The 72,089-nt window shown below is 37.7% G+C and overlaps 1 non-coding gene across 1 annotated transcript; it reads right to left on the reverse strand.

Annotated features, from left to right (window-relative positions):
* Window positions 1-44,563: 44,563 nt before the first annotated feature.
* On the reverse strand, window positions 44,564-44,667 carry LOC118967322 (U6 spliceosomal RNA). The gene has a single exon (XR_005054242.1). It is a non-coding gene; the product is annotated as a U6 spliceosomal RNA (small nuclear RNA).
* Between the last annotated feature and the right edge of the window lie 27,422 nt (window positions 44,668-72,089).

Raw genomic sequence — 72,089 nt, forward strand, 5'->3', positions numbered from 1 at the left:
AAATTGTGCGTTTTTTCCTTTTTTTTTTTTTCCTCTTTCGTTGTTGCTGTTGTTGTTTTGGTTTGGAGAGTGCTTTTTGGAAGTCTTAAAGGGGCAGGACAGGACACTTAGCCCAGAGGCAGGGAATCTGGGGATCTCTGGGCACTCTAACCCCCTGGGCAACAGGGAGCACAGAGGCCCATTACAGAGATAAATAGCCACCCGGCCGCTCCCCCACCAACGGGGCTCCACCATTTAGGAGGAGCAGCCCCAGCCAGGCGACGCCCACAGCAACAGCGGAGATAAACTCCATAGCAACCAGGCAGGTAGCAGAAGCCCTGTCTGCACACAGCTGACAAGCATAAGCCACAAGAGGTCGCTATTCTCCCAGGAGAGGAAGGCCACAAACCAACAAGAAGGAAAGCTCTTCCAGCTGTCACTCGTACCAGCTCTGCAAACTATCTCTACCACAATGAAAAGGCAAAACTACAGGCAGACAAAGATCACAGAGACAAAACCTGAGAAGGAGACAGACCTAACCAGTCCTCCTGAAAAAGAATTCAAAATAAAAATCATGAACATGCTGACAGAGATGCAGAGAAAAATGCAAGAGCAATGGGATGAGATGCAGAGAAAAATGCAAGAGCAATGGGATGAAGACTGGAGGGAGATCACAGATATCAGGAAGGAGATCACAGAAGTGAAACAATCCCTGGAAGGATTTATAAGCAGAATGGATAAGATGCAAGAGGCCATTGAAGGAATAGAAACCAGAGAACAGGAACGTATAGAAGCTGACATAGAGAGAGATAAAACGATCTCCAGGAACGAAACAACACTAAGAGGACAATGTGACCAATCCAAAAGGAATAACATTCGTATTATAGGGGTACCAGAAGAAGAAGAAAGAGGAAAAGGGATAGAAAGTCTCTTTGAAGAAATAATTGCTGAAAACTTCCCCAAACTGGGGAAGGAAATAATCGAACAGACCACGGAAATACACAGAACCCCCAACAGAAAGGATCCAAGGAGGACAACACCAAGACACATAATAATTAAAATGGCAAGGATCAAGGACAAGGAAAGAGTTTTAAAGGCAGCTAGAGAGAAAAAGGTCACCTATAAAGGAAAACCAATCAGGCTAACATCAGACTTCTCGACAGAAACCCTACAGGCCAGAAGAGAAAGGCATGATATATTTAATGCAATAAAACAGAAGGGTCTTGAACCAAGGATAATATATCCAGCATGACTATCATTTAAAACTGATGGCAGGATTAAACAATTGCTAGACATGCAAAAGCTGAGGGAATTTGCTTCCCACAAACCACCTCTACAGGGCATCTTACAGGGACTGCTCTAGATGGGAGCACTCCTAAAAAGACCACAAAACAAAACATACAACATATGAAGAATGGAGGAGGAGGAATAAGAAGGGAGAGAAGAAAAGAATCTCAAGACAGTGTATATAACAGCTCAATAAGTGAGCTAAGTTAGGCAGTAAGATACTAAAGAAGCTAACTTTGAACCTTTGGTAACCACGAATCTAAAGCCTGCAATGGCAATAAGTACATATCTCTCAATAGTCACCCTAAATGTAAATGGACTTAATGCACCAATCAAAAGACATAGAGTAACAGAATGGATAAAAAAGCAAGACCCATCTATATGCTGCTGACAAGAAACTCACCTCAAACCCAAAGACAAGCACAGACTAAAAGTCAAAGGATGGAAAAACATATTTCAGGCAAACAACAGTGAGAAGAAAGCAGGGGTTGCAGTACTAATATCAGACAAACTAGACTTCAAAACAAAGAAAGTAACAAGAGATAAAGAAGGACACTACATAATGATAAAGGGTTCAGTCCAACAAGAGGATATAACCATTCTAAATATATATGCACCCAACACAGGAGTACCAGCATTTGTGAAACAAATACTAACAGAACTAAAGAGGGAAATAGACTGCAATGCATTCATCTTAGGAGACTTCAACACACCACTCACCCCAAAGGATAGATTCACTGGGCAGAAAATAAGTAAGGACACACAGGCACTGAACAACACACTACAACAGATGGACCTAATAGACATCTATAGAACTCTACATCCAAAAGCAACAGGATATACATTCTTCTCAAGTGCACATGGAACATTCTCCAGAATAGACCACGTAGTAGCTCACAAAAAGAGCCTCAGTAAATTCCAAAATATTTAAATTCTACCAACCAATTTTTCAGACCACAAAGGTATAAAACTAGAAATAAATTCTACAAAGAAAACAAAAAGGCTCACAAACACATGGAGGCTTAACAACATCCTTCTAAATAATCAATGGATCAATGAACAAATCAAAATAGAGATCAAGGAATATATAGAAACAAATGACAACAACAACACAAAGCCCCAACTTCTGTGGGATGCAGCAAAAGCAGTCTTAAGAGGAAAGTATATAGCGATCCAGGCACACCTGAAGAAGGAAGAACAATCCCAAATGAATAGTCTAACATCACAACTATCAAAACTGGTAAAAGAAGAACAAATGAGGCCTAAAGTCAGCAGAAGGAGGGACATAATAAAGATCAGAGAAGAAATAAACAAAATTGAGAAGAATAAAACAATAGCAAAAATCAACGAAACATACTGTATTTCTTTTTTGTTTTCAACACAAAGACAAATCCAACCTTATGTCTCAAAAGCATATTTTATTAGATAAAACCATAGTGAACAGTTAAATTTTGAGTTCTACTTGTACAATTCATCTAATATATCTTACAGTTGACATAAAAATTATGTAAAGTGAAATATATAAAATTTGAAAATTCAGCATGTTTGCTATCAGTATATCTTTCAACATAAAAATAATAATTTAAACACACTGAGAGCAACTACTGTCTTTGTACAAGAAAGGTAATTTTTGTTAACCAATGAAGAATCACAATGCAAATAAAAAGAGAACCAAATGAATTTAGTATATGGATTTTGTAAACATGCTTCTGATGGGCTTATCTCTAAGAAATTACCACTAGCAACTATTTTATCATATTACTGGTGAAAAACCAGTGAGATCTCCAAGGGAATTTTCTATGTTCAAGTACAGCATTATATTCCTCCCACTTCTTCAAAATAATTCAAGAATGTTGTGGTTACTGTAGGCCAAATCTCACTTAAAAATGAAGGAGAAAACAGAGAGCTGAGCAAACAGTTAAATATATTCTAAAAGGTATTCCATTTAATACTAAGGCCAAGGTGTGTGGAGAATGGGTGCTGTATTCAAATAATTATGGGAATAGCATTGTATACTATGTCTCTCTGAGTCCTGAGGTCAGATACTTTTTTGGTAAAGGACCACACACCAAACATTTTCAGCTTTGCTGGTCATATGGCCTCTGTCACAACTTTTCAGCTCTGTCTATAAGTGTAACATGAAGGCAGCCACAGACTATACGTAAATGATTAGGCACTGCTTTGCTTCAATAATCCTTTATTTATAAAAACAGGTAGTTGGCTCGTTTTTGCTCACCCTTGCCAAAATATGCAAATCCCTGATGTAACCTAATGAAAGAGTAGAAAGTTTAGAGGACAATCTTTAAATTTTCTTAAACACAATGTTCCTAAACATACGTGAACATAAATCACCTTTTATTTCACCTAGGCACACATACCACAAAACAAGATCTAAAGTATTTAACAAACACATCCCCGTATGTGTGTGGTAGGGATAGGGGATTATACTGAGATTGAGTAGAAAGGGTAACTCACAACGTGACTTTTCTCTGAAATTGCATTTAATAGGAAACTGTTTCTAATAATATCAACTTTATTGCCTGAACAAGCAGTATTTAATTCAGTTCTTAAGTATTATTGTAAAAAATAAATACTTGCCTCTGATTCTGCATTTTTTTATTTCCATGTGCTTACTCAGCAGTTCATAAACTTAAGTAAAAAAAAACTTGTTTTAAGTCATATATTTACATGTGACATAAAAGACATCTATTCCGTTTATTTTCTTGCTCTAAAATCAGGGTCTAATTTTTCAAAAGTGATGTGTGGGACAGATTGGGTAAGTATAGATACCTCCACTCCTATATCTACAGACTTACCCAGTGATTTCCTCAGGATCAAACAGTTGCATCTTAGAATATGATAGACAATGACCCCCTCTCTCCATATTTCAGGGCCTCTTCTACCTATCAACTCCCTAATTTGATCTCTTGATACTTATATCTCTTTTACCTTTGACCTAATTTCATTTAAATAAAGTGAATTGCCCTTGTAGCAACAATGTTTAAAGAAATGTTCATATTCCTCCTTGTTCTCTGAAATATTTTTTTAAAAATTTAGATGACATTTTTTACTTAGCTTTACATAAATTTTTCAAAATCACTTTATTACAAACTATAGACATATACTGGCCTGTGGCTCACACAAGTGTATTAGAGTATCTCCCCCAACACTGCTCCCTAAGAGGAAATATCTAACTGGTTGATCCCTGATAACTAAAGCATTTTATCCAGCTGCTACCCATTTCAACTAAAGCAACATCAAAACTTTAGTCCAGCAGCAGGTATAACCCAGATATCTGAAACCATAGGTCTAAATTCCTAAATGTCTAAATTCATGTTGAAATTAATCTCCAAAGTTAATATCCTCATTGTTTGATATCCTTCTCCCTAAATTCTGCATGCTTTTTCAGATGTGCTTGCTTCTTTCAAAACTGGATCTTTTAAGCATAAGCTTTCTTTTCCTTCAAGCAATATGGCTCCCAAGAATACAAATCAGGGATTCTAGGAAAAAGATGGTGGAGTAAGAAGGCAAGGCAGAGACCTCCTCCCAAAATCATATAGAACATGAAAATACAGCAATTACAGCTAAACCTGAAAAAGATCTGAAGACTGCAGACTGACTTCCTACATCTGGGGAAGAAGAGAAAACCTCACAGAAAAGGGTAAAATGGCAAAGCTGAGATCTGGCAGGATCCTAGCCCTCCCCCAACCCCAACCCACAAGTGAGAGGAAGAGGAATAGAGCAAGGAGGGAGTAGGAGCCTAGGACCACTGAACACCTGGCCCTGGAGATCTGCTCTGGAAGCACAAACCCACATTACATGGTGCTCTGCTGATTAATGGGGCTGGACAACAATGACAGGTGGAACACTTGGGGAGGCTGAGATTCCAGCTGCTTGTGGAGAACAGGTACACTCTACTGGACCCCCTGAGTCAAAAGCAAAGCGAGCAGTTTGAAAGACTTACTAGCAGAATGAGGGACGCCAGAGAGGCAAGTGCGACACAGAGCTCTCTGCTCAGGAGAAAGGACAGGTAGACAATACCTTCCCATCCTGCCCTCAGCCCAAGAGGTTAGGAACTCTCAGGAGCCCCAAATGCTCCATCCCCCTCACTGGCAACACAGCCCTGAAGCTCCTCCCTGCAGAATGTGGCCTGTGGCCAGCTGGCAGTGAACTGAGACTTTGCTGCTGGGTAGGCAGAGGGAGACCTTTGTAGCTAGTCCTGTTTCAAACCAGCCAGGTAACTGCCTGTGGGACTCAGCCCTGGGAGCTCCTTCCTCCCAGCAGGCACCTAAATCACTTGCCTGCAGCCGACAGCGGATGAAGAGTGGCTATGCCCATGGCAGCACCAGCAGCCCAGCATCAAGCTCCTCCCTGAGCATGGACTGCAGTTGACCCACTTGACCCAGCAGTGGAGGTAAACTTTGCAGCCAGGAAGACAGAGGGAGATGCCCCCAGCATTCTCAATGCTGTTTCTACCTTTCTGGGGGAGTACTGCAGAAAAAGCCCCAAGAGCTCCCTCCTCCCAGCAGGCACCAGTCCCACCTGCCTGCGGCCCCTGCCACTGCTTCAGGTGGGGCAGAGGGTGACTCTGCCCACAGCAACTCCAGCAGTGCAGTCCCAAATTTAATCCCTGCTAATATGATCAGCTGAAGGCCCACACAGGCTGCCTGAAATCAGATCACTACAGGCCAGACAGAAAGGCACTCCACCCACTGCATGCGAACAGCTGTGGCTAGCACACAGGAAAATGAAGTGCCTTGAACTTCTGGGCACTAGAGGGTGCCTCATTCATAAAGTGATTATTCCATGTGAAACACTAAAAAATAAAGAGGCAGAGGAATATAGTATAAACAAAACTATAAGACAAAACACAAGAGGACTGAGTGAAACAGAAACCACCAGTCTTCTTGGCAAAATTTACAAAGAAAAGTCATAAACATGTTCACAGATCTACAGAAAAATATTCAAGATCTCAGGGAGGACCTCAACAAAATGACAGATGACCTCCAAAAGAGTCACTCAGACCTAAAGAATACAGCATGGAAAATACAATGGAGGGATTTAATAGAAGGCTTTCACAGACTGAAGAAGTTGTAAATGATCAGGAAATTAGGGGGCAAGCAAACAATGAAGCTAAAAAACAGAGAAAAAAGGATCTCCAGGAACGAAAAAAAAATAAGAGAGCCGTGTGACCAATCCAAATGGAACAATATTCACGCACAAGAAGGAGAAGAGAGAGACAAAGGGACAGAAAGTCTCTTTGAGGATATAATTACTGAAAAGTTCCCCAAACTGGGGAAGGACATACATACTCAGGTCATAGAAGCCTAGAAAGCACCTAACAAAAGGAACCCTAGGAAGACAACACCAAGACATATAATAATTAAAATGGCAAAGATCAAGGACAAGGAGAGAGTATTGAAAGCAGCCAGAGAGAAAAAAGATGAATTTTAAAGGTAACTCCACCAGGCTATCATCAGACTTCTTAGCAGAAATCTTACAGGCCAGAATATATTAATATATATTTATATTAATGATATATTTAATGTAATGGAACAGAAGGACCTCAAAAAAAAAAACACCTCTACCTGGCAAGATTATCACTTAAATTTGAATCAGAAATAAAACAATTTTCAGATAAACAAACGTTAAAGAATTCACCACCACTAAGCCAGCCATACAGGATGTGTTAAAAGGACTGCTCTAGATGGAAATATTCCTAAGGCTAAATAGCTGTCACCAGAGAAAATAAACCCACAGTAAAGAAAGACCAAATAATTACCAAGCAAGTACAAAATTAAGTCAAGTATTCACAAATCACTCAAAGAATACACAAAGAGTGCAGAATACCTAATATATAAAGTGTGAAGAAGGAAGAAGAAGTTGGGGGGAGGGAGTACCATTAGATTGTGTTTGATATAGAGTAATCAGTGATTTAAGACAGACTCTTAGTAAGGAAGCTATCCTTGAACATTTGGTAACCACAAATCTAAAGCCTATAATGGCAATAAGTACATTTCTATCAATAACAACCTTAAATGTAAATGGACTGAATCCACAAATCAAAAGACAGAGAGTGGTAGAATGGATTTTTAAAAAGTCCCATCAATATGCTGCCTACAAGAGACTCATTTCAGACCAAAAGACATACACAGATTAAAAGTGAAGTGATGGAAAAAAATATTTCATGCAACTGATAGGGAGAAAACAGCAGGAGTAGCAGTACTTCTATCAGACAAAATAGATTTCAAAACAAAGAAAGTATCAAGAGACAAAGGCCATCACATAATGATAAAGGGGTCAGTCCAACAAGAGTATACAACCATTATAAATATCTATGCATCCAATATAGGGGCACGTACATATGTGAAACAAACACGAACAGAATTAAAGGGCGAAATAGACTGCAACACATTCATTTTAGGAGAGTTTATCAAACCACTCACATCAATATATCAACCAGACAGAAAATAAGTAAGGAAACAAAGACAATGAACAATGCATTAGAACAGATGTATCTAACAGATATCTAAGGAACATTCTTCCCAAAAGCAATAGTATACATATTCTTCTCAAGTGTATATGGAATATTTTCCAGACTAGATCACATACTAAGCCACAAAAAGAGCCTAATAAATTTAAAAAGATGGAAGTTGTATCAAGTAGCTTCTCAGACCACAATGGCATAAAACTAGAATTAGAGTAAAAAAACAAAAAGCCTACAAACACATGGAGGCTTAACAACATGCTCCTACGTAATCAACAATGACCAAATTAAAACCGAGATTTCTAAGAGGAAAGTACACAGCAATACAGGCTTACCTCAAGAAACAAGAACAATACCAAATAAAGAGTCTAAACTCAATTAAAGTAACTAGAAAAAGAACAAATGATGGTCCAAACTCAGTGGAAGGAGGGACACAATAAAGATCAGAGCAGAAATACATAAAATTGAGAACATAAAATAGAAAGAATCAATGAAACCAGGAGCTGGTTCTTTGAGAAAATAAAATAGATAAACTCCTAGCCAGACTTCTCAAGAAAAAAAGAGAAAAGAGAGTGCATGCACATAGACAGAAACAGAAACAAAAAAGAAATAATCACAACAGACACCACGGATATTCAAAGAATCATTAGAGAATACTATGAGAAATTACATGCCAATAAATTGGACAACCTAGAAGAAATGGACAACTTTCTAGAAAAATACAACCTTCCAAGACATGACCCAGGAAGAAACAAAAAATCTGAACAGACCAATTACCAGCAATGAAATCTAATTGGTAATCAAAAAACTACATAAGAACAAAACCCTGATCTGGATGGCTTCATGGCTGAATTTTATCAAACATTTAAATAAGAGCTAATATCCATTCTTCTTAAAGTAGTCCAAAAAGTAGAAGAGGAGGGACTACTTCCAAACTCATTTTATGAGGCCAGTACCACTGTAATACCAAAACCAAAGACACCACAAAAAAGAAAATTATAGACCAACATCTCTGATGAACATAGATGCAAAAATCCTCAATAAAATATTAGCAAACCAAATTCAAAAATACATAAAAAAGATCACCCGTCATGATCAACTGGGATTTATTCCAGCGATACAAGGATGGTACAATATTTGTAAATCAATCAATGTTATACATCACATCAACAAAAAAGACAAAAATCATTATCTCAAAAGATGCTGAAAAAGCATTTGACAAAATTCAACACCCATTCAAGGTAAAAATTCTTAACAAAATGGGTATAGAAGGTATGTACCTTAAAGTAATAAAGGACATATACAATGAGCCCACAACCAACTTCATACGTAATAGCAAAAAGTTAAAAGCTTTTGCTCTAAGATCAAGAACAGGACAAGGATGCCCATTCTCACCACTTTTATTCAACATAGTACTAGAGGTCATAGCCATGGCAATCAGACAACACAAAGAGATAAAAGGCATACAAACTTGGAAGGAAGAAGTTAAATTCTCACTATTTGCAAATGACATATTATATGTAGAACACCATAAAGACTCCACCAAAAAACTAATAGAACTAAAAACTGAATTTTGCAGTTTCAGGATATAAAATTAATTCACAGAAATTCACAGTTACATTCCTGTATACTAACAATGAATTAGGAGAAAGGGAAATTAGGAAAACAAGTCCATTTACAATTGCATCAAAAAGAATAAAATACCTAAGAATAAATGTAATCAAAACCAAGGAGGTAAAAGATCTTTACTCTGAAAACTGAAAGACACTCATGAGAGAAATTAAGGAAGACAACAACAACAAAATCTATCCTGTGCTCATGGATAGGAAGACTTAATATTGTCAAAATGGCCATACTGCCTAAAGCAATTTACAGATTCAATGCAATCCCTATCAAAATACCAACAGCATTCTTCAACAAGCTAGAATAAATAGTTCTAAAATTCATATGGAACCACAAAAGACCCCGAATAGCCAAAGCAATCCTGAGAAAGAAGAATAAACTAGGGGGGATATCACTCCACAACTTCAAGCTCTACTACAAAGCCATAATAATCAGAGCAATTTGGTACTGACACAAGAACAGACCCATAGGTCAATGGAACAGAATAGAGAGCCCAGATATAAACCCACACATATATGGCCAATTAATATATGATAAAGGAGCCATGAATAATAGCGGTGGAAAGGCAGCATCTTCAACAACTGGTGTTGGGAAAACTGGACAACTACATGTAAGAGAATTAAACTGGATTATTGCCTAACTCCATACACAAAAGTAAACTCAAAATGGATTAAAGACCTGAATGTAAGTCATGAAACTATAAAACTCTTAAAAGAAAACATAGGCAAAAAACTCTTGAATATAAACATGAGCAACTTTTTTCTGAACACACCATCTCAGGCAAGGAAAAGAAAATCGAAATGAACAAATGGGACTACATCAAACTAAAAATTTTCTGTACAGCAAAGGACACCATCAGTAGAACAAAAAGGCATCCTACAGTATGGGAGAATATATTTGCAAATATTTTACCTGATAAGGGGTTAACATCCAAATATATAAAGAACCTATATACCTCAATATACAAAAACCAAATTACTCTATTATAAAATGGGGAGAGGACCTGAACACTTCTCCAAAGAGGAAATACAGATGGCCAACAAACACATGAAAAGATGCTCCCCATGGCTAGTCATCAGAGAAATGCAAATTAAAACCTCAATGAGATATCACCTCACATCAGTTAGGATGGCCACTATCCAAAAAAACAAGAAACAAGAAATTCTGGAGAGGATGCAGAGAAAGGGGAACCCTACTACACTGCTGCTGGGAATGTAAATTGTTGCAACTGTTGTGGAAAGCAATACAGATGTTCCTCAAAAGCTATAAATAGAAATACCATTTGACCTAGGAATTCCACTCCTAGGAATTTACCTGAAGAAAACAAGATCCTTGGTTCAAAAAGACATATGCACCCCTATGCTTATTATTACATTATTTACAATAGCCAAGAAATGGAAGCAACCTAAGGCAACCTAAGTGTCCATCAATAGATGAATGGATAAAGAAGTGGTACATATACGTAACAGAATATTATTCAGTCATGAAAGAAAAGATATCCTGCCATTTGCAACAACATAGATGGATCTAGAGAGTATTATGCTCAGTGAAATAAGCCAGGTAGAGAAAGACAAGTACCAAATGATTTCACTCATTTGTGGAGTATAACAACAAAGCAAAACTGAAGGAACAAAATAGCAGTAGACTCACAGACACCAAGGAGGGACTAGTGGTTACCAAAGGGGAGGGGTTGGAGAGGGTGTGTGGGGAGGGAGAAGGGGATTAAGGGTCACAATAATTCTCAATCACAGTATATAAGTAGGTCACAGGGATGGTGGTACAGCATGGAGAATACAATTAATGACTCTATAACATCTTAGTATGTTGGTTGACAGTGACCACAATGGAGGGGGTAATAATATGGGTCTTTGTGGTGTATTTGAAACCATCATAAGATTGTATATCAATGATACTTTGATTTACAAAGTCATCATCATAAAGAGAATACAAAAACAAGCAAAATGAATCTTTGCTTTGGAATTTAGGATAATAGTTACCTTTGAGGGGAGGCAGTGATTGGAAGATAGCTCAAGTTCTAGGGTGCTGGAAATGATTTATATTTTAATCTTGGTAGTGGTTACACACACATATATGCATAAAAACATTCATATGCATACATACACATTTATATACATATATACTACATAGTATTTCCGGGTGCTTTTGCGGTGCTGGTCATGTTCTGTTCCTTGGTTAAACAAGTGTGCTCAAATTGTGAAAATTAATTAAGCCGTACATATATGATATATAACATAGAAATGCTTTCCTTTTCTGTAAAAATAATAATAAAAATAATGCCTACTTCTAAAAAAAAGAATCAAAACAGAAAAACATCTTTCTGGTGCATCAAATTAACTAATTAGGACTTTTAAATAAAGAACTGTTACATATAAAGCGTTACTAGGGCTTGAAAGGGGGAAGGCAGAAACAAGAGAATATTCCTATGATGTTTGTCTATACATAGGAGAATTTTAGCTCACCCCAACTGAGAAGAACATGGGGATAACAGAATATGAGTAATAAGTTCTATCTTAGTTTGAAAAAGCCTAAAACAAGAATATGACAGTATGTAGCTTATTTAGAAAGTGCAGGGAACACCAGCTGGGCAATGGATACAGAAAAGGAAACTAAGGAAGGATCTGATAATAAACAAGGACTCACAGTAGCTGAATTAATCCTGTGTGAAACACTGGAAAAGGTATAAAACTTACCTCTCTTATTTGCAACTGGAATTGTTAGGGAACTCCAGAGGACCATTGGTTGAAATGATCAGAGTGCTAATTTCCAAGCTCTTTTGGCTTGCTACATTTGGGGACAATCATCTATGGACCCAAGGGGAAGGAATGTGGTAGAGATGGAGACACTGGCATGAGGGTACTGACTGACTTAAGAATGTGACAGGGAGGGGCAGCTTCCTAGAGGAATAAAACTTGAGAGTCAAATCTTGAAAGATGAGTAGAATGTTACTATGTGGACAAGAGGGGTAATCACTATATGGAAAAAAGGAATAGAAACGTGTCAAAGGCAGGGGTTCATTATTTGCCTTGGTGTTTGGTACTGTGATTCCCCAGAAACTCTTCAGTTTGATAGATCTATATATGTGATAAGTCATACTGAACACTTGAGACATACAAACTCTAAATATTTCTACATTATTCATCTCTGCAGTGTAGAGAAGTGAGTGTGGCCTATTATTTTTAAAATAGGCCGTATCATATTCAAGGATTGTTAGACAATATTGTAAAGATGGCCATTCTCCCCAAACTGATTGAAAGATTCAATGCATTTCTGATCAACGTCCTAGCAGGCAATTTTTTGTAAAAATTGATGAGTTCACTCTAAAATTTGTACAGAAAGGCAAGGGACCTACACTAGCTCAAGCAATTTTCAGGAAGAGTAATAAATTTGGGGGACATATGCTACCCAGTTTTAAGATTACAATGTGACTGTAACCAAGGCAGTATGGCACTGGCATAAAGATACAGGTCAATAGAACAGAGTAGTGAGTCAAGAAACAGATCCACACATAGCCACTTGGTTTTCAAAAGACTTGTCAAGACAATTCAATGCCGAAAGAAAAGTCCTTTTGATAAACTATACTGGAATAACTGGATATCCACGTAGAAGAAAATTAACTCTTGCCTTCAACCAATAACAAAATGCAAAAGTATCACAGGCCATGAAATTTCTAGAAGGGAACATAAGAAAAAATTGTATGACTATGGGCTAGGCAGAGATTCCTCAGATATGAAACCATAAAAAAAAACAGGGAATTTTTTAAAATGACACATTTGTAATGCTATCCCAGATCATTCAGCCCCAACTGAGACAAGCCAGATATAACTGCACAACCAAGTAACATTAAAAAAAAAGCAGTAAATGCTTTGCCATTTTAAGCTACTGTCAGGGTGGTTCTTTACACAGCAAACAGTAGCAGATAGCTTTTTTAGTAAGAATTAAGGTTTTTAGCGATTATCTGATAACTGGTAACTCAGGCATGTGGAAAAGATAGTATGTATTCTACATGAAACGCATCTTAATTAACCAACACTTCTGCCACATTGGCCCAACTCTTGGTTAGGGCATTGGACGTGTCAAGCATCCTGTACAGCTAATTTGAAAAGGGAAAAGTTCATAAAATGTTATTGGAATGTCATGTATCTAATAACATTATTATTCTCCTCATAGCGTCTCCTATTTGTCCCGATGGAAAGGGACTTTGGACAAGTTACTTCCATTTGTTCTGAACATCATCCTTATTGGGAGTATTCTTCACAGTTCATGCTTTTTAGGTGTACACAGTTCTGAGATTCAACAAAATGCATTTGGGCCTATAACTTTCATGAAATTCAAAATGTAGGATATTTCCATCACCTCAAAATGTTTTCTACCCCTCTGTGCTACTTTTTAAGCCTACTTCCAGCTCTTAGCAACCATTGTACTGGTTTCTGTTCAAGTTTGTCTTTTCTAGAATGTTATATAAATTGATTCATATAGTACATAGCCTTTGAATCTGGATCCTTTCACTTGCCATAATGCTTTTTGGATTCATCTACATTACTGTTAAGTATCATTACGTTGTTCCTTTTTATTGCAGTAGACAAAGAAAATTACCCAAATATGTACAACTCTGTGATTTAACACAGAGGTGACATATCTATGTAAACATCACTTTGGGACAAGAGAAATAGCACAGCAGAAGTTTCAGGGGTAGAGGGCACCTCAAACTCAACCACCTTCTTCTAAAAAGGTAACCAGGATGCTGGTATTTAAAACTGTGTTTGCCTTAGAGAATGAGATGAGCAGAAAAGTGCACTAGGAGGCTCCAAGCTCTCATTCCTCCACAGAAACGTTAGAGGGTTTACACTATCAGATCTCAAAAATTTTAATTTATACACACAGAATGAAATATTCTTCAGCCATAAAAAGAATGAAGTTCTGATAAATGCTAAGCGAAATAAACCAGACGCAACAGGTCAAATAGTATATGATTCCACTCATATGAGTTCCCTAGAATAGGTGAATTCATATAGAAATAAAGCAGAATAGAAGTGACTAGAGGGTGAGTAGAGGGGTTATAGGAATTTATTGTTTAATGTATGCAGAACTTCTGTTTGGATGATGAAAAGTTGTAGAAATGGATAGTGGTGACTGTTGCATGACATTATGAATGCACTTAATGCCACTGAAGTGTATACTTAAAAATGGTTAAATTAGCAAATTTTATGTCACACATATTGTACCACAATAAAGTATCACAGTTGCATTGTATAAAGTGTATGTAAATTGAACCACACAGGTTATACTTTGTTGTGGCAGGGTTATTTTGTCAGTGTTTGTATAGTTCATCCATGTCAGTACATGAAATTGTAATCCAGTCACTTTCTTCACTATATAGTATTCCACTCTGTGGATATAGCACTATTTACATATTTATTCTATTGCTAATACACTTGACTATTTCTTGTTCAGGGCTACATAATGATGCTATGAAACTGTTTTAGCTTCCTAATAGGAGAAAATTTTTAACTTCCTTTTGTCTCTACAAATTATAGATCAATAGGACAAAATGTCATAATAATTCTTGGGGAGTATCAAGACCATGTGAGAAACTTCAAAAGTGCCAAATGTATAGTCTATATATAGTACTACTTTAAATATTCCCAACTTACCTTCAGCATACATCTGCCTTTCATTAATTTTCAGCCTTGTTCATATCTGATTGGTGTAAGCATGTGAAAAAATGCAGATACCTTTATTAGATACTTGTTTTTGCCCCAAATACCACATACAGTGTTCTGAAAATTAGGTTCAAAGTTCAAGAGGAGGGAGGATATTTCACTCAGTTGAATCAAATTTTTCCTGTTTCAAAGTTAGGACAAGCACTGTATACTTCTAGAAGATATTTAAGTGTTATAATATAGATTTACATACATATATATGTATATACACACCCACAGTTTTATGTTGTGGTTCAGTGTTAAATATATCTGCCTTGAAGTAAAAACTTTAAATCAGCATGTAATTTTTAGAATTCTTCTAAATTTTGATTTCAAATTACATTCTAACAAGACAGGTTGCCAATGCAATCCTGTAAGACACATGTACAATGATAAATCAAATTTCCTTTCTTCCAGGTTGCTATGAAATTACCTCTCCAGAAGTAAGAAAGTACCAACTTCTTAGAAAACATTTTATTCAATTAAATTAGCTTTTGAACCTTATTGCCTCCACATTAGGCTAAATCTGCTAAGTTAACATTGGTATGTCTTTGCAAATACTTCAGTGATGATGGTTCGGATGAGATGTGTTGACTTTCAATACTAAAGTTACTCAACCTGGAATCCCAGATCTGCCTAGGATCCGTGGATACAACAGGCAGGCCACAGCACCTTCCATCATCTGAGTAAGTTCACATGAATGGAGATGACTATATTAATTACCTGATAGAAAAGTTTAACCCAAGTAAACAAAAAGAAAGTTAACTCTACATATTTGAAAATCAAGCTGGTTACTCAAGTAATGTTAGAAGTTTATACAGTATATCATATAGTACTAAATATATGAATATCCAGTTTAGGGGATGATTACCTTTTTTCACTGCTAGTACAAAGAGGTAAAAAATGACTAAAATTAAATAGCTAGAACATAAGCTCTAATGACTCAAATGATAGAAATATACTACCGGTTTTTTAACCTTTTCTATTGGAATCAAACCTAATTTCAAAACATTAATTACCTAGCACTTTAGAGTAAATCAAAGAGTTTCTAACATGGGAGAAATTTAAATTATCACTATATGATATTGCTGAATTCCCATGGTCATAAGATTAATTAATTTTAATATATAAAGTAGTCTTGCTATTCCAACCTTTGCAAACTTAAAAAGATATAAATGCAATAGATTATTGGGCCTGAGCATTTGCTCAAGCTAAATTATAAGTAGCTATAGAAATGGCAATAAAGAACCTTTTCAGTCTTAGAATAATGTGATTATTACCTTCTGCAACAATCTGATTTCAAACATTCAACCTACTGCTAAATGTATTATTGTTGAAAACTGATTTATTGGCAAATATGAGTTGCTAAATAACTTACATAAAATCATTCTAGCACACTTGGAGACTCTATCAATTAATTACATCAGCTATTTATACAAACTAAGATTTTGTGGCCTCTGAAAAGTGTATAAAATTGCCTGACAAATATACCTACAGGGCTCATGGTGTGGACAAGAGATATTTAGTAATGGAAATAGCACATATCTTAGCAAATATTCCACACTCTCCACTTCAGCCATGGTTGTGTGTAAAACACATCTGCTTTCTTCTTGTCATGACTTATTACTAACTATATCCACTGGTTTGTCATTAATGAAGAAAAAATTGTACATAAAACTTACATTATGATAAACCTTGAGGCTTTTTTAATTTTCTTAATTTTTCTCAGCACCACAGCATTATTTCCAGCCTTCATAGTGCCTGATGTGGAGGGACCCAACAATGAAGCTTTCAAGGGCAATGGGATTATTGATTACTCTGCTAAATGACCCAGGAATAACCTTTATTTCTTAAATTGTGTTGACAAATTGTTACCTGTTATTTCCATTAATGTTAGTTTTCTGATGTCAAACTAATTTGAAAAATGTAGCTAACTCTAACACTTGGACATTAACAGAGCCTATGAAATTCTCTTACAGTCTATAATAACATATAATTTTATTTAACATATGTATTCACAGACACATTTGATCTTAGGTTCCCCTTTTGTCAAATAGCTATTATCAGTTTTACAAAAAACACTGGGGAATGCTAGTCTAGAGGATTTTTTTTTAGGAATTCCAGAGGGATTTTGTTTTTAGGTTATTGTCAAGTGTTGAAGACTATTAAGCACTGCAAAAATATTTAAAAAATAAAAGTATACCCCAATACTTAGTGGCATAAAATAATCTTCATATAAAGGTTAGCTAGGCTTGAGCTACTCTTGGCCAGAATCAGGTAAGTCAGCTATGCTCCAAATATCTCTTATCCTCATTCAACTAATGGGTTAGCAGGGGTCAGTTCATTTCATGTTGATGGAAGAGGCATTAGGAAAAAACAAATATCAAAGCATATCAAAGCCTGGGCTTGGAACTGGTGCACTTTTGCAACTGATTCACTGTATTTCCAATGGAAGTCACACGGCTAAATGCAAAGCCAGGGGAGCAGGGAAATATGCTCTGCCTTTAGGGAGGACCTGTAAAGTCACATAAAAACGGTATGGGATTAAGGAAGGGTGTAACATTAGGACTACTAATGTAATCTGCCACAAGTCTTTTCCCTCATTTCAGGCTCTCAGCTGTCAATTCATATTGGTGTCATTGTTATTGCTTCTGGTATCCTTTTAATAAAATTTAGGCTGGAAAAATAAATCACAAATATGTATATAAAGTAAGAATAGACAGACTCTCAGCAGAGACTCCATGGTTATTTTCTTATTAATAAAATCCATCACATGTAGTGGATTAACTTGGTGGCACCTATTTTGGGCTGCCCAGGGTATCTATTTACTTCTGGTTCCTGACACCTAGAAAGGAGATGGTACATGAGGCTTCAGTTGAGATAAGTGGAATGTTTTTACTATCAACTTTTTTTTTTCCTTATTGGTCAGTTTTCTTTGCTTAATTTATTATTATTATTATTCCTTCTCTTCCTCCTCTTCTTCCTTAAAAGAGGCTAGCTCAAGAGAGAAATCAATTCACGGCAAATTTTAAGAACCATCAATGTAATTAGATACAAAGCAACTAACTCTGGAAACTACAAGAATATGGTATAATTTTTTTTAATTATTCACTTTCTTCTCCATGTAGATGGAATTAAAATTCTCCACTCTACAGATTTTGGCCTGTTTTTGACCAGTAAGATTTCTTTCAGCCAATGGATGGTGAACAAACAATGTCTGAAACAACCTAACAGAAATGTTTATAGGCATTACAAGTTTCTACCTGTCTTCCTCTCGATTCTCCACATGAAATGAGAAAATTCCAAATTAGTATGCCTTTAGTGTGGAGCTTGAGGTTAAAAGATATGCAGATAACTTGTCCCCAACCTCTGGTCTGAAATGAGTTGAGAAATAGGCATGCAATGAGAAAAATAAGTATCTGTTGTTACAGGTGACTAAGATTTTGAAGTTGTTTATTACATATCATAAGCTGCAAAACAAACTAATACTACAAGATTAACATATGAGTGTATGGGAATCTTAGACTGCAGCTGAGTGCTAAGTGAGTACAGAACAACAACAAAACAGAGAAACCTTAGGAAACCAAAAGGAGCATATATCCCCCGAATCACTTTACCCTCAGTTTGGTGCCCTGCTTAGGTTTTTTGATCATCAATCATTCGTTCAAAACTGAAATATGAACTAAGTGGATTATATAACAGGATTTCTGGGAAGTATCTTTTTAAAAATGCTTTTGTACCATTATACCAACAGAATCTACATATATCTTAAAAAATTCCAGTGCTCTGGGTTTACACTCCTATTTTACCCTTCTTTCTCACAATTAGCAGCAGTCTAAAATAATTGCCAGGCTGGTTTGTGATACAGTGCTTACACAGTCTGGGATCTTCACGAACTGTATCTTAACAAATGATCGCCCATTCCACACTTGTAATCTTTTACATCTGAATTAAGTGAACTCTCTGGCCTCGATGCCCCCTCATTTTAAGAAACAAACAAAACATAAAACAGTAAACAAGCTTCCGTTTGCCATGTACATTACTATACTACCTGAAGGAAAACCTCCAGGGTACTTAGTTTTCAATATTGGGCTCACTGAGGCCTAACCTATTTTTCTACCACATGAACTTTGATAAGCAGTACTAAGAAAAGGTTAAAGCACATCAATTGTTAATTTATGCATATTTAAGCATTTAAATAACTACTGTATACATAGCTTAATATATTTTGCATTGCATACTATCATTATTGGTGAGTAGATTAAGCTTGAAGGATCCTAATAGGTCAGCAGTTCTTAACCTGTAGGGATCAACCACCCTTTTAAAAGTACAACAATATATCTTCTATTCCCCAGTCATGGCAAAAGTGATGGAGGAAAGAAGAGAATGTAGGAAAATGCCACATAGTCTTCTTAAATTAGAGCTCAGGGGACACTTTGCTGACTATGTCCTGAGTAGGGTGAATATTACCCACCCCTTATTACAAAAGCCCAGCTCCTTAAATTACAATATGCCCCTGTGAAAAGGGACATTATTTTACCTGCTGGAATTCTCTTGTAAAATGTAGCAGAGAACATTTTAATTGAAAAACACACAGATTCATTACCTGTTTATCTAAAACCCACCCTTACAGTGCACAGAAAATTACTAGGCTACCAATCATTTCAGCTTTAATGCTAGGCACCAAATCCCATGTCCTAATTCATTGTATCTCTATATGAATATATGTTATTAGCTGCATAAATTATTTTGTACTGAATTATAGGAGATTATATTGCATTACTGCTCACATAGCCTGAAAGTATTGTTTGAATCATTATAATCCACTATATATAAGAAAATAATTTTATATCTTTTACCAGCAAAAGGCATTATTTAAAAAATTAAACTATGAGTGTAAACATATGTTAATATTCTTTAAGCAAAGGCCTTTCAAATAAATTACATACTAATTTATTCTTCCGAAACTAAAGTCAGACTCAGAATCAAGAATATGTTGCTTGCGAACTGAAAGAATGTATCTTTAAGCACCACTTTGCAGATAGACAACAATGCATTTTAATTTTATAAAGTCAAAGTAACTTATGTTAATAAGTAAATCATTTGTGCTCAAAGTTACTTCGTGCAATCCTGAGTGGAAAATTATCAATACAGCACATGTACTCATATCTACCTGAATGTGAATGGAGGCTTGCAAGAGAACAGCATAAGCTCATTGCAGCTTCACACAATAAGAGACGTGGTCTCATATAAGATACGTCACCAGGATATGGGGATAAAGGCATAAAATGTCCCTTGAAACTAAAGGGAGATTTCTCAACATAAAACGCATAAGCTTCGTCATCTATGGGCGATGTAGATTTATACATAAACGGCTTCTGGAAAGATTTTTGATGTTTAATAATATCACATGCATAATGTGTCAAAAAGTAGAATGGCTATAGTGTTAAACATAAAAAATGTAAGTTATAGTCTTATTTTTGAGACTGCCTAGCTATAAGACATTATTCAGTATCTGAGAGCCTGCTTCTTTAAGAAGGGAAATGACTTGAGAACTCTTGTGAATATTAACATGTGTTTAATCACAACATGGTGGACACCAAAATCATGTCACAGACATGATGGGCTAGAAAATCAGATGTGATTTTCTAATGAACAGCAAAGATGTAGGAAAATTAAAGGTTCCTGCTCTTTTAATTTTAGCTCTTGTAACAGAGTACCTGGCTCACTCCTCCTGGGGTCTTCTAACCCCTGCCCAATACCCTGGTCCATTCAAACCTGTGCCCCCTCCCCCAGCCCCAGGAACTTCTGAAATGAGAATTTGAATCCTAGGACTGAGTTTGTAGTCCTGACATCAGTTACTACTAGCAGATCCCTAAATTCCCCATCAACATGCTTTATCTAACTAGAAGCATGATCCCCTTTATTCTTTTCTACAGAATTATCTGGATTCCCTTCATGTCTCCCACTATTCTCCATTCAGGAAAATGTGTTCTGTCCATCTAGACCCCTGGTAATTATTTATTGTAGGATGTGCCTCAGCACCTTTACCTAAAAAAAAAAAAGGGAATTTCTAATCTCAGAGTCACACCTGAGTGTACATACATTCAAAGATACCATGGGACTCTCTTGTTCCCTCCTGGCGTGAGCCGGGAGCTCTGTGCTTTCACTGTATCTCTAAATAAAAGCCTGTACCTTGCTCTCCTAAAAAAAAAAAAAAAGATACCATGATTCATGCTTCATACTCAGCTATGATTTTGAAAACTGAGTTACACTTCAAGCTATTTACCCATGTCATTATCTAAGAATGCAAGCTGTAAATATTCAAAGTTAAAGGATGAACCTTTTTAAGAAATAATCATTTTATCCTCCTTCTCTATGAGAGAAATATATTCCCTTGCCTCTTTGATATCAGGCTTTGCCATGTGACTTGCTTTGGCTGCTGAAATATGAACACAAACTCTAAATGTCTTCTACAGTTTGGCTGTGTACCGTGTAATTGCTTCACTTGCTTTGGGTCGGGCATTACCAAAATATCTCCTATTTTCAGAAAGGGGAGTCCTGCGGAATGAAGATGAACACACACAACATGGAGTCAAGCCCCGCTAAGTTCAGCTGAGACCTAGCCTACACCCAAACCAATGAATGTTGTTGTAAACCATTGAGATTCCTGGTTAGTGTTATGCAGCATTATTACAGCAATGGCTGACTAAAACCTGAAGAAAACTAAAGATTCCAGAGGATCATTTAAGACTAACAATGACCAACCTGGAATATATAGTCAAGGACCTCTTCTACAACCCTGTTATTAATCTCTAACCTATATAACCTTTTATGCATGGAAACATCCTTAGCATAGAATAGACTCTGAATACCTATTTAAAAAGAAAAAAGAAAAGAAAAGAAAAGCATGCAGGAGTAAAATTACCACCATCAGCAAAGCAAGTAACATTTACTTTGCGATTAACACTGTCAACTCTCAATGATGAGTTCTAAGACCTAACAAGTCAAAAACAGAATACCAACACTTAACTTCTCCATTAAATTATCTGTACAGATTTTGTGTGTGTGTACACAAGATATTTCCCATAATATTTGTCTCACTAAGCTTCATGTTAAAAGAGCCTGTATTCTGCAAGCATAGATAAATAAGCATTAAATAGACTATTACAATCCTATGATCAGAGGGATGTAAGTCATTTATGAATCATCTACTTCCTGCAATACACACATTGATCATAGTGTTGACTCTGCCAATTGGATTTCTTGAATTTCTCACACATTACTTCAGATACCACATGCAGGCATATTTGCTACTTTTATTTCTTGTCTCTTACCAAGTTAATTTTAAAAAAGAAAAATATTTCAGTTACATCTTTTCTTCCCAGTAACTTTTTTTCTGAATATAAAGGGGTAGATAGGTATGTTTCTAAAGATATAGGGTAATTAAAGATTTAGGAGCTTTTTTAGCATGGTGAATTCATTTAATGTTATGTTTTAATGTTTTGTTGAGATTTTAATTTTGAGAAGCCCCAACTATTACAGACATAAAATACAATGGATTATTAGTACAAGTATTTACCTATCAACACACCCAGAAGGTAAAGCATAAGATGATAACTAAAAGACCAAGGAAACCACAGGAAAATGGGGAATTATTCCTTAGCTTCCTGAGAATCTCCTAAAGTTTGCAGGAATACAATGGCTAAAGGTTCCTAAAGTACAAAGGGAGATTATACATTTGATGAGTAAACTTGAAAGAGCCCATGTGTGTTTTCATACAAGTATTCACCAGAGTGGAAATGATTCTGTTTTTGGGTCGGTGTATAAGCAAACGTTAAGAAAATAAAGTTATTTCATGTAGTTCTAGAGAAAAATTTATGTTCATGGGCTGAAGAATATTTGCTTACTTAACCCAGTGGCAGATATACATATCTGGCAACCACAGCATTTATTACCATTGACACAGATACACACACACATGTATGTACATGTACATGTACATGCATGTGTATACATACATATACACATATGTATATATATACATACACATACACACATTTACTCTCTTTTAGAATATAAGCTATATGAGAGTAAGAACTTCTGTTTGGTTCAATGTTGTACACATTGTGCCCCCCAAAATGAAAGTATAACATCATTAAAATATAAAATACACAATGATCAAAATGTAGCACTGGAGAGAAGGAAACTGAGGCACAGAGAGATAAAGATATTGGTGCACAAGCAGAATTAGGGTTATATTTAGGACACAAATCTAGGTTTCTTCAGTCTCAATAAATTCTAGTTTTCCTTGTATTATACCAAAAATAAATGAAATGATAAAACTAGTATATACTAAAAGTTTTAAAAAATGATGTCAAGGGATTTATTGGACCACACATAAAAAATAAATAAATATATTCATTATATTGACTATAAGGCAAAAGAGATTGTTTTGAATGGGTGAGGCAAATGTGAATATCTAAGATACATATGTCAGAAAATACTTGACTTAAAATGTTAATTCAAGGGAAACATATAAAATGAGAAAGTGCTATATTCTGAATGCCAATACTCAAAGTACTACCTAAATGAGCATGGTAAAATAAGAAGCTTCAGAAGTTATCGATATTCTGTATCAACACATGATAAATAATCAGCAGTATTATGAATAGCTACTAGTATGGAACTTTAAGGCATAGAACTATAAAAAATACACCAAAAATGGAAGCTTTTAAGAAATAAGTATTTTTCTATGTTGTGACAGCCTGTAGAAATCACTGAATTACTTTATTCATTAATAATTAGTGAGACAATGTGCTAGGTGCTAGCCCTCCTTATTCCAAAGAAGTATCATCTTGTGAGGAGGAATGAATAAATAAACAGATGATCAGAGGCAAGAGCAATGAGGTCAGGGCTATTCCCAGGGTGGTAAGAAGACCATGGAAAAGTCATTTAACCCAAACAAAGAGGCAATGGGTATTTAGCAAAGATTCTTGGGAGGCTGGAGAACTGAACTGAGCCTTGAGGTATAAGTACGGATTAGCTGAGGGAAAATACAAACAAGTGAAAGGCAATCCAGAGAGATTTGGTGGTCCTGGATACTCATGGAGGCATGAAAGAAGATGGTCATATTCAAGGGACTTCAAGCAGCATGGTATAGAGATCTGAAGTGGATAATGCTGAAACATGAGACTGAAGCAGTAGGCTAGGGTCAGTCCAAATTATCCACTATTCTAAGGAGTTCAAACATTATCCACAAGTCAATGGTGAGCTGAAAAAAACTTTAAGCAGAAAAGTGGCATGGCCATATATGTGCCTTAGGAAAACAGTGGAAATAGGATAGAGAGGAAGAGTGGAAAACAGGGCTCAGTGAAGACCTGAATAAGGTAGGGTTAAAGAAAAAAAAGGTAGTGGGACAGACAAAACTAATAACAGAAAAGAAAAAAAACAGCTAAAAGTCTTCAGTAAAGTACTCAGAGTTGAAAGAGAGTAAGACATAAAGAGATGACTGCTTGGTGTCTTGAATGGACATCAAGGTAAGTAACATTACTGTTTGATGAACTATGGAATATATGAGAAGGCAGGTTTGCAGAAAGGGCTCAGTTTATGAGAACTATTTATACAATATAAGGCTTTTAATGTCTGAGGTCATTCAATTAAAACATTCACTGGGATATCACAGTCCTGGATCTTAGATGAGATGAATCAGAATGGATTTATAGAATTGACTGTCAACAGAACTGGCATCTGAAAAGGAAGTGAATGATAAAAACTATGTAGAGTGAGAAAGGGAGTTACATGAGAACCTTGAAAAATACCAGTATTTAAAAGAGATAAAAGACAAAAGGAGAAGCAACAAGAAGATAGAAGAAAACCAAGGGAGAATGGTTTTTCAAAGGAGTCAAGAGATAAATATTTTCAAGGACAGTTGTGTAGGAAACATAGGGTGCCTTGCTAGAGTACATGTATTCATCTCTTCTCTTCTGGAAAACACATGATTTTCTTTGGAAAACTACTCCCTCTTAATCTCAGGCCAGATGTTGAGATAGTGTTGCCATTTAGCAACATACCTCTTGCTTCTGGGTGCATGCCTGATATACTTATGGCTATCTGAGAAAACTAGTCCTCCTGTCAGAATTATTGATTCAGGAATGGTGTGACTCAGCTACAGCCAATGGCAATGAGTTTTTATCTAAGAACTCTCTGATACAAGGTACTGCGGTGATTTTTTAACCGTTATTAGACCAGGCCATTTCTGGGAGCCACAAGATGGAGCCAAAGAGGATGGAAACAGGGCAAAGAGACCCTATGCCTTGCCCTGATGCTTCTGTTTTTATTATAGGGATCAATGAATTCTACTTTTGTGTAACTCATTCTGAGCTGTTTCTCTTTCGTTACATAAAAAAGAAACATACTACAGTATACAAGGGGCTGTTCAAGAGTGTCAAATACAAACAAAAATAAAAATTAATGCAGACAGACAGATTTAGCAACAAAGACATTACTTGTAAACTTGGCCAGAGATTTTTTTCATTGACTCTTGTGAATTAAAGAGATATGAATTACATCAAAACAACATACATTGTGCTACCAAAAAAGCCAGGAAATGGGACAATGGAAGTTTTATACAAGAATAGGATTCAAAGTTTATGTCTAGAAATTTAGACTCTCAATCTCATAACTACAGCCTTCTTGAAAGAAAGGTTTCATCAGGTGTTAAATTTACATGCAGTATTCAACTATAAAACATGAACGGGAAGTATTAGTATAAACGTGATCATTCCTATCTTGTGTTCACATAGTCTTCTACCACCAGAAATATTATTTTTCACTGTTTGAAAATTTAGGTACATGCAAAAAAATGCACAAATCTTAGTATGTAGCTCAATTAATTTTGACATGTGTATACACTCGTGTAACCATCACCTAGATCAAGATGTAAAACATTCTATTTTTTTATCCCTTCACCTGTTTCACCTATCTTCCCGACCACCCATCCCACGGCAACCACCCATCTGTTCTGTGTGCTTATGAGTCTGTTTTGTTTGCTCCTTTGTTTAGCTTCTGCATATAAGTGAAATCATACAGCATTTGTCTTTCTTTGACTTTTTTCTCTTAGCATAATACCCTCTAATTACATCCATGTTATTATAAATTGCAATGTTTTGTTATTTTTTATGGCCGCGTAGCATTCTGTTGTGTGTGTATATACACATCTTCCTTATTCACTCATCTATCAATGGGCACAGGTTCCTTCCGTACCTTGGTTATTGTAAATAATACTCAATTAATATAACAGTGCATATAGTTTTCCAAATTAGTGACTTTATTTTCTTTGGGCAAATTCCCAGAGTAGAACTGCTGGGTTATATGGTATTTCTATTTTTAGTTTTAAGAAACCTCCATACTGCTTTCCATAGTGGCTGTACCAATTTATACCTAGTTATTTTGTTCTTTTTGATGGGATTGTCTTAATTTCTCTTTCTGCTTTGTTATTTGCATACAAGAACACAACAGACTTCTGTACATTGATTTTGTATCCTGCAACTTTATTAAAATCATTTATTAGTTCTAATTAGTTTTTTGGTGGAACCCTTAGGTTTCTATATATAGTACCATGTCATCAGCAAATAGTAACAGTTTTACTTCTTCATTACCAATCTGGATGCCTCTTATTTCTTTTCTTACCTGATTGCTGTGGCTAGACCTTCCAGTTTACTATGTTGAATAAAAGTAGTGAGAGTGGGCATCCTTGTCTTGTTTCTTATCTTAGAGGAAAAGCTTTCATCTTTTTGCCATTGAGTATGATGTTAGCTGTGGGTTTGTTGTATATGACCTTTATTACATTGAGGTACGTTCCCTCTATACCTACTTTATCATGAATGAATGCTGTTTTTAGGAATTTGTCCATGACCTCTCCTCCATAGGGCTATGCCTGCAGTGATTTGGGTTGGAAAGGGATGTCTGAGGACCTAGCTAGCATGCTTTCTCCCATTATCACTCCCACTACAACCAGATTCAAGAGCTACATTGAATGCATGAGCAGTACTAGACAAATTCTGTTTTTTCTCTGTCAAGTAGACTTTTAGAAGAAAAGGGAAAACTTATAGTTAACTATATAAAGCATTCCATTTAAATCCAACATGTGTTTAGAATATAAATTTTATAAAAGAAGTGAGTAAATTGTAAGTTTTTTAACAGCTAATTCTGAAATTCACTCTAATTTACTACCCATATGCTAAAGAAAAAAAAGTCAGATAAAATATTTACCTTTACATAAATACATGAACAGCCTAAAATTAAAGATACAGCCCAAAACTCAACCCTACACCCTACAACTATCACAGCTGGGAAAGTCATTAAGTGGCAGCTGGTGGCTGAAACTCTGCCAACCTGAATCTATCATTTTCAGTTTTTGTGCTATTAGTGGGAAAATTCTGTTCCCAATACATACATTCTCTAAATCACACTCAATTATTCCAATTTCTTGACCTTTAACAAAATTGGAAACTACTGTCTTTCTTAAGTCACCTGATGATTTTGATAATCTATAGCAAGAGAGTATTAAGACCTCAGAGTTGTGACTTCAAAACCCCCAGTCAATGCAACTTAGTAAGTTAGATTGCTAATTAAGTGAGAAAAGTTACTTAGAAATTGTTAGAATAGTATGTACTTTTTTCCTTTTCCAGACTTACTCTTACTATTATATAATTAATATACGCCATAAGCAAACAGAACTGTTGAAGAGCTCAGTCTTTACAGGAAGTTATTAAGATTAATTATATCCAAAGCAATACTAAATACTAGCTTTAACTCTAAAGCTAGTAATTCAATTATATAAAGTCAGAGAAATGCCACAACTTAAGCATTTGTATTCACCAAAAAATATATTCAAAAACATAATGAAACACGTGTTCTTATTCTGAGACATTGCTACAATAAAATGTTGACTTAAATTGCCAAATAAAATCAATATGAATAAATCTACAGTTTTAATTAATGAATTACCATCATAGAAATACTTAGTATTGTATCTCTAAAAAATGAACATGTATTACATATAAAGGATAATGGGAAAAAGGAAAAATTCACAAGCATATTCCCCCAATGACTTTTCTTCCATACACATCATTTTTTAGGGTAAAATGTACATCATTAATTCATAAACAAAACATGCAAATAATTTCAGAATTTGTTTTTTTTTGGGTTTTTAAAAATAGCTTTATTGAAGTGTAACTGACGTTCAAAAACCTTGGACATGATTAATATATACAATCTGATGAGTTTGGAGATATGCATACATAGTTGAAACTAATACCACAATCAAGGTAATAAACATATCCATCACCTCTAAAAGTTTCCTCCTGCCCTTTTTTTTATTTGCTTTTGTGGTAAGATTTAACACGAATTCTACTTTCAAAGAATTTTTAAATGTACAATATTGAATTTTTAGCTATAGGTACTATGTTGTACACTATATCTATAGAATTCATTCATCTTGCATACCTGAAACTTTATACTTGTTGAACAGCAACATTCCACTTCCCCCTACACTCAACCCCTGGCAAACACCATTTTACATTTCCCATTTCTAAAAATTTCACTATTTTAGATTTTTCATATAAGTAGAATAATTTAGCATATATCCTTCTGTGATCGGTTTATTTCACTTAGCATAATGTCCACCAGGTTTATCCATGTTGTCACAAATGGCAGGAGTTTCCTTTTCATGGCCAAATAATATTCCATTGCATGTATGAATGCCCATTTTCTTTACTCACCCATTAATGCATACTTAGGTTGTTTCCATATCTTGGCTATTGGAAATAATGCTGCAATGAACATGGGAGTGCTGATGTTACTTTGAGATCCTGATTTTGATTCTTTTTGGATATATACCCAGAAGTGGGATTGCTGGATCATACAGTTTTTACATTTTTTGAGGCACTTCCCTACTGTTTTCCCTAACAGTTGTACCAGTTTACACTCCCATCAACAATGTATGATGGTTCCAACTTCACATCCTCATCAACACTTACCTTTTGTTTCTCAGATAAAAGCTACCCTAACACATATGAGGTGATAACTCATTGTGGCTTTCCCTGATGATTAGTAATGTTGAGCATCTTTTCATATACATCTTAGCCTCCTGTATGTCTTATTTGGATTCAGTACTAACTCCATGAAAATCCTAAGGGCATTTTTTTTTAAACAGAAATAGAAAAAAAACAATCCTAAAATTCATATAGAATCACAAAATAACATAAATAGCCAAATCAATCTTAAGAAAAAAAACCCATCTTACTTCCTGATTTCAAAATATAGTACAAAGCTATAATAATCAAAACAGTATGGTACTGGCATAATGATAACACATGGACTAATAGAACAAAATAGCCCAGAAATGAACCCATGCACATATGATTAGCTGATATTTGAATTACACACAGTGGGTAAAGATTATGTTCAGCTGAAGTTTCTGGGAAAACTGGATATCCACATGCAAAAGAATGAATTTGAATCCATATCTTACAGAAAAATCAACTCAAAATGGATGAGAGAGTTAAATGAAAGTTCTGAAACTGTAAAACTCTAGAAGCAAATGAAGGGGAAAAGCTTCTTGACATTTGTCTTGGTATGATTTCCTGGATGTAACAATACAAGCAACAAGAACAAAAAGACAAGTAGGACTATATCAAGCAAAAGGCTTTGGCACAGCAAAGGAAACAATCACCAGAATGAAAAGGCAATCTACAGAATGAGAGAAAATGTTTGTAAATCATACATCTAATAAAGAATTAATACCCAAAATATATAAGGAACTCCTACAATGCAATTGCAGAAAAACTAAACAAATAACCCAATTTTAAAAAATGGGCAAAGGACTTAAATATTTTTGCAAAGCATTTGTTTTTAAAAATTGGTACTATCATAGTGGTTACAAAAAGCTGTATTAACTTCTCACAGAAAGATATATTTGTTCCTCCTTGAACAGGAAAAAAAACCCTGGAAACTGTAAAAATAGATTATGTGTAAAACACTCTCCATTTACCAAGCTATTTACTCTTTACAAAATAGTCACTATAGCATAACACAAGACACTAGGTTCATTTTCATCACCTTTTCTCTTAAGTTTTTAGTTTTGTTAAAACAAGTCCTATCTATGACATTGTTATAATTAGATCTTAATAATTGCTATACAATTAACTCTGTCATCTTAATGGGCTGCTCTTTTATTAGTAAATCCCCTTGAAAATTATTTTTAATTCATCAATTTATAGATCAAAGACTTGACACAAAACATAATTTGTCTCAAATCTATGGCCTCTTATTTTTTGGTGCAGCATCAGTCAGATTTTAAGGATTTATTTAGAAACATAAGCCTGTTTTTCTTAAAGTATCTATTAACACTTTCACTTACAGTATTTTGTACAAATAAAATAAGTATTAGGACACTAAGTTATGACAAACTGGTGCATAGGTTTGGTACAGTTTGCCTACCCTGTTCTCCTAATCTTATCCACTATTTACCCCCACGATGAATTGTCATCTAGATAGAATAGGTAATTCCACCAAGCCTTTCCAGTGGAATTCTGCTAGTTTTGAAAATTCTTAAGTCATTTAAACCACTGTAGGCCATATTTTAGCCACACTGTAATATTTTAATAGGTGTCCTATTAAAAGAATAAAGAAAACTTAAATAATACATTCATTAACTAAATTGTTAACTAGGAATATTCCAAAGGAAATGATAAAATGACCATAATTTTATGTGTGTTAATATATCCAATACCAAGACAAATGAAGATACTATGTTGCAACAATTAAGTGTACAGGTTCTAGACATAGATTGAGTTGATAGCTATGGTCTACCACTTGTAAATGCATGCCCTTGGAAAGTTATTTGCCACTGCATGACTCAGTTTCTTTGAATGAATAAAGAACATAGACTATCCTGAGTATTAAGTGAGCTAGAACACAGAAGGTTTAGAATCATGGCAGAATGGTAGTAAATAATCTGGCTAATTGTGATTAACTCATTAAGTCAAGGTATGACATTTGTAAGGTTAAACATAATCAGGAACTACTTGGGATAAGCATTTAGTAATTTAGTTAAAATTTTAAAAAATAAACAATCATTAATGTATATTGTATTAATGTTTAATACATGTATACTGTATTAACAGGTCCTTTAGAAGGTCACATGGTTAAATCAATAAATTGCATATAAATAATTTATTTTTCCAAAATAATCATATCCTGAGATATTACATGGTATTTATTTACTTGGTAATTTTAAAAAAATCCAGTGACAAACCAGTTTATATGTTTATAAATCCATAGTGAATAAGAGAGATGCAACTCTTTAAATTTCTATTTTTCCTTCATTTTTAGCTGTCCAAGCTATTAAAAAACTTACCAAACAACTAAACAAAAAGCACTTAAACTAAAGTCTCAATCAAAACATGGTCAGCAAGAACGGCAATCCAATGTCATAACACTAATTTTCTCCTGCATGTACTAAGTACCTTTCCTTATTAAGAAACTAGTAGCATTACAAGAATCTCATTCCCTTGCAAGTGAGGGACATTTATCAGGGTAAATCACAGAACATTACCATTGTGATTTCACAGAAAAGAGTGAAAAGCAAAGGAAACTCATCAAAATACTTAAATGGGGCTAGTGTTCACCACAAATTCTATTTTCCTGTTAAAATTATTTCAGGAATAAAATTAAAAATGAAAATTAAACCTTTCATATGTTGATGAAGTTGTTACCTCATCTGACTTACCAAAATGCAGCTTTTATTCTGTAAATTTTAACCTAACAAATACTAAACCTTCAATCTTGCAAGGTTCAACAGTGTCATACAGCAAGAGACCTGGTGTGTGAGACCTTGTTCCATAACTGATTGACTGTGCAAACTTGAGAAAATCATTTCAGGTCTCACTGCTTACTGTGAAACTGTCAAAAGAGTTTTAAAGACAAATGAGCATAATTCTTCAACAGAGGAGAGATCACGGTCATATACACCTGTGGATGCTCAGATAAACATTAAAGAATTATGACATTGATCAAACCCAATTTAAAAATACAAACCAGCTTTTAATTTTCATATTTAGGGAAGCCGATATAAATTTCACTAAAATGGCAACTGGCAGAAATAACATGACCTAAGGATTATAATGCTACTATTGAATAACATTTGGGAAAATCTCTGGTCATATAACAGACTTTCAAATGACCTGAAAAAATATCACCAAAGACTATAGAAAACTTCATAAGATTTCAGAGGTGTCTTAACAGAGTTAGGAAATTTTCCTTCACGATATTTTCAGAAGCCAAATCAACTTGTAAATTCAAGAATATGCTCTAAAAATTTCAGAATAACCTGCTTCAGTTAGAGGGAAAAATCGATTATTCAGTATAATACTTTTTCTGGAACAGATATAAATGCAATCAGTTTCCATGTATCTTTAAAAGATATTTACCATCTTAAAATTGAAGCTGAGTCTGAGTAAAACACATTAAAGTTTTGAGAGTACACTTTGTGAACAGTGACAGCACAAAATCATAACAAGGACTCCCTAACAAATTACTGAAACGAATGAGGCAACAAGAGACTAAATGGAACTCTGGACAGGCAAATGTTCATAAACATACCATTTTTTAAATATTTTCATCTGTGAACCTTTTTTCTTTTGGTACTGATTTAATATGTGCATCATGTACAGAGGGTTTCAGAGTAGCAGCACCATATACGTGTATGCATTCATATGATTAGATTAAGTTTCCAATTTATTTGGCTATAGATAGAGAACCTCAGCAGAAGTTGGGTAACTATTCAGGTCAGCCCTAGATCTAGGCCTGGCTTCCTTTTGCCACAGATCTCTAGTGAAGGAATTACTCATGGCGGACTTTCACTTGATCTGAGAAGCTTTACGTATTGCTGCCCTTTTACCCTTGGGGCTGATATCAGAAATTATACCAAAAGTATATGTTCTGCTAATTCAGGACATATTTCCTAATACTGGTCCCTCATAGTATTTCAAATCAACTAAAAAAAGGCTATATCATCCATTAGGAGAAAACAGAATCTGTGCTTGTGGTGGGCTCAATTAGGAGTTTCCCCATAGCTTCCTACCACTCTGGAAAGAGTATTTCTCAACAGTCTACAGGGCTGGTCAGTTCGCTTATGGACAGTGCTACACCATTTGAATAAGAAACCCCAAAAGGGAGCCTTAAGCCCCGTGGACGTGCTAACAAACATTGCTGCCTCCCCTATACAACTGTGTGTGCAAACCAAAGAGGAATTATTGAAGCCAGGATATGGCCAGCAGAGCAACATCCTGCTGCCAACCCCAAGTGTGTTAAACCCTGGAGACTGTCGAGTGGATGTGACCCTGGACATTTTGACACATGGATCAGCAATGGCTGGCCCTTCTGGTACCCTGGGGAAAAGGCCTGGAAGTTCTCGTGTGTGCTCCTGGAGTAACAGCAGAGTGACTCCCAAAGATCACAGTAGTATACCCAAAACGTCTGGGAGGTAAGAGCATCTTACGGGGAAGTTTTGTTTTATATTTATGGCCAATGCATGTACCTCCAATAGCCCTATGTATTGCCCCATCTGTAACTCGCACAGGGAGGGGGGTGAAAGTCTAGTATACTAGACAGGGACGAGATCCCACTCCTCCCACTGTCCTATCACAGGACCACTCTCTTGCATGCATCCTACCTGATAGACAAGGTTTGCCTATGCTAGTGTCATTAAAACATGTATCTTATCGCCTTTAAGGTTATTTTTATCTATGGTCCCTGTCACCTGGACCTGCCCCCCTGGCTGCTGCTGCTACATGATTGCTCTGAGCTCCCTAGCCATTCAGCTGCTGACTGCCTGTGAAATTGGAGAGCTATGGACAAAATCTGCAGAGGACTTTGAACTTAGTTGAATCCTCTGGCTTGAGGACTATCATGATTTTATTGCTGTTGTTATGGTATGTAGTCTGGTTACAGTGCTCCAGTTTTCTTGCAGAGGGGCTACTGTAGAAGATGGGGAGTGAAAAGATTGTGAGGCAAGATTTCTGTAGGGGTGGGCTGTGGGTAAAATTGCAATATTTCCAGAATCTCTCACCTGGCCTTAGTGCATCTCCATATCAACAGGTAATTACAGGGAGAGCTAGGGTATATCTGGACCGGAGAGGTGGGGTTGGGTCCTGTTCTGCAGCATGGTCACAAGAGACATAGGCAAGTGGAAGTGGATGACTGATTGTAAGCAATGAATGGGTTTCTCCCACTTTATTTCTCCCTTTGACTGATTTTGGTTCAAAGGTATTTTGCCCTGGTCAGGGAAAATATTTTCCCCCTGGAGTTACAAGTGTGTACGTAACAGATACTACAAATATGAATTCACATTATGTTAGGTATACATCAGTCTATAGACAATGTTTTCATGTGCGTAGAGATTCTCAGTTCTTTGGATTCTTCTAGGGAATGTAAGGCTTAATCTCAGGAAGCTATAGGCCATCCATTAGTGATATGTGGTACGTGAGGCTGGTAGGTATGGTCATATTCATTTCTTACTTCATGTAGATGTTTTTCAAAGCAATATGCTAAGCATAGTGAACACACACATATTGTTGCCAGGGAACCCCAATTTAATACATGCCAAAATAAGGATACACACAAGAATTGTAATAAGAGATATGGATGTGCCAGGGAGAGGGTGAGGAAAAAAGAATCAGAGTCCAGACCTTGTTCTTGGAGTGAGCATCTACTGAGTTGATCTCAGGAAACTTGACTTTCTAAAGGTGATGTGATTTAAGCTCAAAGGTGAGGAAGGTTATTTTGGTGCTTCTGAAAGATCAAGGCAGCCAAGGCATTACTGACAGCCACATACTATGTATGAAGGGTGACTACATTTTATTTTAGCAATAGTCTAACAAAAAACTGAGAAGTATACTTGAGCCAAAATTTTGTCACTTGCTAGAAACTATTTCCTCACTGCATTCTTTTTTCAATCAAGAATCTATATTCATAATAAAGGAAGGGGAAACATGGATACCTATTAAAATGCCCTGGGGAATAATTGCAATTATAATGCAAGTGTCTAGTTCTATAAAACCCCCAAATGCAATGCATAGTTCATGTAAAAAGCACCCCTACAATGAGTCTGCTGATGAGGAATGACCTAGGGAATGATGTGTTCAAAGATAATATTTGTAGTGGAAGATAAACAATGTCAGAAGCTAAGGCTCTTGGGTAAGAGGATTAATATTCCAAGCAGCACTCAGGCCTAGAAGATTCATTTCCTGATTCCAAGCACATTAATAGTGTTTTCTTCAAAAGTGGTCTAAAGAATATGTATGTTCAAGCATCTCCGGGGTACCTGTTAAACACGCAGTTTCCTAGGCCAAACTGTCAGTTTCTGAACTTAGACCCAGGAAATGCCACTGTAACACACAGATGTGGTAATTTCTATGCATTCTAATATTAGAGTCATTGAATGAGAAAACTCTTCCTCCACTGCTGCCACAGAGGGCAGTTCTATGCTAAAGCTATTTCAAAAAGTACACTATGAGAATCTGAATTAAATTTTAAAACACTAATTATGAGAAACAGTTTCTGTGAATAACCTCTTGCAGTAGAGATGATAGAAAAAATGTCAGTAACATTAGAAACAGGCACTACTATTTAGATACAAAACTCCAAACTTTTTGCAACCACTTAGGAAATCTACTTTTCAGCCTTTGCAGATATAGTTTGAGAACTAGGTTCAAATGTCACATCTGTAGACACCAGGAAGTTAAAAGACTATAGCAGACATTCTTGGTAGGTTACCCAGAAACTACATCAACCACTCCCCGCCACGAACACCACACCACTACTTCTTCTTTAATGAGAGCTGGAATTTGTTCAGGTATCACCAACTACTTCTGGAACAGAATCTATGCCTCTCTTTAACATCAAGTGTGAATCTTAATTAGTCCATGCTGATTAAGGTAATTACATTCCCCTTATCAGTTATTAGGAAAGGGCATGTGATATATTTATAACAAATGAAGCACAAAAGAGTATCTGTTGGGGGACCATCTGAGAACAGTCTCCTGTGCATTCTGGCCTCTAGACTGTTATGTGAGGACATGGTGCTTAAATCTGTAGCAATTATTTTGTAAACACAGGAAACAAGCCTAGGAACAAACAAAAAACAATTCTAAAAGTATTACAGAGAAAGAAGCAAAATCATTGATGAGAAATACATGCTGAACAAAGAAAATAAAAGCATAGAGAAATCTGGAAAAGGGCTCTAAGAATTTCATTGACATCAAATGAGATTGTTAATTAGCACAATAGCCATGCCAATGTCATATCTGTAGTTTTCAAGTGATACTTTGGGGATTCTGCCAGCCGTGATTTATTTTCCTCCAATTCATGCAGATTGGTACCTACTGCCTTTGCCAGAGATAGTTAGACCATATCCAGATAACTGACAAAAAGTGGGCCAATCAGATACTCTCCTCTGCGAAATTTTAAATGGGGCTAAGACTGCAACCAGTGTTTGTGCACTGTTGGACATGTAACATGCAAACATGAGAGCTACAGAAATGACATTATTTTCCTGTTGTGGGACTTAACAAAGAAAACTGAAACACTAAAAAAAAGCATGTAGGTTGTGAGAAAGAGAAATGAGAAATGTACATACAGCTCAAGCAGCTTTGGGTTGGTTTCTATTTCATACATTCCTGTAATTCTAACTAATACAGCTGTATATATTTATGCACATCAAAAAGATATGAGACAAGATATGGTTGATTTAGTTAGTTCAGTATGGTTTCAGTTCTCCTCGACCAGCCATTTAGTTTTCCCTATTAAGCACTGATTTTAAAAAGTAATTTTAAACATTACATTGGAGACCTGACACTTGAGTTCATCTTCCTGTGGACTGAAATTAGTTGACCAGGCAATTTCTCCTTAGATCAAGGCCAATTCCTGTTTGCCTGATCTAGCCCATGCATAGTATTTAGACACAGAATGCAAATGTTTGGAAAGAAACTACTATGCGCAGGTTATGCATAAATCTTTGAACACATTTGCAAAATATCAAAGACAAAATATGGAGTTGGGATATTGGTAAAATGAAGGAATAAAAGTCTTTTGTATAAGAATCTTTTGACCATTTGTATGTGTGTGCATGTGAAAAAAAGATTTAAGTAGGTCTTTAAGTAGAAAGAATAACACTAGAAGCTGCAAATAGAGACAGGAAAAACATCAAGATGACAGAGTAGATGCTTCTAAGATCAAATATTGTGGTTTTGCAAACTCAATTTATTGCATTAAAATAGACTTTAGCTTTACTCAACATCAAGGAAGTAACACAATGTCCTCTATCAGCCCTTCATTTACCTCGTTGGTAGAGAAAATTACTTATGAGACTCCTTTGGTCCTAGTTTGCATAAATTACCAACTTTAAGGAAATATACTGAAGCTCCAGGTCCATGCCTGATCTACAAGTTAATGCCAGCCCCTTAGAATAAGATCATAACAAGAATGCAGAAGTAGTCAAGGATTTCATTCATGATATAAAACAAAGGAAAGGACACAAAATGCCCGCAAGAAAAATGTTTTGATTAAATAGAATGTGAAAAAAGAGGCAACAGGCCCAACAAGGAGTTACATGTTAAGCCCCATGTCAGCAAACCGAGACAATCTAATTGAAGTTTCAGCTTCTCCCAGGAATGCAACCTATATCCAGTCACTCTGTAACGGCCTGGTCAGCACTAGTGAGATAATCTGCCTAACAGACCCCTGCCGACCCCTAAAACAAGGTGACCTTGCCTGAAACAATCCACTCTTGGCTAGAAACTTCATTCCCCCCCCACCCAACCCCACCCCACCCCTGCTCCAGCTTCTGCCTATAAAAGCCTTTCATTTTGTATAGCTCTTCAGAGTTCCTTTCTATCTGCTAGATGGGATTCTGCCCGATTCATGAATCATTGAATAAAGCCATTAAGATCTTTAAAATTTACTCAGGTCAACTTTGTGTTTTAACAAGAGTAAAGTAGAAAAACAGAAAACCTAATAGAGTGAATGGAGAACAAGAGAGAAAATAAGTATAGAGAATAATATGTTAGATCTTGTTCTTGTAGCTTTTGAATATCTAACTGCAACTGAACAAATGACTACACTGTATTTGTACTTATTTTTATTTCAAGATGAGAAAGTTGTTCTATTATTTATATCTTTTAGAAAAAAATGTTCAGAATATTCATATATGTTTTTGTTCTCTACAAAACAGTCCAACCACAGCAAATGTAAGTCTATGTTTTCCTTTTGTTATCTATCAATACAACTGTATATATAGAATGGCATTAACCAATGTGACATTAGCGATCCCTCATGTTTAATCGCAAACATTTTAGTTCTACGCTGTGTATGACAGAATTATACATGAAATGCTTCAGAGAATTAAATCTAATTTTAAGCTACATGATAGTTGGGTAAATATGCTGAATAATTTATGAAGCCACATTTAAAAAAAGATCTGAATGAGTTCCCCATCTTGATGGCTCAAAAGCCAAGATCAATGTACAAGCCAAGGGTAAACAGTTGTTCTTTCACATGCACACACCTTACCCTTAGTTGTATTCTGTAACTCTTCTACATTTTACCTGAAATTTTCTCTGGTTCTGAGCAACAGCTTTCCAATGATTATCCATATATTCCAGTATTTGATTTTAAGAGGCTTACATTTTTCATATAAGCTACCAGTTATCCTTTTTAATAGTTAGGGCCATTTGGGGCTTCCTAGAAAAATTTCAAAGACACAGATTTACCTTGCAAGAAATTTGGATATTTCATAGGCCTCATGTCAATCAGCCACCAAGAAGAACTACAACACAGTAGAAGTAAGACTTGCATAGGTTAAAACAATTAAGAAAACAACTCCAAAACATCCTCCTCCCTGCAGTATTTCAAAATTTCACTCTAATTTCTACTTCTTCCCCCACAGTCAGTTAGCCACCCACAGTACCTGACATGGCAGGTGGGAAAGGGAGAGACATCTGGAGGAGTGCAATAGCTCACATTACAAAAACCCACACTTTGCCCTGGGGAAATTCCTTTCACCTTCTTGAGACAGGTTCAGTGGGTGTAGTCAGAGTAGGGTGAGGGCCTCTGGGAAAAGCAGGGCAGAATATTTACAGTCAGAGACACCTCGGTGATGGGATATGCCAAACGACTTTAGCAGAACTGTCTTACATCTCATGCTACATGTTCCTACCCTGTGTTGCTATTACTCTGTTACTCTTGAATCTTCAGGAAACATTACAGACTGGTGTTAGCTTTAATGTGAGGAAAGAAAGGAGTCTGTGTCCAACCTTGAAGGAAAGCATTTTGGAGAGAAAACCCAGCAACCTTTTTCCTTCTTGTGAGAGATATACTCACAAGAAGGGAAAAACATGGTCAACAGTGAAGTTTGGAGCAGCAGACTGGAAAAACATCAACAAGCAAGAGGGATTTGTGAGAACCTGGCCCTGTGTTAGAATGACAAAGGGTGAGTAGCTAGGAGGAAGGAGACTTCCTGCAATCGTATGGCTAGGGGGCAAATGGATGGGGTCTTTTAAATTTGGATATTGGATGCAGGATGACCCCAAGGCTGGAAAACTTGAGGACACTGCATGAAAAATGGACAAAATGCAGACTGGAAGGCTAGTTAGTACATTTTTAATCTTGTTTGTAAATTTCTACACCACACAAACTCAAGGTAACACATGGCAAATGCTACGTAGTTACAAGTGAATTGTATTCACATTATCCATAATTTGGGTTTCCCCTCACAACTGTCTTTCAGGGAATAAAAAATGTAATGAAGATAATGAAGAAACTTTTAGAAATTCACCCAAATGGGATAAATCATAGATCAAAAAGTTTAGATTTCCCCATCATCTAATTAATCTTTCAAAGGAAACACAAAGAAAACAAGCATCAGAGGATCAAATGTGACTCTGACTAAAAAGTTGAAAATACTATAAACTCAATTTTGATTTAAACATGTCCAATTGAACACACGTTTACCAGCTTACACCAAACTCAATTACATGAGTAGCAAAGGAAAAAAACATGACAAATATTCAAAAGGACATGAAGACACAGAACAGAAAAAAAGAAAACAGTAAAATAAAATCTTGAGAAACAAAAAGCAATTTAACAGAATTACCAAGGATAAATAGTAAAAAAAATGCTCCATTTGACAAGGAGGCAGCATGGAAAAAATTAGAAGACAGCAAGAATCAAGCTAATTTGCACCAAAGAATTGTCAGGAATTAGAGGGAACCTGTACCTTGGAAACCATGGTCATGAATGGATGAGGCTGAAAAGATGACTGGGAGTATATTTTAGGATCAGCTCAGTCTCATATCCCTTTTCCAACTTCACCCACATCCTTACAAGACAGGAGATAACTCCTCTGGAAGTGTTGATCCAGAGAGGATATAGAGGTAGGAAACTGAGCACACTGGAGGGGAAGGTAGAGGTACTGAATTGAAAATGGGAGAACACTATAAATGTTACTGAATGGCAAACCAATCAGTCTCCTTTCCCAGTCGATGACCAGAACTCCAGGAGCCAGACTGACATCCACAAGCCTTACCCTCAAGCAGGAAACCAGGTTTCCCTCTGGGTAAACAGACGCTGCAACAGAAGAAACTCAACATACAGACATTTGGTGACCTCGTTGGGGAAATGGGTGAGACTACACCCAACACTCCACAGTAACACAGACCTGTTGACAAGACCTGTCCACATATATGGAGATGCTAATGAACATTTTTTGGTCTCTGTGTCTTAAGCCTAAATTGGCACCTAAAGAAAAGCAGGTATTTTGAGGATACTCTCATCTTTAAAAAACGATCAAATCTCAAATCAAAAACTTTACATATACTTGTAGTGGAATAAATCATAAGTGCAGAGGTAAATATGAGGATGCCACTCAGGTTGTGACATCAAAAAACAGATGGAAAATAACTGACAAAGATAAGAAAATTAGAGCATATATGCAGGCATAAATACCCAATAATGGAAAATATAGGACAGGGAATTTACTAAAAATTAATACAAGAAAATTACCATGAGCTTACCAAGATAACAAACAAAATGTAAAAATCAAAGAGTGCTTTAAAATAATTTATAATACAAGCAGAGAGATTAAAAAGAAGGTATTGCACCACCATCCAAAAGACAAACAACAAATGTTGGTGAGGTTGTGGAGAAAGGGGAACCCTCCTACACTGCTGGTGGGAATGTAAATTAGTTCAACCATTGTGGAAAGCAGTATGGAGGTTCCTCAAAATGCTCAAAATAGAAATACCATTTGACCCAGAAATTCCACTTCTAGGAATTTACCCTAAGAATGCAGCAGCCCAGTTTGAAAAAGACATATGCACCCCTATGTTTATTGCAGCACTATTTACAATAGCCAAGAAATGGAAGCAACCTAAGTGTCCATCAGTAGATAAATGGATAAAGAAGAGGTGATACATATACACAATGGAATATTATTCAGCCAGAAGAAGAAAACAAATCCTACCATTTGCAACAACATGGATGTAGCTAGAGGGTATTATGCTCAGTGAAATAAGCCAGGCAGAGAGAGACAAGTACCAAATGATTTCACTCATCTGTGGAACATAAGAACAAAGAAAAACTGAAGGAACAAAACAACAGCAGAATCACAGAACCCAAGAATAGACTAACAGTTACCAAAGGGAAAGGGACTGGGGAGGACGGGTGGGAAGGGAGGGATAAGGGCCGGAAAGAAGAAAGGGGGCATTATGATTAGCCATGTATAATGTGGGGGGGGGCACAGGGAGGGCTGTACAACACGGAGAAGACAAGTAGTGATTTTACATCATCTTACTATGCTGATGGACAGTGACTAATGGGGATTGTGGGAGGGACTTGGTGAAGGGGGGAGCCTAGTAAAGATAATGTTCTGCATGTAATTGTAGATTAATGATAACAAAATAAAAAAAGAAGGTATTGCATAACATAAAAACAGCATGAGAATATGAAAAGCAATGTTAAGAAAGTTAAAATGCCTCTTGGAAATTACACACATGATACCAAAAAAACAAAAACAAAAACAAAAAACCAATAGTGATACTCAGAGGTAAATATGAGGATGCCACTCAGGTTGTGACATCAAAAAACAGATGGAAAATAACTGACAAAGATAAGAAAATTAGAGCATATATGCAGGCATAAATACCCAAAAATGGAAAATATAGGACAGGGAATTTACTAAAAATTAATACAAGAAAATTACCATGAGCTTACCAAGAGCATAAGTTTGTAGACTGAAAGGGGTCCAGAGAAGAGCACAATGAATAGAAAGAGAGCCCCTTCAAGGCAGAAAATCATGACATTTCAGGACACTGGGAATAAAAGTTACAACCACAAAGAGAGAATCATAAATCCAATCCCTTTCTTCTCCTTTTGAAGTTATGGTCACTATCTCACTTCTATGCTTCCTTATAAAACAAAAGAGTAGGCATCAACTTTTTTAAAAAGTGGTCTTCCTAAAATATTTCCTGAAGATTAAGATAAATACAACATTTCTAGCTCTCTGATTCCATAGAACCGCTACAATTCAGAATTTTGCAGTTATTTCTCCCTAAAACAAAGTGACTCTTAATGGCCCATGACCAAAGCAATATTTTTACCTTGGTCCTTTCCCTCCACCTCTTACTCTGGGACAAAGCTGATACCAAATACATAAAAATTATATCAACCATTTTCTTCAGTGGGAGTATCTGCTCTGTTTTAACTGGCATTTTTACTGGACTAGTGTTGAAGTCTGCATATGTCTACCTTTTCTCCTAATAACTGAGTATGAAAAGCTCACTAACTCAATTTGAGTTCATATATTCAATTTTTCTTTTATCAATTTAAGAAAATCACATTTGCCTCTCTCCTCAAAAGGTTCAAACCTATTTGATCTATTTTCCAAAATATGCCTGGCCCAGATGACCACTGATACCAATTCATCATTAATGTGAGAAACTGTGAGTCACTATTTGCTCAAGGAGCTTTATTCTATAGACCAAAATTTACTTAGACTTAGGCCAAGGTGGCATGAAAACAATTGTCTACAGTCAGTTGCATTTAGTGAGAACTTCTGAAACCATTATACTCTGACCAAAGCATCTCAGGAAATTTCCTCGTAAGCAGGACATAGCTTATTCAGCCATGGCAAGTCATTACTGTAAAGTTTTCCTTTTTAATATAAAGTAACAAACACACAAAAATTATAATGAAACAATCATTCAAACCATTATTTACCCATACACACAAGTGACAAGCTTTCACATTAAGTGAAAGGTCTGACTTTATCAAAATAAAGCTTAAATAGAACTGTTCAGCTACAAGAAACCTATTTTCCAAACTCCACGTCTAGTGAATGGTCTGACAGTAGGAATAAACATTTAAAATTGAATTTATCCCAGAACATTTGGGAAGTGTGATTACCCTATCTGTAGCTTTAAAGCAAGTTCACAGTTTTCCAAATAACTAGTCCTTTTTAATATGGAAGATTTCAGCATGTCTAGAAAGTGTAAAGGGACCTGAAAAAAGAGAGATACACAGAACTAGGTTCAAGGAGTTTTCTTATCATAAGCTCCAGATGTCTTCATTCTTAGTCCTGGGTCTTGCTCATCTTTTTGTGCTATCACATCAGGATGAAGACGGGAACAAGTTTACAGAGAAAAGAAGTGCCAGTGTAATGACTCTGCAGCCAGATAATGCAGAGATAGCAAGGCATGCTCACGGTGCAAAAGGACACACGTTGTCTAAAATAGGAATTCTAATCTCACGGGGCTTCCCTGTGTGTGAATTTAACCTTTAGAATTAAAATTCTTGAACCCCTGGAAATGAACTACTGCTTTATGTAAACGTCAGAAAACAGATGGGAGTGTGTTCCAGGCAGCACATTTCAATACAAAGACAGTTCCTTTACCTGCCAAAGCTGCAGTGCTGCCTCCAAGGATAAATCTGAGGGTAACAAATTCAGTGAAGCTACCCCACAATGCAGCTCAAGTGCAGAGACAAGTGCTTCTGTGATCCCCAAACATTCACATTATCACAGAAACAAGGAGCAAACAACTTGGTCTGACATAATAGATATTTTTTATTCTAAAAGTGTTAAAACTGGCTCTTCATGGTGCTACTAAAGACTTTTAAATTGCTTCATCAACAGATTACAGATTTTTTCCAGTTTTTGGTGCTGACGGGTTAGCAATAGGTAGCTGCTTCAAAAAATATCTTGAGTTCAATAATTTTTGTTCATTTTGGGATTTAGAAGGCAAATTTTTAGATAGGTGAAACAATAATGCATTATTGTGATAGAATCTAAATTTAACATTTTATTATGGTAAAATATGCTTAACACAAATTTGACCATCTGAACTTTTAAAAAAATATGGAACACTGCATGAATTTGCACGTCACCCTTGCACAGAGGAAATGCTATTCTCTGTGTCATCCTTATTTTAGTGTATGTGCTGACGAAGTGACCACTCTACCACTTGTAAGCGTACAATTCAGTGGTATTAAGTACTTTCATATTGGGTACTACCACTGCCATCCAGCTCCATAATTCTCTTCATTTTGTAGAACTGAAACTCTATACCTGTTAAACAACTCTCCATTCCCTTGTCCCTGTAGCCTCTGGCAATCACCATTCTATTTTCTCTCTCTGATTTTGACTAGGGATATCATGCACATGGAATCATATAGTATTTATCTCTGTAACTGGCTTATTTCACTTCCCATCACATCCTCAAGGTTAATCCATGTTGTAGCATGTGTCAGAATATCCTTTCTTTTTAAGACTGAATAATATTCTATTGTATGCATTTATCACATTTTTCTTGTCCATTCATCCACAAATGGCCACTGTGTTGGCATTTTTTAAATATTATGGATAATGCTATCAACATGAATAATCCTAAATTTAAATGAATGCTTAATGCAGTTTATTTTGTCAAGAGAGGTAGGTTCATGTTCAGACAAAGTTAACAACCAATCTATATGATGCACTTTTAAAATCACCCAATTTTCAACAACCAGATATGGTAATTATATAACTATAGTTACACTGAGCACCTTCACTGGAGACATCTTAGCAGCAGAAGGGATGCAACCAAATAAATGTTCAAAAATGTGGGTTTACAAAGAAATACAAGGCATCCAGATTGGTAAAGAAGAAGTCAAACTGTCACTATTTCCAGATGACATGATATTGTACATAAAAAACCCTAAAGACTCCACTCCAAAACTACTAGAACTAATATCTGAATTCAGCAAAGTTGCAGGATACAAAACTAATACACAGAAATCTGTGGCTTTCCTATACACTAACAATGAACTAACAGAAAGAGAAATCAGGAAAACAATTCCATTTACAATAGCATCAAAAAGAATAAAATACCTAGGAATAAACCTAACCAAGGAAGTGAAAGACCTATACCCTGAAAACTACAAGATACTCTTAAGAGAAATTAAAGAGGACACTAACAAATGGAAACTCATTCCCCATGCTCTTGGCTAGGAAGAATTAATATCGTCAAAATGGGCATCCTGCCCAAAGCAATATACAGATTTGATGAAATCCCTATCAAATTACCAACAGCATTCTTTAATGAACTGGAACAAATAGTTAAAAAATTCATATGGAAACACCAAAGACCCCAAATAGCCAAAGCAATCCTGAGAAGGAAGAATAAAGTGGGGGGGATCTCACTCCCCAACTTCAAGCTCTACTACAAAGCCACAGCAATCAAGACAATTTGGTACTGGCACAAGAACAGAGCCACAGACCAGTGGAACAGAATAGAGTCTCCAGACATTAACCCAAACATATATGGTCAATTAATATATGATAAAGGAGCCATGGACATACAATGGGGAAATGACAGTCTCTTCAACAGTTGGTGTTGGCAAAACTGGACAGCTATATGTAAGAGAATGAAACTGGATCATTGTATGACCCCAGACACAAAGTAAATTCAAAATGGATCAAAGACCTGAATGTAAGTCATGAAACCATAAAACTCTTAGAAAAAAACATAGGCAAAAAATTTTTGGACATAAACATGAGCAACTTCTTCATGAACATATCTCCATGGGCAAGGGAAACAAAAGCAAAAGTGAACAAGTGGGACTATATCAAGCTGAAAAGCTTCTGTACAGCAAAGGACACCATCAATAGAACAAAAAGGCATCCTATAGTATGGGAGAATATATTCATAAATGACAGATCCAATAAAGGCTTGACATCCAAAATATATAAAGAGCTCATGCACCTCAACAAACAAAAAACAAATAATCCAATTAAAAAATGGGCAGAGGAGCTGAACAGACAGTTCTCCAAAGAAGAAATTCAGATGGCCAACAGGCACATGAAAAGATGCTCCACATTGCTAGTCATCAGAGAAATGCAAATTAAAACCACAATGAGATATCCCCTCACACCAGTAAGGATTGCCACCATCCAAAAGACACAACAAACGTTGGCGAGGATGTGGAGAAAGGGGAACCCTCCTACACTGCTGGTGGGAATGTAAATTAGCTCAACCATTGTGGAAAGCAGTATGGAGGTTCCTCAGAAAGCTCAAAATAGATATACCATTTGACCCAGGAATTCCACTTCTAGGAATTTACCCTCAGAATGCAGCAGCCCAGTTTGAAAAAGACAGATGCACCCCTATGTTTATTGCAGCTCTATTTACAATAGCCAAGAAATGGAAGCAACCTAAGTGTCCATCAGTAGATGAATGGATAAAGAAGAGGTGGTACATATATACAATGGAATATTATTCAGCCAGAAGAAGAAAACAAAATCCTACCATTTGCAACAACATGGATGGAGCTAGAGGGTATTATGCTTAGTGAAATAAGCCAGGCGGAGAAACATAAGTACCAAATGATTTCACTCATCTGTGGAACATAAGAACAAAGGAAAAACTGAAGAAACAAAACAGCAGCAGAATCACAGAACCCAAGAATGGACTAACAGTTACCAAAGGGAAAGGGACTGGGGAGGATGGGTGGGAAGGGAGGGAGAAGAGGGGCAAAAAAAGAAAGGGGCCATTAAGATTAGCATGTATAATGTGGGGGGAGGCACGGGGAGGGTTGTGCAACACAGAGAAGACAAGTAGTGACTCTACAGCATCTTACTATGCTGATGAATAGTGACTGTAATGGGGTTTGTCGGGGGGACTTGGTGAAGGGGGGAGTCTAGTAAACATAATGTTCTTCATGTAATTGTAGATTAATGATACCAAAAAAAAAAGTGTGGGTTTCTATTTCTTGTGAAAGGGTGTGATCAATAAATAAGGGAAATTGGGCCTATGTTATTCACATCATGTGAGTCCCAAAACACACACACACATGAAACACTAAAATTTGTACTGGCAAGAAAGGAGTAAGGAATGGAAAGGACACAGGATATTGTAGGTAGTGGGGATGGGACAATTTTGTCCACATCACAAATGCTAAATTTTACCCTATGATTAATTGTCTTGCCTTTCTCTGGACAACATGAGCCACACACTGAAATGGAACTGAACTAGGAGGTAACACTTTATAGCCACACATGTGCTATTTTGATTTCCTTAATTGTCTAAAAATATTTCTCAAACACAAATTTTCTAAATCTTAAAGAAATCTAACATTGGTAGACATGCATGCAAACTTCATTTCCCCACTATTTCAGGTTAAGCCAATATTTCAAGTTAGACATTTCTCCATTTTACTACTATAGAGTTACATAGTTCATGGACTAGCTTTTTGTCATGTTTATTGAACCATTTTAGATAATTGTGGAAATTTGCTTCTAAAAATTACAACTCATTATCTGCTCTCTCCAGCACTCAACCAAAACCTGTAGTACTAATTTTAACCTCACATGCTATTTTAATAAAAACCCAACAGCAGGTGTTAGTGTAAGGGGCATATAGGTTTTGAATCAAAACACTTGATTGGCAATCACTACCATGATTCAGCATATTCAAAGATCCATAACTCCAAAAGTTTAAGAACCAGAGCAAAGTAAATGTAAGAATTCATGCATCACATTCAATATTTGTAAAGTAATGGTTTAATGATTAATGTAATAATTTTATGTACCAAAGACAGAAATGCTATTAACTGAAAGCAGGAGTCACAGGCTATGTGGTACATGCGTGAAAGGATGTCACAGGGTCTGGCAATTTCCACTTTGCTCTCTCCATCCACCACAGCATTTCTGGGGGTTGCTGCTGATTGAGCATTTCTAAATTCCCAGTAAATATTAATCTTTGAGATATGAGAATAAGAAATCATAATTCCCTGGAATGTTCATAAACTTCTAAAACCATAAATTACTCCCAACATATATTTCCAATGCTCTACATTCTCTACTCAGCAGGGACATATAAAACAGGATTAATAATTGCAAATATTAACTTTACAAAGAAACATAGCCAAGAGTGAATATTAAAACATTGGAAAATACCAGTGAATAATATTGAGTTGTATTTCAATAGCTAATATTCAAATTTCCTAGCAAGGTTAATATCAACATCACTACACAGAATCATGTGTTGAAATTGCCAACTGAGAACTTAGTGGTTCCCAAATTCATTATTTTTTGGAACATGACTCATGGGAGTTCTATAAAGTATATTACATATATAAACTCTTAAAGCTTATTTTATTTGCAAGAATGATTCGACATTAGTGGCAGACAGACACACCCACACTTATACCATGGTAATAGCTGAAAGACTGCTAAAATTTCCACCATGCTTCTATGCATGTTCTGAGCCCAGTCCCCAGAAATTTCTCCATTTGGTTACACATCTTTCAAATATGTAATGCTTTCATATTCATTTTTAAGTATTCATTTTCTCAAGCGGGTTAGAATACATTTTTCTTGTGTTCCAAAACTCCTAACTTTTCTTGTGATTTGAGACTCAGGAAAACAAGTTTCTGAAAGAATGTTAGAGAAAATATCCCAGATGGAAATGTTATGGAAAAACCTGGACTAGATCACTGATGGAAGAACCAAGTGGCACTCAGAGGTCTTGGAGGATGGAGGTTTATTTCACACCAGCTGGCCCAGAGGGGAGTAATCTCCCAAGTTCTGAGCCCCGAACACAAGCAAGGAGAGCAATGTATACCATTCCTGATATGTGGCATTTTGGTGTGCGCAGCAAGCAGGGCGAAAGAGGAAGCCCAGAGGAGTGAGAAAGAAGGGGAGGGGGACTGGGTGTATTCTGCTGACTTTGCCAAAGAATAGCTCAGAGGAGTGAGAGAAGTGGAGGGGGCTGAGGGTTTTCTGCTGACCTTGTTGGCCTTGTTAAATATTTTCCTTATCAGAACCACTAAGAATCCTTTGTGACTTGGAGAATGTATGGGTATGTTCTTCACCTTACTAAAGTTTAAGGCCAGATCTAAAGGTAGATTTCAACCCATGGGGTTCTACTCTTGACATGGCTTTACTCTCCATTACAAAGCACATGCCTTTAGGAGAAAGGAAGTTACATTTGAAACATAAACTTATTTTTAATTTCTTAACATTAAAGGAAAAATTCAATTATTTTTGTAAATTAGAACTATACATAGATTAGAGAAAAAAGACATTTTAGCACTTAAAACATCACTACCTTTATACCATGCACCATTACTTCCAAACATTCTCCCCCACAAGTTGTACTCTTTACACACACATTGCACATGTTGATTCATCACCAACTTGGGTGATAAATTTAGAAATATATCAATTGTTTCTATACTGACATTTTTAGTGCAGACAAAAACTGATTTGTTGATAAATATTTACATGTATTCTAATGTGCCATTATAAAAAGATCTTCAGGAAGCCTTCCTGTACCTGCAATCTTTTGTACTTTGCACACAACTTTTCAATGTTTGCTGACCATGCAATAAAAATTCAATTTAAGTACTTTTAATGAAGCAACATTTAGTAATTCTTTGTATTTTCTTGATTTTTATTTCTGCTATACTTATGATTATTACTTCTCAAATTAATCATTTTTTTGTGGCAGGATTGTCTTATTTTAACTTTTGACAATTTATATCTAAGTAATGAAAAAATATTTCATTTGGTAAAGTGCTGGATTACTTTACCTTTTAATGTCAATTTACTTTAATATGATTTAAAAATATGCTAATCTTTACATCATATTGTATTTAGCAGTTAGGATTAACATTTAAAGATGAATATTTCTTACAGTGATATTTCTACTTCTGGGTACTTCCTTCATCCTACTCTTTAATATTCATTATTGTAAAACTATATGACATGCAAGAATAACTTTACTTTTAGACAAAAGGCAGAGAGTCATATTTTTATGAAACAACACAAACCATAAATTACCTTATTTATTTAGGCAAGCAGGGCCAATGAAAGTTATTTATAACTGTAGATTAATCAGTAATAACATTTTTAAGATATCTGAGCATATGCTTAATATGGCAGGTCTGGGCTGTCATGAAACTTTTATTGCCTATAAGAAATGCTAGTAGTTTTCCAGAATATAAACTTTTGCTTCCTAGAGAGTAGAGCACATTACAAACATGTTTTCAATAGGACTTCATTTTCTGATGATGGCAATAATACAGATGTACACTCCCACTTTTTCTGCCCTAGGCCAGACACCTTTGATTACTACAGATGCTTCATCTGAGAAAAATTTTCCACTGACTTTTAAAGTAGATTCTACCTAATTAAAATGCAGATCTTCTACTATTTAAAAATTGTAAAGATACTGCTGCATAATGAGACAAATAAATGCTTTGGGAAGTTGGGATGGGAAAGAATTGAAAAGGAGTAAGTTTAATAAGCCCCTATAGAGAGTGATATGGATTCTATATACAGGGCCTCATGATGAAAAGAAACCTCCCAATCTAGAAAACACTCAATACAGAGACACTTTTAGGAAACAAGGGTCAATCCTAGGTCACTGAGGAAATACAAATGGCAAGAACCATGTGCCTTACAACATAATAGCATCCAAGTTTCCCTTTTCATCCATGTTGTAATAGGGATGAATAGGAATGTGTCTGACAGCAAAGCATACGATGGATTTTGTGTGGCTGTAGGACAGAACAGAAAATTAACCTTTTCAGGAAAGTCTATTTTCAATGTTTTGCCTCAGGACTGAATTTATTTTGGAATACACAACTGATTTATTCATTTATTTTCTTTTTTCCAGGTTGGGTTCACTGGTAATTCAACTGGGACAGAGAGTTTAAGGTATTCATTAAGGACTGCCCTTGGGTTCAGCAACTATAGGGAGAAGAGCAAAAAGGCAGGAATGGAGAGAAATCCTCTACACTATCAGCCCAACAGCAGCTTCTGCCAACCCTCCAGGAAGCTCTGGAGTGACAATGGCCCTACGGAGCAGTCTCATATTTGCCTGAGATGAAAAGGCCTTTACATTGCCTCATAGATCAGTCTCTGAAGGTGGTCAACCCAAGAGAGTGGCATAAACCCAAGGTACTTCTCTGCCGCAGAGGCAACCCCTGAAAGGCCTGGCCACTGAAGGTAAAGGCACTTCGTATAAAACAGCCTTTGATAAAGGGGGACCATGGCAACACATCACAGCATCTACCACATTGACTTTATCTTCCACAATACAGAAGATATTTCTTAAGTCCTCTCATAGTTAGCATTTTTCCCCTGAGTAAAAATTAAAAAATGATAGGCAAAATACATTCATACTTTTTCTAACTGGGCTCTACAGGATCATCAACTAGCTCACAGTGTCATTTAGGGGAATCTATTAGAGGACTCTTTTTTGTTGTTGTTGTTATCGTTAATCTACAATTACATGCAGAACATTATGTTTACTAGGCTCCCCCCTTCACCAAGTCCCTCCTACAATTCCCATTACAGTCACTGTCCATCAGCATAGTAAGATGTTATAGAATCACTACTTGTCTTCTCTGTGTTGTACAGCCCTCCCCTTGCACCCCACATTATACATGCTAATCATAATGACCCCTTTCTTTTTCCCTGTATTAGAGGACTCTTATCATGTTTAATTTAGTTATAATCCAGAAACCCTAGCAAAATTATAACAATCAGTAATTATGATTTTCAGACTAATCTGGTGTAAATCTGGGGAAAAGAAATCCCGGGGCAAAATACCCCTAAAAACCAAAATCAGTCAAAGGGAGAAATAAAGTTTAAAACCCGTTTATTGCTTATAAAACTGAGGTTCAGCCCATCTCTCCCTCCTGCTCAAGCAGCCACAACACTGGCCCTCCCCCTCACCTCTCAGGTACAGATAAGCTCTCTGTTGCCCAGGTAATTACCCATTGATATGGAGATGAACTTCTCCACCCCTGAGGAAAGATGCAAATGCACGAAAGCCATACTTCTTTCCACCTCTGAAAGCCTGTTGATATGCAGATGTACCAAAGCCAGGCAAGATATTCTGGAAATATTTCAATTTTACCCACATCCGGTTTAAGTAAAAATTGAAGTTTCTGTACCTTTTCTCAGAACTCCCATGGACATCTTGAACACAACTTATTGGTTTTAATGTAAACATTGCCTAATATAGGAAGGATGAAGAATTAAGGAAATGGCAAGAGAGTGAATTGGAGACATCGATTTATTTTGGCTGAGAAATAATTACTATTACCAAATGGCAGTTAAATTTCCATTCTTAGGAACAAGAAAACAAAATAAAAGTATGATATATTCTGTATGTTAGCATATACTGCCTTATCTTTCTGTGTCTAATTAAAGTACACCCAAGATGCAGATTTTTAAATTGCTTTATGATTTGATTTGTTCAGATGTCCACCAGTACTTTTTTAATTGGTATTGTTTTGATTCAGTGAATAAAATGAGTTTTATGTCAATTTTAATCCAAATCTTTAAGAAATATATGTAATAAGACCATTATTCTGAACCAAACTGTAAGTGACTTAAAATATTAGAGAATAGCTACTCTATTATGAAACATGTATTTCTATAAAATGAAAAAGTAAGCATTGTTCACATTTGATTAGCTTCAATTAATTCATTTTCTCATGGGGTTCATTTTAAAAACACTTCAGAAGAGACTTTCATTTGTGATTCAAAACCAGCCTATTCCCAAACCTATAGTTACATAACCTCAGTACTCACCATGCATAAATTTGAGAGATGATGCATTTACATATTGTATGGTGATTAATACATTAACTAATAATTTAACATATTTTACTCATTACATGACTTAGGCCAAAGCAAATATTGTCAAGCTTGCTTAATTTTAAAATAAATCTCTACTTAATGTCATATATAGACAGGAGAAGAGATGTAATAAAATTCTTTCAGGAGCAATGTGCCAATTAGTTATATCACTTGTTTTATTTTTTACATTTACAGGTCAATTCTCAAATTCATATTGGTATCTTATTAAGATGTATGTAATGATCAAACTATCCTCCCATTCAAATCGCTCAGCAAATTCTATAGTGCCATTTCTTTATTGAGAACTTTTCTCTATCAGTCCTCCTTATGCACAGCTGTATCTGTGCCCTCAGTCAATGTTTGTTCCAATTCAAACCTCTGTTCAATGTACTGCATAGTTTAATCTTTGTCCCCTTAGTTAAATCCCAAGACTGGTATATGGTCCTTCTTATCTACTAAGTTTCATTTTGCAGTCTTTTAGATCTATATAAGTATGTCCTGCTATAGGGGATCTCTGAGTGAGCAGGAATTAACCCAGTCCCTATCTGTGTTTCAGAAGTGAAAACAAACCTTTCACAAGATTTAGATGATCCACATAATTATGTAACCAAGTCAGGGCCGAAACCACATTGACAAGACACAGCTTACAAAAAACATCTTTTCATGGGTGGGTGTGAGATCTCACCTCCAGCTCTCTCCACCATATATTGCACAGTAGTTTTGAGGACTCTGGGGTTGTAGGACCCCAACCTCCCTGGGGAATAAGTTAGCCTAAGAGTAGCCATCTTGAAGCCCAAAAAGCCATTCTGATATATGACTCAGAGGGAACAACTGAAACCAGGTAACTCCTCTGGAAAAACAAGTTAATCAATCATGACTGCTGGCAGCGCTAACCTTTCGGTTAGTTAAACATAAAAGCTGACCCTACCTTGCTACACCCCCAGGACGTGGCACCAACTCAGAAATCGTAGGTTTGAAAAATTACTGCCTTTGTAGTATTGTTATCTTGCTATGTAGTATTGTTATCTTGTTACTACAACATAATCTGTAACCATGGTAAATCTCTAGGGCTAAATGCCTCAGAAAATCCTATATAACCACTTAGTTGTAAGTACTCAGGGTCCTCGTTGAGACCTGCTGCGACAGGCTGACTTGGACCCCAACTAGTTGGCTTCCGAATAAATTCCTCTTGCTTGTTGCATCAAGAAACGTCTTTGGTGAGTGATTTGGGGCGGCGCCTTCCTCAGGGGAATCCAACATTTGGGGGCTCGTCCGGGATCGGGCGTCCACCCCGCTTCACTCCCGAAGTCGCTCTTGGAGGAAGAGGTAAGATTAGTGGCGCCTTGAGTTGTATGTGTTCTGTTTTCTGTTTCAGTGAGACCGGTCGGAGTTCTGAAGGGTACCCGCTGTCTGGCAGCCGTCTCAATCCCGTAAAGGGGCTGTGACTGCGGTCGGTAGACGTACTAGAGCACCGCAGGCTGCAACCCTGGGGGACGCCCCAGGGAGGTTGGGAGGCCAGGGACGCCTGGTAGCCTCCCGTCTGTTTTTCCGGCAAACTGAACCTGATGAGATAGGGTTGATTTTTGGGCGCCGAGAATATCAACCCTCTGATTCCTTTCGGTTTCTGTTCGAGGCTCTGAAAAGAACCAAAAGCGGCCGCTGTGTGTCTAATCTGTGTGTGTCTTTGTTCTTTGTGTCCTTTACGTGTCTAATTATTGTTATACTGACAATGGGACAGACAGTGACGACTCCCCTTAGCCTGACACTAGATCATTGGACGGAAGTTAGAGCGAGGGCACATAACTTGTCAGTAGAAGTGAAAAAGGGACCATGGCAGACTTTCTGTACCTCCGAATGGCCCACCTACAATGTTGGGTGGCCCTCGGAGGGGACTTTTGATCTCCCCACCTTATTAGCAGTAAAAGCTGTTGTATTTCAGGATTCGTCTCAAGGACACCCGGATCAGCGGCCCTACATTGTAGTCTGGCAAGAGTTGGTGGAGAACCCACCACCCTGGGTAAAGCCCTGGGTGCAAAAGAAAATGGGCCCTCGAGTTTTAGCTGCCCAGACTCAACCTCAGAAAAAGGAAAAGGAAACTACCAAAGTTTACCCTGATACTCAGGATTCGCTTATAATTGATGATCCCCCTCCCCCTCTTTACCCTCCTGCCCCTACGGCACCTCCGGTGCCCCCACCCCCAGCACCCTCAGCACCCTCAGCACCCTCAGCACCCCCAGCTCCGGCACCCTCAGTCCCTGATGCTGAGGCAGTAGGGCAGGCTCCGGGACCTGCCCAGGGCACCCGGCGCCGCCGAGGGGTCATCTTGGACCCACCGGGTATCTTTCCTCTCCGGTCTTATGGAGTTCCCATCCTTGGAGAAGAAGGGGAACCACCTTTCCAACCCCTGCAATATTGGCCCTTCTCCTCTGCTGATTTGTATAATTGGAAAGCTAACCACCCGCCCTTTTCAGAGGAGCCACAGAAACTAACTGGTTTAGTAGAGTCTCTGATGTTTTCCCACCAGCCCACCTGGGATGACTGTCAGCAGCTTTTGCAGGTGCTCTTTACCACGGAAGAGAGAGAGAGGATTCTCCTGGAGGCACGGAGGAATGTGCCTGGAACCGACGGACGGCCTTCGCAACTCCCTCATGACATAGAGAGGGGGTTCCCGTTGACTAGACCCAACTGGGACTTTAATTCTCCAGAAGGTAGGGAGCGACTAACCATCTATCGTCAGGCTCTGGTGGCAGGTCTCCGTGGGGCCGCAAGACGCCCCACCAATTTGGCCAAGGTAAGAGAGGTCAGCCAGGGAGCCACTGAAGCACCTGCAGTATTCTTAGAGCGCCTGATAGAAGCCTTCAGGCGGTATACCCCCTTTGATCCCACTTCTGAGGGGCATAGTGCTTCAGTGGCCCTTGCCTTTATCGGGCAATCGGCACCCGACATTAAGAAAAAGCTTCAGAGATTGGAGGGCTTACAGGATTTGTCGCTGAGAGATTTAGTGAAAGAAGCAGAGAAAGTTTATCATAAGAGAGAGACTGAAGAAGAGAAGGAGTTAAGGAAAGAGAAGGAGAGAGAAAGTAAAGAAGAAAAGAGAGATAGGAAGCATGAGAGAAATTTAACAAAAATCTTGGCCGCAGTAGTAGAAAGTAAGGGACGGCCGCCCTCTAGTGGTAGAACTAGTAAGGCAGGGTCCCTGGGCAACCGACCTCCTTTGGATAAAGATCAGTGTGCGTACTGCAAGGAAAAGGGGCATTGGGTGAAAGATTGCCCTAAGAAACCACCACGGGGACCTCCGAAGAAAGTGTTGTCCCTGCTAGAAGATGAGGACTAGGAAAGACGGGGCTCGGAACCCCTCCCCGAGCCTAGGGTAACTCTGAAGGTGGAGGGGCAACCCGTTGAGTTTCTGGTAGATACCGGTGCTCAACATTCAGTACTGACCCAAGCTAGAGGCCCCCTTTCTAGTAAAAAGTCTTGGGTGTTTGGGGCCACGGGTCAGAAACAATATGCATGGACTACCCAAAGAACAGTGGACTTAGGAGTGGGACAAGTAAACCACTCATTCCTTGTTATACCGGAATGCCCTACACCCTTGTTGGGAAGAGACATCTTGACCAAAGTCGGGGCCCAAATATCCTTTCAGACTGAAGATACCCAAGTGACTGATAGCAAAAAGAGACCCTTGGGCCTAAGCATTCTGTCTATAAAGTTAGAAGACGAGTACCGCCTTTTTAAGGAACCAGAACCCTCCCGAGTTAATCAGAGGTGGCTCAACCAGTTTCCAGGGGCCTGGGCAGAGACGGCAGGTATGGGACTCGCTGTAAACCAACCCCCGGTGGTCATAGAATTAAAAGCCTCAGCCTCACCAGTAACTGTGAGACAATATCCAATGAGTAAAGAAGCCAGAGATGGGATTAGGCCCCATATCCAGAGGCTCATAGAACAGGGAATATTAGTAAAATGTAAATCCCCATGGAACACTCCCTTGCTGCCTGTAAAGAAAGCGGGAACAGGAGATTATCGACCAGTGCAAGATTTGAGAGAAGTTAATAAGAGAACACAGGACATTCATCCCACTGTGCCGAATCCTTACAACCTGCTAAGCTCTCTGGCCCCAGAAAATACTTGGTATACAGTCTTAGATTTAAAAGATGCCTTCTTTTGTTTGCGCCTGCACCAGAGTAGCCAACCGCTGTTTGCTTTTGAGTGGAAAGACCCCTCCACAGGAACTACTGGACAATTGACCTGGACTCGCTTGCCACAAGGATTCAAGAACTCACCTACCCTCTTCGACGAGGCTTTACACCAGGACTTGGCCTTTTACCGAGCCTCCAACCCGCAGGTAACCTTGTTACAATATGTTGATGACTTACTGATAGCCGCTCCTACACAGGAAGTCTGCCAAGCGGCTACTGAAGCCCTTTTGACTGAACTTACTAGGCTGGGGTATAGAGCATCTGCCAAAAAGGCACAGATCTGCCAACCACAAGTGACTTATTTAGGGTATTCCCTGAGAGAAGGGAAGAGGTGGCTTACTGAAGCCCGGAAGCAGACTGTGACGCAGATCCCAGTCCCTACTACTCCGCGCCAAGTCCGCGAATTTCTGGGAACAGCAGGGTTCTGCAGATTGTGGATACCCGGATATGCCACCTTAGCCGCCCCCCTGTACCCCCTAACCAAAAAGGCAGCCCCGTTTGTTTGGGGACCTGAACAGCAACAGGCCTTTGATGAAATCAAGAAAGCCCTCCTGTCGGCACCCGCTCTGGCCCTGCCAGACGTAACTAAGCCATTCGTCCTTTTTGTGGATGAGCGGAGTGGAGTGGCTCGGGGAGTGTTGACCCAGCAATGGGGGCCTTGGAAGAGACCTGTCGCCTATTTGTCAAAAAAATTAGACCCAGTAAGTAGTGGATGGCCTGCCTGTTTGAGAGTAGTAGCGGCTGTGGCCCTCCTAGTTAAAGATTCTGACAAACTGACACTGGGACAGAAACTTACTGTAGTTGCTCCACATGCGTTAGAGAGTGTAATTCGGCAACCACCCGAGAGATGGATGTCGAATGCCAGAATGACTCACTACCAAACCTTACTCCTGAATCGTGATCGAGTAGAGTTTGCCCCCCCTGCCATCCTAAACCCGGCCACTCTGCTCCCCGATTTGGAGAAAGAAGTGCTTCACACCTGCCAGAAAATTCTGGCTGAAGAGACAGGAACCCGCCAGGACTTGCAAGATCAGCCCTTAGGGGGAACGAGACTCCTGACTTGGTATACAGACGGGAGCAGTTACATCATGGATGGTAAGAGAATGGCCGGAGCTGCAGTAGTAGATGATGACCGAGTTGTATGGGCCAGTGGACTCCCAACGGGCACCTCTGCACAGCGAGCAGAACTCATCGCCCTGACTCAGGCCCTAAAGATGGCAGAAGGTAAGAGACTTAACGTCTACACTGACAGCAGATACGCCTTTGCCACTGCTCATATACACGGGGCTATTTATAGACAGAGAGGGCTGTTAACTTCTGCCGGGAAAGATGTTAAAAACAAACAAGAAATTTTAGATTTGCTGGAAGCCATCCATAGGCCTAAAGAAGTAGCAATAATGCATTGCCCTGGACACCAGAAAGATGACTCTCCAATAGCTCGAGGAAATCGGAGAGCAGACCAAGCCGCAAAGCAAGCGGCTCAGGGAATGAACATTTTGCCCCTTCAGGTGTGTCCAGAAGCCACTCACATCGAGAGCTTCCAGTACACACCTGAAGATCTCGTTTGTATAAACAAATTAGGGTTCAAAAATTCCTCACCCCAAGAGATATACAAGTCTGAAAAAGGGAAAGTTGTCCTGCCCCGGAAAGAGGCAGAAGAATACTTAAGGCAATTACATCAACTGACACATTTGGGAGCAAAAAACCTAAAGACTTTAGTTCGAGACTCCCCTTATCATATTATTGGATTAGGAAAATTAGCTGACGAGATTGTAAAAAATTGTGTTCCCTGTCAATTAGTAAACGTGAGCAAAAATCAAGCAATATCCGGGAAAAGACTTCGAGGAGATCGCCCAGGAACTTATTGGGAAGTTGACTTCACTGAAATTAAGCCTGCTAAGTATAGATACAAGTACCTTCTAGTTTTTCTAGACACATTTTCAGGATGGACAGAGGCATTCCCCACCAAAACTGAAACAGCTCAGACGGTGTCTAAAAAAATCCTTGAAGAAATATTTCCCAGGTTTGAGATTCCAAAGGTAATCGGCTCCGACAACGGCCCTGCTTTTGTTGCCCAGGTAAGTCAGGGATTGGCCAAGATCCTGGGGACGGATTGGAAATTGCATTGTGCATACAGGCCCCAGAGCTCAGGACAGGTAGAAAGGATGAACAGAACTCTAAAAGAGACCTTGACTAAATTGTCCATAGAGACTGGCTTATGTGATTGGTTAGTCCTCCTTCCCTTTGCCCTGTTTAGAGTTAGGAACACTCCCAGCCGCTTTGGACTAACGCCTTTTGAAATAATGTTTGGGGCCCCGGCCCCGCTTCAGTCAGCACATCTTCATACATTCCCTGAGTGTGCAACTAATAAGTTTTTGCTTGAAAGGTTACGAGCCTTGGAGGCTGTGCAGAAAGAGGTGTGGGCCTCCATCAAGGAAGCCTATCAGCCAGAAGACCTCTCGGTGCCTCACCAGTTCCAGGTGGGAGACCCAGTCTACGTGAGAAGGCACCGGACAGGAAACCTCGAGCCACGGTGGAAGGGACCTTTCATCGTCCTCCTGACTACTCCCACAGCTGTAAAAGTGGACGGCGTCTCTTCCTGGATACACGCTTCACATCTAAAGAAGGCACCCCCGGACCCGGACTGGCGAGTAACTCGGACTGATAACCCCCTTAAGCTTCGCTTGTGTAAAAAGAATTATGCTGTTAGTAATTCTGATGCTCCTGCTACTTCCAACCCACCAGAACCCTAACCCCCACGAACCCAGGTTACTGACATGGCAAATCATTACCCCAGCTTCCCACCAAGTAGTAGTCCAGTTAACAGAACAGCATCCTAGGGGGACTTGGTGGCCTACCCTCACTGTAGACATATGTACTCTCTTCAAACAAGACCCTCGGCACGGAGGTAGAATAGGAAGGCCAGGATGTGGATCTCGGGCTTCTATGAAAAAACTCCAAGATACCTGCTTCTATGTGTGCCCAGCCCCCTCAACCGATCGTGCTAAAGCCTCACAGTGTGGTGGGCAGGCAGACTTTTTCTGCAAAAATTGGGGCTGTGAACAAACAGGGACATGTCATTGGATAGGCAGAAATGCCGGGAGCTCCCCTCCAAGTCTTATAAGAGTTAAAAGAAACAGTACTCAGGCCCAATGTATGACCAGCTCTACCTGTAATCTTATTGATATTTCCTTTACTGAAACCGGAAAGGAGGCAAATTGGGAAAAAGGGCTCATGTGGGGATTAAGACTCTATCAGGAAGAATATGATAATGGAGTTGTATTCACTCTTAGACTCAAAGTAGAAACCCTCCCAGCTATTCCAGTAGGACCAAACGCTGTCTTACCAGATCAGCCTCGCCTCCCAACCCCAGCCCCGAAAAGAACCCTAACTATTTCAGCTGTCCCCGTCTTTGCTCCTAGCCCACTGACCTCTTTTTCTAGCAATGGACAGCGCCTCCTCAACCTTGTTGAGGGAGCTTTCAGAGTCCTAAATGCCACCGACCCTAAAACTACAGAGTCCTGTTGGTTATGTTTTTCTTCTAGACCACCTTATTATGAAGGGCTGGGATTGTCAGCTGATTTTAAGAATACAACCAGCCACGAAATTTGTAGTTGGGGCAGTCATAAAAAGCTAACACTAACCGAAGTGTCTGGAATAGGAAAGTGTCTAGGTACGGTTCCCGCCACGCATAAAAATTTATGTAATGAGACCATCCCCATGATCCCCACAAGAGAAAACAGGTATTTAGTCCCACCACCTGAAGGATGGTGGGCCTGTAATACTGGACTAACTCCATGTGTTTCCACCTCTGTCTTCAATTTCTCCCACGAATTCTGTATAATGGTCCAGTTAGTACCCAGACTAATGTATCATGATGACTTCTCATTCGTGGCAGAATTGGAACCTAGACTAAGGTATAAGAGAGAGCCAGTCTCACTCACTCTAGCTGTATCACTAGGAGTAGGAGTCGCAGCCGGAGTAGGACCAGGGGCGGCTGCAATTATACAAGAGAACCAACATTATGAAGGACTAAGAATAGCTATCGATGAAGATTTGAGAACTATAGAACAGTCCATTTCTAAACTTGAAGAGTCCCTAACCTCCCTCTCTGAAGTAGTGCTGCAAAACAGACGAAGATTAGATTTACTATTTCTAAAAGAAGGTGGATTATGTGCAGCTCTAAAGGAAGAGTGCTGCTTCTATGCAGACCATACTGGAGTAGTAAGAGACTCAATGTCTAAATTAAGAGAAAGATTAGATCAGCGAAAGCGAGAACGAGAAGCTAACCAGAGCCTGTTTGAATCCTGGTTCTCTAGATCCCCATGGCTTACAACTCTAATATCTACCTTGACAGGACCCTTGCTTATTTTTATATTGCTCCTTACCTTAGGTCCCTGCATTTTAAGTCGAGTAATAACCTTTATTAGAGAAAGAGTAAGTGCTGTGCAGGTGCTAATGCTGAGACAACAGTATCATACCCTCACACATCAAGAAGAAACCAACATTCCATGATTAGAATGTTCAGAAAAAGAAGTGGGGAATGTAGGACCCCAACCTCCCTGGGGAATAAGTTAGCCTAAGAGTAGCCATCTTGAAGCCCAAAAAGCCATTCTGATATATGACTCAGAGGGAACAACTGAAACCAGGTAACTCCTCTGGAAAAACAAGTTAATCAATCATGACTGCTGGCAGCGCTAACCTTTCGGTTAGTTAAACATAAAAGCTGACCCTACCTTGCTACACCCCCAGGACGTGGCACCAACTCAGAAATCGTAGGTTTGAAAAATTACTGCCTTTGTAGTATTGTTATCTTGCTATGTAGTATTGTTATCTTGTTACTACAACATAATCTGTAACCATGGTAAATCTCTAGGGCTAAATGCCTCAGAAAATCCTATATAACCACTTAGTTGTAAGTACTCAGGGTCCTCGTTGAGACCTGCTGCGACAGGCTGACTTGGACCCCAACTAGTTGGCTTCCGAATAAATTCCTCTTGCTTGTTGCATCAAGAAACGTCTTTGGTGAGTGATTTGGGGCGACGCCTTCCTCAGGGGAATCCAACAGGGTCATGGGTAGCCCTTTTTTGAATCCTACCTTATGATTCTATTATGCCACCCACATATGATTGAAGCAAATGTTATCAAAGAAAATATAATGATGTGATGATATGTTTGTATTACTGATCTACAAAATAGTATTATAAAATAGCATGCACTTTATACTCACATGTATTATCACACTTAAGTATATACTATATATTATATATAATACCACTTTTATCTTTTATACAGATACATATAAATTATGCCTTTCATCTACACATATATGTGCATACATATGTAAATGCATACATGCATGTACAAACATGTCACAATGTTAACAGTGTAGAAGTGGGTTATTTATCTGAATTTTCTTTTAGTTATATTCTATCAATTTTGTATAGGATATTCTCTACTAATCATTATAAAAACTAGATGCTATTTAAAAAAATCAGGATGCCCCCCTATAACTGGGATGACTGTCATCAGAAACTAAGGCCTTATAACCTGTTGGAGAAAACATTAAACACTGTGGAAGGAAAGAGCATTTCAAATCAGATAGACAAATGAGCTTGAATAGACCAATGGAATAATGGGTTGATGTATTCTAATTCGTACATACCTGTAGTCTACTTTCTTTTCCTAAATTGAGTTCCATGAAACAATCCACAAAAGGATTAATTAAGTTTGGAAAACTCGAATCTCTTAAGTTTTATATCATGCACTTAAGAAAAATAAAATTTCTCAGAAATTACACAGTAAGAAATGTGTTGACTTTGTTAAATCCATGTGTCCTAAACATATATCATCAAACAGTATTAAAAGCACATGAAATAAATGTTCATGAAGTACAAGCTGGAACTATTCAAATTCAATAGCAGAGGAAAACTTAATGAAGAATTTAAGGACAAAAAACTTGATATATTGTGGTTGACAGTAAAATAGTTAAAATAATAAAATAATTTTAGCTGGTGGTATTTCTTTTTTTTTTTTTTTACTGTTAATGCAGTATTTCTTTTTTTTTTTGAGAGGGCATCTCTCATGCTTATTGATCAAATGGTTGTTAACAACAAAAAAATTCTGTATAAGGGACTCAATGCACAATCATTAATCCACCCCAAGCCTAATTCTCAACAGTCTCCAATCTTCTGAAGCATAACGAACAAGTTCTTATACGGTGAACAAGTTCTTACATAGTGAATAAGTTCTTACATGGTGAACAAGTTCTTACATAGTGAATAAGTTCTTCCATGGTGAACAGTGCAGGGGCAGTCATATCACAGAAACTTTCAGTTTTGATCACGCATCTTGAACTATAAACAATCAAGTCAGATATGATTTTTCATTTGATTTTTATACTTGATTTATATGTGAATCCCACATTTCTCCCTTATTATTATTTTTTCAAATAAAATGCTGAAGTGGTAGATATGGTCGTATTTCTTTTGAAGAATTTAGCATTTGTGAAGAAATATTCTATAGTTATGTACCTTTAGTGGCTAAGTGCGTGCTTGGGGGTTTGGGGACAGAGGGAGGCTCTGCTACAGTCCTGGGAAAAGCAGAGAAGCAAGGGAATAACAGCTGGTACGGGCAAACAGCTTAACCAATAAATCGGGCCCATCTGTGATATCACCTGTTCATCTGTGACATCAAGTACACACGCAGACACATCATAAAAAAGTTACTGCATCAGATTAAATAGTGATTTAAAAGGAAAAGACAAAGACAGAGAATTAATGATTAAGTTCCAGTTAACAAGTACTCATGTCTATAGATGTCTTCAGTCGTTTCAACTGCCTGGGCCTCCTCCTTTCAATGTACAGGTAAAGGATACATCAGAAAGGATTAAGGGACCACTCATATTAATGTCACAAGGTCATTTACTAGTAGGAGCAACTCCATCTCTAATAGCTCTGAACAGTCTTAGACCATCACAACTCCATGTTTTTCCCAACCAGTGATCACTAATTCCTTCCTTTTATATTACAGCACTGTTTCTCAAAGTGTGGTCCTTAGAACAGCAAGATAAGCAGCACTTGGGAACTTGTGAGAGATACAGGTTCTCAGGTTTCACTCCACAACTAATGGTTCATAAACTGGGATTGAAAAACAATGATCTGTGTCTTAACAAGGCCTCTAGAGAATTCTGAAGCACAGTCAAGTTTGAGAACCACTGCAGTAGAGACTGAGATCTGTCCTGGATGTTTGTAATGACCACAGTAGATAGTCCTTGTATCAATTCACACACCTCATTTTAAATGAGCCAAAAAATTTTTAACATAGCAGTTAGGTTGTAAAATAAAGCACAAGCAGTCCAAAATCTATACAAGATTTATCTGAAAATTGAACTGAAAGTTGGTATAATGAAACTTGGAACATATTTCCCCATGGGCCTAATGCTACAAACTTGTGGGAAAGGAATGAGCTATTCCAAAGGAGTCTATCCATATTGTAATTCAATTGAACCACAGTATTGACAGCATTAACTTTGTTCTGAGCAGAGTGACAATGAGATTTAAGAGGGAAATGGGAAGGTTAAGAGAGGAAGAAATAGAAGAAATAGGAGAAGGAACAATAGTTACTCTCCTCTTTTCGGTGTAGTGATAACTACAGGAATAGTATACACACACACACACGATCAATTTTGTTTGACTACATTAAGACTATGCACATGGAGCTTTATTCTCTCCCCAAATCTCCTACATCATATGCAGAGTGCATATATTCTGCTTCTAAGCTCTAAAACTGGTGAGGCAAAAAACAACCTACTGGATTCAAGCAGGAAATATGAGTTAAGAAACACAATGAGTAGTGTTATATATTGCTCCAATATCACAGGGAATATTGGGGGTCCAAAAAATTAGACATACATGCTCAAAGGCATCCCCTCTCCTTTATTTAACACTGTATGCTGAATATTACCTTGGATGAATGGCAAAAAGAATGCAACTGAAGTTATTATTTCACATTTAGGTATGGATGACTAAGTTCATTATAATCATATGAAACACAGGAATCTTTAATAGTCACCACAGTGCAAACCACCTAGGAAGGGTCCTACGATAGTTAAAATCCAAAAGCTGAATTGGAACAAACAAACAAAACAACAAAAAAGCCAGGGCTTCTCAAAACTAGGTGCTCATGCAATTTCCTGGTAGATACTCAGTACCCAGGTCCAACCTCCAGTGAAAATAAGTCAGAGGCTCTGTATGAGGGGCCCGGGCAATCATACTTTAAAAAAAAAAAAAAAAGCATTCCCCAGCTAGTTACATCACTTAATATAGAGAATTACTGCCTGGAGCATCAGATACTCCTGCCTCCAAATCCAGTCATGCATAATGATAATCCCTGCCTGTCAGTATTCTGAAGAGTCTGACCAATATTCTCTGAGATTATGTAACTATAGACATCCAGTGGCTTCCCCACCTGATCAAACTTGCTACCTATCTTTGTGCTCCTTGATTAAAATTCAGTTCCCCTTTAATCTTCAGCAAACTCACAGCATGGATTTAATCTTTGTTACTATTTGCTTTGAGTCAGAACTTCTTTAAATTAAATATGTTCATGTAAAAGTATTATATTTGAAATACATTCAAGCCACAAAATAATGTCTCTTTTCCACTTCTACTCATTTTTGTGATGGATTGACAATGAAAGATAATTCCTCAGGACAGGTACATGATGACTACAGAACCCTCCTACCTTACATAATACACATTTTGACATGCTAACCCTTTCTTCTTACTTCAAATGATATTACAGGAAGGGGCAATGGGAGCAGGGTAGCATGCAGAAGGGACAAAGCAGATGGGAGCATTTCACAGTGAAAACTGCTTCTCAAATGGACCAGTTTTCAGTGACTATAATAACAGAACAGGTCCTGAAGGTGTTCACAAGTGGTTATTCCAGCCAGCCTTCTTAGATTAAAATATAGTGCTATATTGTCGCCATGTACATACTATACTTGTCTTTGGGTATGCCTGCAGTTGCTGTCATCTGTCAGAGGGAAATCATGCCCATTCTCAAAATAGCATGTCAGTTTTGTGAGATTAGACAGATCAGGTTTCACTAGCAAACAGATTGAAAGGGTGGCTGAATGTCCAGAAGCTAGGGACACAGTCACAGTTGTTAAATCTGTAAGTCCACGTGCTATGATAGGCTTCACCTGTTTTAAGGGAACAAGAAGGGAGAGCTCACGCCCCAATCCTAACTTATATTTATGACTGTATTAACAGGAGCATCTGAGGCCTTAAACAGCACTCTATGCATTACCATGACAGAAGGTTCAACAGGTAAGAAGTAAACAGGAAACCAGGCCCTATGATTGGATATCCTAATGTCATTTCCAGTATCCCCTTACTAAAATTCGTCAGAGGCTATGCAAGCTAAATATTCACAATCTTAACATCATTTGGATCTAAGGATAGCCATGGAACAGTGCTTGATATGAGACATAAAGTGGCAGTTGGCTGGAGAGAATCTGGAAAAGATCGAACTGGTGGCTGTCTTTTCCTTTCTTCTGGCCTCAAGTCGTGCCAGAACAGTAGCTGTCATCTTGTAATCAGTAAGGGCCAAGAGAATCACAGTGACACCAGCCTTAATATCAACTGAGATGTCAAACTAATACCAGGAGCAGCCTACCTCCAGATACCTTGTTATGTAAAATATGTTAAGGCCACAGTTAACTGGTTATTCTGTTACTTTCAGTGGAACGCATACCTGACATGCAGTATTAACATAATGGATTTTTTTTCAAGTTTGTATTTCTCTCATCATTAATATTTCCAGTGTTGTATTGGTAAATATTTAATAGCTAGCTCCCCCCACCCACCAAAGGAAAATAAAAAAATCTGATTAGTAGCATTTACTGATTTCTGTGGTATAAATAATCCCACCATGGTAATAAGAGATGAACATGACATCACTGCATGTGGAGACAGGAAGAGATTCACACAACTGGCTCTCAGGAGCAAACAAGCTTCAGTACATCACCGGGTATTTCCCTAACAACTAACTACATTTTCACAAAACTATTAGAGTTCATTAATGTTACTTTCAATTTCAATACAGAACAGAGTTTCTACAGAGAGGAAGGTAGAGATCAGAATTACTCAGTGTCAAAATAAATTGGCTAAATTTATTAAATTGGAAGCATCTATCACTTTATGTAAAACTTTAAGTAGAAACTTAGAAGTTGCACTCAGTCTCAAGCCAAATGTACTCCTTAATTCAATATGAACATTTCCAATTTTCCTCCTTGGAGGAAATAATAGAAGCTAATTCACTACTGTATCAGAGAAAATTTAAGTAGGTTTGAAAACAACATCGGTGTAATGTTAAATAACTTGCATTAAAACACGGTTAGCCCCCATCTGTTTTTATGGCTCTATCTATAATCCAGAATGAGGATATGAGTTTCTCTAGTTTTCTTCATCAGTCTCTTTTAGCAGTAGGGCTGCTGTCATACTAAATTACACAACCCAGTATAAAACTTACAATTTAGTACAGCACACTTTAGCAGCTGTTATCTATGAAAAGTACTCTGTACAATTTCCTTAGCAAGGCCTCTGTAGAGAAAAATCCTGACATATTAAAGCAAAGCAAAATCTTAACACTCAATTTTTTTCTTTTTCAAAGCACCAAAGCAGGTCTTGTACAAACATACACAACGAATTACCCAACTCCTTAAAAGATACACATATGATTTTCCTGGGATGGATAAGTACAAGCTTCAGCACTACGGTGATGTTTTAGATATTAAATGGCCTAATAAAATATTTCCAATTGAAATAATTGGCAGTTCTGAAAGAATGGATATTCAAAATGTCTTCTGACTTTTAACTTTTTCCCTTGTAAAGTCCCCAATATTTTTGTCTAATTTGCTTCTTGGTTTATCCTGAGAATATCTAATTGTTGGTGGCATAGAACTATAAAGATATAATTTAAGAGTATTAGCTGAAACTAAAAAAAAAAGTTCAATTACATTGCATTTTTGTTTGATAAGGGTAGTTAGAACACTAAATAAGTCAAATGTATTTTAAAATAGTCATTCTGTCAAACTTTTATATACTATTCTTTACAATAGGCTCTTTTAACTACTATGATATATTGCACTGTGCCTATCCAAAGTTTTATATCACAACCATCCCTAGTCAGAATTTGGAATAGAATATGGAGTCTGTCAATGCAAAACTGACTCGAGATCTTGTCAGAGCAAAACCCAAAATCAAGCCAAAAATGATCTGTTTTATACCTTTTCTAAGCAAAAGTACTTAGCTAATTTCCTTCTGAATACTTGAATTTATTTCAGTGTTTAAGAGGTTAAAAAAACCTTTCATGACAAATCCATAGGTATACTTACTCAATTATTCATTATTATTTTTTTCCAGTAAAACATCTAAAGAAGTGCCAGGAGATTCCAAATGAATACAAACCACACACAAAGAAGTCATAAAAGATATCAGAGCTAGTTAAATTTACATCTGGCTTAAAAAGATTAACAGCAGAGGGCTCTTATTTTACATTGTGCTATTTCTAATTATAGGAAAGCACACCCAATCAATAGGAGATCAAGTGTCAGAATTTGTGGTATCCAAACAAGAAAAGACAGTTGCAAATACGCTGTATTGAAATGCCTTTAAGTGCTGAGATTTTACCTTTAAGATATATGTGAAATTTCTATCTGACAGAGTGAGGAGTACTCATTTTGTAACAACAAACAGTTTTCACACAAAGCATATGACTTCTCATGGTTGATAACTCACAGTATGATTACTGAGGTCATGGATGTATACTGTAATCATATCAAAGTATTGTTTTTTGCGGAAGTGAGTCAAAAATATGCAGCTGTGATGGGAAAAGTATTAAATGATACAGTCCATATTGTTGTGACTTCTTATCAAATTATGAACCAAGACTATTGTATAAAAACACAACCTTGTCTGGTAAATGTATGTTATAATCATTTCTGTGTTCAATTTTTAAAAGACAGCCTTTCTTATTAAAGTATAAGAAACAATCTCCAATAGTGCCATTAAAATGTAATTAAACATCTTATGCAAAGCTTATTTTTGTATCCTTTGAAACACTGTAATAAAACACTCTAAAAATTCCCCTTGTCATTTAACTAGGTCTAGATACAAATATATGAGGAAGAAAGTGGAGAGAGGGGACATTGCCAGTATAACAAGTCCTTAGGCTTGCTTTTGCCATTATTGTCAGCCCCACAGTGTTATGTTTTGCCGTGAAGAGCAATTGGCTAAAAAAAAATTTATTAATAGCAACCTGCCCTTATGCTTCAAAACAAAACAATATCAAAACATAAGTTAAGATAAAACAAAAACCCTAGTTTCATAATAGGTGCAGAAACTAAAATATGCAAAGATTATTTTATGTTATTTTATGGCCTCTAAACCATTCAAGGGAAGGACCTACCAAAAAAAATATAGAGGTAGATTTTGAAACTTAGGTAGCCTGTTGGACCTATCAGTCAACCTATTTGAACTTCTTTGAGTTCTAAGAAGAGCTTAATTTCACAAATGTAATAAAAAATAAAACCTTAAATCATTGCATTTTAAAAAGTGACTCTCAACAGTAGCATCTAATATGGAATCCACAGTTACACTAAGGAGGATTTTTTTTTTTAAGAAATGGAGTTAAACTAGCCATTTCAAAAACACACAGATTCCTATGAACCTAATTTTGAGACTATACTTGTGGATGTTTCTTTCCTCTCTCAAGCACTGAAAAGTGTAGAAGTAGCATAATGATAAAATTACTTTGTAGAATTAATCCTTAAATTAACACGTTTTTCCCAAAGTAATACAGTGTGACAGATTTATAGATTTCCTGCATATTTCAGATAATTGTAGCTACAAATTACTACCAAAATGTATGAACAATAACAATTTTAAAGCAGTGTATAGAACTACCTAATGTATGTTTTAGGGTAACTAAAGCCAACTGTTTTATCGTAGGTGCTTAAAGTGCATTCCAGTTAAGAAAGTTTACCATTCTTTCCTTTAAAATCTGAGAAGCACGCTAGGTTATTAATAGGCTGAAGAAAAGAAAGGGTAGCTCTGAAATTGGAAATAACTGTTTCTCCCAGGCACTGCCAGAGGCACCATGATTTTCTGACATAAAAAGCAATCATACCAGCTAATACCCCCGGTGACGGGAAATCCTGCGCCTCCCACCTGCCATCTTTTGAACTCTTCCATTTGTAGTTTACCTGACGCCTGTGTTTCTTCCTCAGTTCTGTTTTCTGCTGTGGTATTTCCTTTAAACTCACTTCAGAAACACATTGTTCAGAAACAAGTGACTTTATATCCCTGTCATCGTCAGCATCCCACAATGTGTGTAAAGAAATCTGCAATGGTCCTATTATTTTGCTGTTCGCAATTTGGTACATTTCCAAGGGCAAGAGGAGCGGATTCAAGCAACTGAAACTTCATCCTTTGGGAAAGCTTAACAGCTCCTTCCATTTACAGCTTTAAAAACCTATCGTGGCTGACAAGTGTTCATGTATGTAGGCCGGACTACCAAACATCAGAAGATTCATTACACATGAAGTTTACACACAGGGGAGGGAAGCGCAGTACGGGAGCGCTGCAAAAACCTTAGACTTCTCATTCGTGCTGCTTTACTGACTTTCAACTCATACGCTCCGGACTCTCAAGGTTTCCTGTCACCCCTCTGACATTTTCCTTCAGCATAGCTATAACGGAGATGAAACTTCTCAGATTTCTTAACTCTGCACTTGACCACACCCTGACGGGGCGCGTCCTCCTCACACCACCCCATCCCTCCCTCCGCGAAGGCCGTGGCAATATTGCTTTTAAATCTGTGTGCTCATTCCGTTTAATTTTAAAAACAAGCTGCCATGCTATAATAAAGTCGATATCCGGTGGCTTTCTTTCAAAAAATAAAATGTCACCAAATGCCCACTTAGCCCAACAGGAAAACTAGAGTCTCTGCTCTCCCGGAGAGCGGCAGCCCTCCTCCCTCCGACGCGCCCTGCGCGGTTCCCCGCCCTCCCCACGCGCGGGGGCGCGGTGGCAGTCCCCTGCTGCTCCTCCGCTCGGCGCCACAGCAACTTTCCGAAACCCTGCACTAACTTCCAGAGCACAGCCTCTGCGGAGAGTAGCAGGGTACGCTGAAATTAGCCCCCACCACCCCGCAAACACACACACCCTCAAAAGCAACCAGCGAGGTCCTACCAGCGCGACTCCTGATGACGTCGGTGAATCCGTCCCCAGCGGCATCTTCCCGGGTCTGCTCCGAACCCCCCGGCTGAGCCATAGCCACACGCCACGTGCCCCGGCTCCCCCACGCCCCAAACTTTGGGAGGCGGGTGGTGGGTCCGCGCGGTCCGCCTGATGCTCTCCGACGCAGGTAGCTCGATGGGGCGCTGGTGTGTCTGAGGGCGGGTTTCCTCCTCCCCAGGCCCTCAGCCAGGGAAATAGGGATGCGCGCGGGGCGGGGAGGGACGGGAGCTGGGAAGC

The sequence above is a fragment of the Manis javanica genome, chromosome X (genome assembly GCF_040802235.1).
Source record: "Manis javanica isolate MJ-LG chromosome X, MJ_LKY, whole genome shotgun sequence".
NCBI lineage: Eukaryota > Metazoa > Chordata > Mammalia > Pholidota > Manidae > Manis > Manis javanica.